General features: G+C 43.2%; 4 protein-coding genes across 7 annotated transcripts; 2 read left to right on the top strand and 2 right to left on the bottom strand.

Annotated features, from left to right (window-relative positions):
- Positions 1-14,887: 14,887 nt before the first annotated feature.
- dctn5 (dynactin 5) lies at positions 14,888-17,416 on the top strand. The gene is made up of 6 exons (XM_076266118.1): positions 14,888-15,047; positions 15,436-15,504; positions 15,634-15,752; positions 15,883-15,994; positions 16,097-16,199; positions 16,623-17,416. The coding sequence occupies exons 1-6, from the start codon at positions 15,000-15,002 to the stop codon at positions 16,718-16,720; spliced, it is 549 nt and encodes a 182-aa protein (XP_076122233.1). The 5' UTR covers positions 14,888-14,999; the 3' UTR covers positions 16,721-17,416.
- Positions 17,417-17,531: 115 nt separating this feature from the next.
- Positions 17,532-20,721, bottom strand: rpusd1 (RNA pseudouridine synthase domain containing 1). Of its 2 annotated transcripts, none has more exons than XM_076266117.1 (6): positions 20,656-20,721; positions 20,169-20,368; positions 19,726-19,849; positions 19,537-19,639; positions 19,288-19,389; positions 17,532-18,862 (listed from the first exon to the last, which is right to left on the bottom strand). In XM_076266117.1, the coding sequence occupies exons 2-6, from the start codon at positions 20,357-20,359 to the stop codon at positions 18,483-18,485; spliced, it is 900 nt and encodes a 299-aa protein (XP_076122232.1). In that variant the 5' UTR covers positions 20,360-20,368; positions 20,656-20,721; the 3' UTR covers positions 17,532-18,482. The 2 variants fall into 2 exon arrangements, with proteins under 2 accessions (XP_076122232.1, XP_076122231.1); XM_076266116.1 differs by having other exon boundaries at positions 20,652-20,718.
- Positions 20,722-20,944: 223 nt separating this feature from the next.
- Positions 20,945-23,254, top strand: ndufab1b (NADH:ubiquinone oxidoreductase subunit AB1b). Its single transcript, XM_076267084.1, has 5 exons — positions 20,945-21,145; positions 21,605-21,715; positions 22,648-22,735; positions 22,855-22,947; positions 23,055-23,254. The coding sequence occupies exons 1-4, from the start codon at positions 20,975-20,977 to the stop codon at positions 22,944-22,946; spliced, it is 462 nt and encodes a 153-aa protein (XP_076123199.1). The 5' UTR covers positions 20,945-20,974; the 3' UTR covers position 22,947; positions 23,055-23,254.
- Positions 23,255-24,556: 1,302 nt separating this feature from the next.
- On the bottom strand, positions 24,557-57,678 carry LOC143102498 (trinucleotide repeat-containing gene 6A protein-like). Of its 3 annotated transcripts, XM_076266115.1 has the most exons (24): positions 57,531-57,678; positions 55,546-55,593; positions 51,095-51,183; positions 46,128-46,580; positions 44,913-44,960; positions 42,428-43,111; positions 40,403-42,340; positions 38,601-38,810; positions 38,094-38,272; positions 37,860-37,940; positions 37,656-37,704; positions 37,419-37,546; positions 36,262-36,396; positions 35,941-36,075; positions 35,645-35,722; positions 34,996-35,458; positions 34,274-34,402; positions 33,829-33,990; positions 33,467-33,607; positions 33,063-33,170; positions 32,642-32,854; positions 31,568-31,635; positions 29,942-30,081; positions 24,557-29,356 (listed from the first exon to the last, which is right to left on the bottom strand). In XM_076266115.1, the coding sequence occupies exons 5-24, from the start codon at positions 44,956-44,958 to the stop codon at positions 28,966-28,968; spliced, it is 5,478 nt and encodes a 1,825-aa protein (XP_076122230.1). In that variant the 5' UTR covers positions 44,959-44,960; positions 46,128-46,580; positions 51,095-51,183; positions 55,546-55,593; positions 57,531-57,678; the 3' UTR covers positions 24,557-28,965. The 3 variants fall into 3 exon arrangements, 2 of the variants coding, with proteins under 2 accessions (XP_076122230.1, XP_076122229.1); XM_076266114.1 differs by having other exon boundaries at positions 40,403-43,111; XR_012982598.1 differs by lacking the exon at positions 24,557-29,356 and having other exon boundaries at positions 30,002-30,081; positions 30,358-31,635; positions 40,403-43,111.
- Between the last annotated feature and the right edge of the window lie 12,936 nt (positions 57,679-70,614).

Genomic DNA, 70,614 nt, shown 5'->3' with positions numbered 1-70,614 from the left:
GTGTGTGTGTGTGTGTGTGTGTGTGTGTGTGTGTGTGTGTGTGTGTGAGAGAGAGAGGGGGGGGGGCATGACTGTGTTTGCATGTGTGTGTGCATAATCTAGGTGTGTGTGTGAGTGTTGCAGGTGCATGTGTGTGTCTACTGTATGTATGTGTGTGTTTGCTTATGCATATGTGTTTGCTTATGCATATGTGTGTGTGTGTGTGTGTGTGTGTGTGCGCACAGAGAGGCCGAAAGGCACACAGGAAATGTCACAGCTGCATTAAGAACCAAACACACACTTCTGGGAGTGGCAGAACTGGTTGGCTGGTGGTAGGGGGATGGAGGCAACAAGGGGTGTGTCTCAAAAAGCGGCCAAAGATCCAGTCTAGTGCAAGGATTCCTACCTGGAGTGTAGTAGAGGTGCTCTTGGACTTTTTGCCTTCAGTCTAGAAAGGCGCTGAGATGACTTGGTGCTGCAGCGCAGACATTTCCACATGCATTGATCAATAAATGCACAAAATATTTTTTCTCTCCAAAGCAGAGGGATTTTGCTTACATTTATAGATAATTAATGACTCCGGCTAGGGAAGGATGGCTTGTAGTGTGTGCTGACAGTGAAAGCACTAAGAGGCCTCAATGCAAATGAAATATTTAGTGTGTGGAAGGAGGCAGGCCTTTTGAAAGTAGTGGTGGGCTAGACTGAGACAGATTACAGGAGCCTGCACACAGCCTGAGAATCACAGAGGGACCGAGAACTTGAAAAATTAGATGTGCAGCAGGAGCTATCAGAATAGCATGAATGTCCAGCAAACACTAGCATCATACACGGGAGCAGCTGCAAGCCCTTTCCTGGACACTCAGACACCATCCCCTGTTCTATCTCTCTCTCTCTCTCTCTCTCTCTCTTTTTCTCTCTCTCTCTCTCGCTCTGCCTCTTCACTTTATCCATCCATCCTTTCCCCATCTTGTCTTCTCCCCTCCTCCCTCTGTGCTGTCCCACAGGCCTAATTAAGCAGCTGAAGCCTCAGTGAAGCGCAGTCAGCCAATTCACAGGCATTAACAATTTATGGGCAGGCATCGCAGAAATAACCAGGCCTCCTTCTCTGGGGCGCGAGGCTCTGGGGTGGTGCTGAGGAGCATACCGGGAGGAACGGGACACTGATGGGGTCCTAAATGGGACAGGATGGGGTCCTAAACGGGGACAGGATGGGGTCCTAAACGGAACAGGATGGGGTCCTAAACGGGACACTGATGGGGTTCTAAACAGAACAGGATGGATCCTAAACGGGACAGGATGGGGTCCTAAACGGGGACAGGATGGGGTCCTAAAAGGGGCAGGGTGGGACCTAAACGGGATAGAATATGCTCACAAGGGCAGGGCTAGGCTGGGACAGGAAAAGAGTCCTTAGGGAGGTTGTTGAAGTGTACTAAAAAAGGAAGTGTACTCGGTACACTAAGTAATGTGACTGTTTATTAGGCACTGTACATTTTTTTGTATACTGTAATTTAATTCTTCAATCGATTACATGTAACAAGTTACTCTCAAACCCTGGCCCTGAAGTACCACACTGACCTCTGGTCTCCTCTGAGAGGCTCGGATGGAGCCCATTTCCCTGTCCTGCAGCCTTGTTCCAGGTCCTTGACCCTAGAGGCCTCCCACTGTGTCTTTTGTTTAGAACAGTTCTGTTTGTGCCGGAGACTCTTCTGAAAGCTCTCCTGCTTCAACTCACAGATCAAAGTCACACCCGCCCAACACATCTATATTTAATTTAATTTGTTCATCATTTTATATAAATCTATTTTGCACTCACTCATTTAGCTGCGGCGGAGCACCACATGTTGTCATGTATTCCTGGACGAAGACGAAGAATCACATTAATTATCCCAACACTTTGAGTCAGACAGGGACCACTTCTCCACCACATATGGGAAAATATGGCTGTTTGTAATGCGGATTTGGTCCAAAGCTTTAATACTTCTAAAGAGACACGTTTTGTAGAAAATTAAGCCTCTGACAGTTCTCTCCAGTGCTAAATAGGTCTCATTTTGTAGAGGGCAATCCCTCTCCATTTGTGGCATCTCCCAGGCATGAGAATGTTATTCAATAAAACATTGCTGTCATGCTAAATCTTTAATGGCTCTGTCTTGAAGCATTAGCCCACATGAGCACACATTTAGGGCATCTTCTCTCAATAAGCCATGGATAGACTCCTCCTCCACCCCCCATCCCCCTCCCTAAAATCAGCCGATGAGATTTAACAGTCATTTAGCAAATAGGTTACAGCTAAATACAGTGCCGGAGATAATAATATTGATTAAAAAAACAGCCTAACACAGAGCTCCATGGTGATGGATTCATATCTATAGCTATGGCTACATGGCACTAGCACTGTCCATATTTAAGAGGGTGGTCTGTAAGTCGGGAACAAAGGGGTTATGAGGTGGGTTATTTCAGGGTGGGGAAAAAGTGGTGCACCTCCCCCTACCTCTCACTAGGGGGCAGAGGTGCCTACAGGGGTGCCAGTGCAGGGGTGTGACATCACAAACTTGGTGCCAGCGTTGGCAATGATGGGGATTAACCCGTAATCTTGTGATGTGGCACTTGCTGAAAATGAAATGCAATGAAATCTTTTTTTTTTTAAGGACTCACGTTTGATTAAATCAGCTTACCCTGCGGGACAACAGAAGCACCATGATCCACTGAAGCCTTTCTCCTGTAATGTCTTAAGCACCAGCGGGTATGGCCAAATATTATTCCAGTCCTACAGTCCATTCACTAAGAAGCTTAAACATTCACATCCATTCAACTAATTGCTGCCCCATCTGTTAGTTAAATAATTTGAAACCTATTAAGCCACTGTTGTTAAACTTCTGTTGCTATTCTAGTCAGCTGCGTGGCCTCCCATTAAGAGGTTGTTAACTCATGGAATGGCCTAAAGCTCTTGACCATACAACTGCCTGCTTAAACTGATCGTTTTAGGTGAAGTGCTGTTTCAGCATATTCAAGAATTTCCTTGTAAGTAGACCATTCTGTTCTACTGAGTGTGTGTTGCTTGGTGGTGAGTTAAATGATAAATTATTATCTCATTTCAGGGTGGTATACAATCCATTTCGAGGAACTCTTTCTTCTAAAATAATTATTAAGAAGAAATTCTCATGCAGATCCAATAACATGTTGGCTTCCGGGTTATATTACTCCCCCGCCCACTCTCTAACACATACACTCATACACACACACACACACACACACACACACACACACACACAGACACACACGCACACACACACACACACACACACACACACACACACACACACACACACACACACACACACACACACACACACACACACACAGAACAAGAGGGAGATAGAGAGGGGGGGGAGAGCATGGTTTCTGTGAACTGAGTACAATTACAGCTGCCAAATATAGCTTTAATACAATCCAGAACTATAACGAGTGAAAGGAATGAGTCTAGATCACATCCAATCATGAAAGGTACACAAAAAGTAAATAATAATGAGATTTTGTACATGCAATTCAGATAGTTTCAGGTAAACTACTAGTAACAATTTTTAATTACATTCAACGCTTGTGATATTATTGTACAGTTGTAATGCACCATTTTTAAAAATATTTCCCTTTTAAATGTCATCGAAGAAATGGAAAGTCGGTAAGCCTTGTGAGAATACAATACATTGAATCGCTGCTTTAGAGCTTAGGTTAGCTCACAGCAATAATCACATGGAGATTTCATAACTGTTCACAATGGTCACACAACCAAATTAGCTTCCTTTTGGTAAACCTATTTAAAGGAACATTTTAAGGTGATTTTAAAACATTCAAAGTGCTTTCCCTGAAGAAATATTTCAAATGTGGATTCTGGAATGCATTCTTGAAAACAAAGATTATCCTTGTACAAGATATGGTAAGCATCACTTCATATTGAAATATTTGCATATATTTCAATATATGCAAACATTTCAATATTTCAAACATATTGAATATCTGCACAAACATTAGCATAAATATATTAAAAATCATACAGGCCAAAAATATATAACCAATTAATTCATCTGTATTTTCTTACATCATTTAAAAATATTCTCTCCCACTCCATCCTCTTGGAATATAAATGACTGCAGGGGCACCCACCTGATGTTGAGTGTGAAAAGATTAACACTGATATGTTTGCAGCCATGTATTTACAAATTCTAATATCAAGGGTGAGCTTGATTAGATAAGCCACAGTGATAGGTCTGAGAGTGAGTGATTCTTCTTTCACCGGAAATGCATAGTAGAGAGAAAAAAACAAGGATTTCAAAATGAAAGAGGGGGAACTCTATCTGCTTGAGAGTGACACAGCAGTTGTCCAATATCAGCTCCCAAAGAATCCTGCCTTCCTCATGCCCAGAGAGCAGGACACGGCACATGTCCGGTCGGCCACCATGACAGTACGTCTCCGTCACTCCCCCGCAATCCAACCATCACAGAGATCGATCGCTGGTCAGCCTGTTGGAAATGTGTGTTACTCATGCCATAGATGACGTAGCAACAAATGACGTACAATTCCCATAGTCGAGAAAGAAAAAAGAAAAAAGAAAAAAAAAAGAAATCTGCTCCATTCAGCATAGGGTCATTTTAGTCCAGGTAAAGAAAAGGGGTTGGGGATCAATCAATCCTCTTTGTTGGGCAGGAGGCCCATCTCTGTGGACTGGTTGTTCAGGGCCTGCTCCAGGAGTGCGCGGTGCATGGTGGCGGGCAGGTAGAGGAATGCGTAGAGTAGCCCCAGGAGCACTAAGGCGATGAAGAGGGGGATGCCCCAGTCGGTGGTCATCAGGGGCTCTTCGCAGCGTGCCTGCAGGAATGACCCCTGCATAGTTTCCTGGCAAAGATTGATTGATTGAACGTCAGAAAGCTCCGGAAGACGTACCCTCCCGGCTTTACCCCCCGACTTGTCTGCCTCCACGGACACTGAGCCACGCCCAAACTGCACTGCCTTCAGAGGTGACGGAGTGTCTGGCTGTGCGCTGTGATCCTGGACTCTGCCTCACCCGGTGTCCTCTGCGCCCGAGCACACCTGGACGTCTGATATCCCCCTCTCTCCAGCAACGTGACACGGCGAGGATGGCAGATGTCAAGCGGATCGGGCTGAGCCCCTTGCATGATACCTGCGGCGTAGTGACTCACAGTGATTCCAGCAGGCTAAACAAATCAGATACCACGTAATCATGTGGGGATGAAGACAGATGCCAATCAAAAAGTAAACACAAAGTACAATGGAATCTTTCGTCACTAAGCCTGCTTAAGGTATTACCCCAGGGTGGCTGTTGACTGAAATCACAGGCGGGTAGGCCAGGGAGGGCAACAATCGAGGTAGACATGGACCTTGTTGAAATATTATGCAATGCTATAGATATATCCAGAAAAACAGAAAAACTGACAAATGTTCCTATTCACAGCTGTGGGTACATCGAAGAGCTCCGATTGCGTCTCCCCTCCAAAAAATGGGATTAATGAAAGGCAGCAGCTTGCTTAATATGTCTAGAGAGCTTCTTTGCGCTGATCTAATATGTGATTTATTCCCGGGTGCATAACAGCCATGCAGAATGCAGACACACTCCCCTACCAAGAGAAATACGGCTGACTCGACAGGCCAGAAGATTTCACCCCAGGGTGTAAAAATCTGTTTCAGTGCTGGTAAATGAACACATACATCTGAAGAATGAGAAGGATGACTCCAGACCTGCGGTGAGCCCAATTACTGTTCACACAGCTGTGATGGATGGTCTCCCCAGAGCAGGGTCTAGTCATAGCTACCTGCTGCCTGCCTCGTCTCGGTCTGAGTGTATGTCTGGGTGTATGTGTGTCTGGGTTGCAGAAGGGGACAAACATTAAGACAAATTGCCGCAAGCGCGTCTGAATTAACATGTGCAGAGGACAGTGGGGGAAGTCAAGATGCGAAACTTAGGCAGACGTGAGGCCTTCCCCGGGAGAGAAGGACAAATCAGGAGGCCTCTCGGTAATGAGGTGAACAGAGATCCCTATGCTCAAACCAATTAAGCCTTTTTTTTTTTTTTTTTTGGATCTTACAGGAGATGATGACTTTTCTGCAATCATCTTAAAATTGTCACCAAACATCAAAGAATATGTGTTTGAATATGATTTTTATATGTGATTCACATAAATAATACATTCGTCATGAGAAAGGCAGACAGACAGACAGACAGACATCTTCGATGTATAGGCTATTCTCAAAGACCAAAACAGTACCTTTTGCTATACTCAGCAAACACCTTCTTCTGTCTTTCGGGGAGTGAGATGAACAGGCAAACTACAAGTGGCTGATGTGCTCAGTGGCACGGGGCCAGCGAGCACGCGTCTATCTCCGGGAGAGGGTTGCTGTCGAGCGTGAACGCCTGCCATGAAGGGCCGTCATTTAGCCATTAATGCAAATGAATATGCGGCCCAGGTCTTGAGCGCAGGCGGCGTCTGTGACTCACCTCGACGGCAGCACACCGAGGAGTAGCGTTGGGTTCTGTCTGCTTAAAATAGAGGAGGATGGATTATATAAGACATGAGCAGAGGCTGCCTGTACTCACACAACCCGTGCCTACGACGAGCCTCAGGAAAGTGGGTTTCAAAGCAATACAGAGAGAGAGAGAGAGAGAGAGAGAGAGAGAGAAAGAGAGAGAAGCAAGAGATATGGAGGGAAAGATGGTGTGGTAGATGATGAGATTGAGTATAAGAAAAATACAGAGATAGAAACAGGGTTACAAATACGCGAGAGAGATGAGAGGAGAGTGCAAGAGGAAGAGAGGAGGTGTATTCATTGTGTTTGCTTCTAGAACAGGCAGAACTAATCATCTCGACAAACCCGGCACTCGAGGCAGAGATGACTCTGCCTCACTTCACTCTGTCTCTGAAGGGATGGCGTGTCCGTCGCCCACAGCCATGGGGGCTGGCAGCGTTACATAAAGCCCTCGAGGATAGATATTTCCCTGGGCCCTGCCCAGGGAGAGAGGGAGAGGGAGAGAGGGAGAGAGATAGAGAGGGAGAGGGAGAGGGAGAGGGAGAGAGATAAAGAGGGGGGCGACGAGAGAACCCACACATTCCACCGGGTGAAAGCTCTTGGATCCAGCAACCTTTAAATTTTTTTTTTTTTTTTAAAAACCTCCACTCTTTCAGAGCCGGTGATCCTCCCTCCAGCCTCCCCTTTGAACAGTGTAGGATGGCCTGGAAATTTGAACAGTGTAGGATGGCCTGGGAATTTGAACAGGAGTCAGGCACGACTCTGCCTAGGGAATAAGAGAAAATAGTTCAGCTACAGGCTCTACACCCCCCCCCCCAATAAATAAATAAATAAATAAATAAATAAATAAATAAATAAATAAATAAATAAATAACACACACACACTGTGTTTTCTTTCGCGGGCACAAAACACTATGCAGGCTTCACAGCTTTGCCAGCGCATGGAGATGAACACTAACAGCAAACCTATGGTTTCAAACTCAGTCATGGTGCCAGGTATATTTGTTGAGGCTCCAAGTTCCAAGTAGACCATTGGCACCTGCTGTTGCTTAGATGGCAGTGACCATGGGTCCTACAGTCCTATGGGTTCAGTGGATTCCAATAACCATGGGTTAATATCAGAGAAACTCCTAATAACGTGTCATAAAGGTCAGTTGGGAGCCACTTGAAATGATAGAAAATGACAGTGAGGGCCAAGGTGGCCTATACCTCAGTTATGGAGATGTGTGATGTGTGTGTGATGTGTGGTTATGATGTGTATGTGTGTGTGTGTGTGTGGGGCGGGGGGGCGGGGGGGTTATATGTGTGTGTGTGTGTGTGTGTGTGTGTGTGTGTGGTTAGATCTCAGTTATGGACATCTGTTGATGTGTGTGTGTGTGTGTGTGTGTGTGTGTGTGTGTGTGTGTGTGTGTGTGTGTGTGTGTGTGTGTGTGTGTTCATGCAAGTGGAAGGTGGGTCAACTGATTATGACTCACACACTAGTGGGAAAATGTAATTAAAACATCACAAACAAAGGCCTGGAGATTAAGAGCTCTACAGAGGTTAGTTGGCGGTGGCCACCTTTGCTCTGCAGGTGCTTGCATGAGAGGTAGTGAGGAGAGCATAAATAGGAATACTGACAGCCGCATTGTGACGCAGCCCTGTCCGTGTTAGGGAAGTGATGTAAATGAAATTACCCTCTCGGTCAGACGGGAACCTGGAGAGGATGCGGGGGAGACGGTAATTAAATTCAGCGCGCCACCTGTTTACTGCCATTTGAAAGTGGCCCCAGCCTCTCCGGTGCCTGCCTCTGCCTGGCACAATACAAATCGATGAGAGACTCTTGAGAGCCTGTGGTGGACTCTCCAAAAAAAGAGAGAGATATTAGACACAGACCGAGTGAACACACGGTGTCAAATGCATGCATGCATGCAAAAAAAACAGTCTATAAACAGAGCATAAACAAACACGGAGAGTGGCAAATATTGTCAGAAAACACGCTGCTGCCATCACGTCCATATGTACATATGTAATGGCCAAGCTGCTTGTTGTGTGCTTGTCCTTCCGATTCCATCCATTGATGCAGATGAATGAAGGCTATTTTAATTGCTGAGATTATGAACAGGCATTTCGATTAGAGGAGAAGCACAAATTAATCCCCTGGATCCAGCGCATTTCTAAGTTTTGATAATCCTTTGCCCAAGCAAGGATATTTAACTTCATATCCGCAAGTGCACATCCCTTGGCAAATATTGACTTGTCAACTTGTGTACCCTCCCTGTATTGTACGAGACTCCCTGGAAGGGTTTGGACAGCTGTTTGATCATTTTGTATGTGCTTCAAAAGGACTTCAAAAAGAGGTTATTATTTGCACTCAGAAGCAAAGAGGATTTATTTTTAAAGCAATTGTTTGACACCTATTTGAACAGGGATGGTTCAAATAGCAGCTCTGACCGAACAAAGCTTTGAAGCATAATCCAGACATTCTACTCTCCTTTCTCTTTTAATCTTGATCTCTTTTTGGGAAAAAAAAGCTTCAACCCTGACAGGGCACCCACTTTCCTTTCGTTCTGTGTGACTACACACACCGGCTTTACGGATCATTCCTCGAGAGTGGATAAAACACAGCACCATATTTGGTGGCATTGGAAATATAGCAAAGAATAGGTGCTCAGACTTAATCCAGTCATCGCAGACTATAATTCCACTGTTCCAGGTTCCTTTCAAGGTGTTTTCAGTGAAGGTCATCCTTGCAAGACACTTCGGGCAGGGGGTCTGGACAGTACCAGCTGGTCTGGGGCATGGAGCTGAAGCCAGATTTTTTTGGGTGTCACAGCAGAGGCCTCAGGCACTCACTCATATCATTCTAAAATGAAATAAGCACTTAGAATTAGATACGCTTCTTGTTCTAGCACAAATACAAAATAAGCTGCCCCATTTGCATTGGGCATTGTAATTGAGTTATTAATTATTATCACGCCAAAAACGTGGTGACAGGTTTCCCTCTTCTTTGCAACAGATGATTCTTGTAAATGGAAACAACACTACATGTGGTTACAGATGACAATGTAGTGTGTGTGATGTGCATAAAAATTTACCTTTCTTAGCTGTTGGAATTTGTGTGAGAGAGAGAGAGAGAGAGAGAGAGAGAGAGAGAGAGAGAGAGAGAGAGAGAAAGAAGGAAACACTGACTCATTATCAATTTGTGGGGTGGCTCTTACTGTAAACTTTAATGGATTCACGCCAGTGCCATAACCATAACCCGTGAAGAGAGAAAATCAATACACCCCATGGAAACTATTGACTATTGTCCATTGGTCCATACATAAGCTTGAGTGACCTCTCAGATGACATTGAGGTTGTATGGGGCTCTCTTGTGTAATTTCAACAACAAAACTTCGAGCTGACAGCTGGGCCCCTTCAGAGGATTACAGGACAGAACTTACACAATGGAATGATAGTGCCAAGGCTCACTGTCCCTCAATTCGGCCTCGGGTGAAATGGTTGTGAACATAATCACATATGTGTGTAGCCTGACGAGCCAGACCCACATTAAAATGTAGGGTCTGGGCACTTACCGTTCGCAGTGCTCAGTCCGAGGGGCGGGATAATCAGTTGTCTTTCAAATTCCCTCTGCACGCAATAGGACAGCGGCAGCACTATGAGTCCCATGCGTTTCCCACCAGCGGAGCTAGTTGGCTAGTTCAAACGTTTGCCAACTTAATAAAAGCTTAACTCGTGTCACACTGTTCGCCAGCAGCAACATCCATCTTATTTGTTTTCAAGTAGCAGGGAATTCAAGCCAAACCGTTGCAACTCTGCCATCAATCATTATGTTAAGCCCACCTAACGACTCTATACACGATTTCATTGGCCTGATTAAGTTTCGATTTCTGGAGCTCACAAGCCAACGGAGAGTTGCTAGACTAGCCCTGGCAGCAAATGATTTCTAGATTTCTAGATTTCTAGGCTAATATGTGTGCGCACACACACAAACATTTTAACTACTTTATTTATGTCCGCAATTCATAATAAATGTACATAAGGACATAAATGTTACAGATACAGAACATATAAGGCATGACCCACCAATGTGGGTCTGATGACAATCTCAAACAGCAGATTTATGGATACACAAAACACCTTCTTCTCCATATATGGCGACTTCCAATAATGGAGGATATTGAGAAGTATTTGGCAATTTGCTTTGCCCTTGCTTTTGTAAAGCCAACTATCCTGAGACTCCTAATGACAAGCCTTTGCACGTGGCCCAGGCTGCCGAAGATAAGTACCAGATATTGACATTTGTAGCCAAGGCCAGTTATTTGCTGTACAAGAGGGTGATATTTTACTAGCTTTGTTAAATAAGCCTCCTCTAGACATGAATCAAAACAGCAACCTACTTCCAGGTTGTACACATCCTTATCGTGCTCATCAATGGTTATAACATCAGGCCTGGTGGCATTTAAATCAGAGAACGCAGACATTGTAGAACACCAGGAAAACATTTGTTGTTTACATGTATTGACACATTTGGAAAAAATAAGGATGATACATTTCCAGATAATGTCCACAATCCTATCATGCCTGGATACATAAAGACTTTTGTAAAAATGACAGCCATTTAATATGTGTGACATGGATTCTATGACTTGCTCTTGTCTATGATGTATACACAATGGTGAGTGGGAATGAGGATACCAGATTGACAGGTTTAACCTTGTTGGGTATACCTGAAGCCTCGCGTTGACTGTAAAAATTAATATGTTTTCATCAATAGATGAATTGTGAAAAATTGTGTGTGAGATGGAGTGATCTGCAAAAGGGATACATGCAAGCTTTTCTTGAAGTTTGAGTCCTCTCCAATGTCTCTGATGCTGTTGTTGTTTGATTGACAGCAGAGACGCGCGACCGTTTCCAGGTGGAACTGAATAGCGCAGACCGTTTTGCAGTACTGTTGCAGTCACAGTGATGTTTGTATCCTTAATCATTACTTCATGAGGTGTATGTGTGGCATCGACTCCAGACCACTGCAAGTCAACACCAGTCCAGTTGCAGAGATCGTTGAGATCAGGCCAGTCCACAAACACACACACACACACACACACACACACACAGATGCAGACACAGAAGCTAATATCGGCATGCCATATGTTTATAACCAATACTCTCTGTCACGAGTGGCGTTGTGTTGCATCCACTGAATGAGCCCTAGGAGGCCACTTACAACAGACAATAGAACCTAACTAGACACACCACTCCAGTGCATCCTCATCTACCTGTCTCTATCTGTCAGGCTGCCAGGAGTTCCACACTATGGCACTGGCGCCTTTGTGATTGGCCCATACACTAAGAACTCCCGGCCCAGACACAAACCAATTAGCACCACTGCAATCCCAAGTGCTCTATCGAGTGTGTGTGAGTGTTTGTCTACCCAACAGTACCCTCTTTTGACAATACTCTGAAATGAAGACCATTTTTTTCTTGAAAAAAGAACAAAATGACAGAAACTGTTATGTAACAAAGGAAGCATTTTTTTGTCTGTGAGCCTAGTAGCATTGTTATCACAACAAAAAGACTTGTGGCAACTGTAAAAGCATCTCCAAATAGTAAATGAGCTGCTATTATTATGACAGACAGAGAGAGAGAGAGAGAGAGAGAGAGAGAGAGAGAGAGTTTATTTTACTGTTAATGCTTTATTTTAAATGTTAATGCTTTGGCAATATTGTACAATGCACAGTCATGCCAATAAAGCCTGGAGCCTGGTGGAGGACTTTGTGCAATGGTGCAAACTCAATCATCTTTAACTCAACACTTCAAAGACCAAGAAGATGGTGGTGGATTTCCGCAGGTCTAAGCCCACTCAGCTACCAGTCCCCATTGATGGGGTCAATGTGGAGGTGGTTAGCACCTACAAGTACCTGGGTCTCCACCTGGACAATAAACTGGACTGGTCAGCCAACACTGACGCACTCTACAAGAAAGGGCAGAGCAGGCTGTACTTCCTGAGGAGGCTGTGCTCCTTCAATGTGTGCAGCAAGCTCCTCAGGATATTCTACCAGTCTGTTGTTGCCAGCGTCCTCTTCTATGCAGTGGTATGCTGGGGAGGAAGCACAAAGAAGAAGGATGCGGGGCGAATTGACAGGCTGTTAAGGAAAGCTGGCTCTGCAGTGGGAGCTGAACTGGAGTGCATCACTTCAATATCTGACAAAAGGACCCTGAGCAAACTGATCAACATATTGGACAATGAGTGTCACCCACTCCACAGCACTATTGTTAAGCAGAAGAGCCTGATCAGCTGGAGACTTCGCTCACTGCCTTGCACAACAGACAGACTGAGGAAGTAATTTGTCCCCAGGGCCATTGAACTGTTCAATGCTTCACTTAAAGGAAGAGGAGAGATAGACTTCTCTGCATAGTCTGTCTGCCTCTTCACCCCCTCCATGTTTGGATACTGTCTGTCCACTAGCCACTTTTTACCACTGTCTTTCTGCCTCACTGTTTGCGTGCTATATTAGCACATATGCATAACCCCTCCCTCCATGCCACAGCCGAACTGTGGCCACACTTATAATATAGTTATATATATAGTAGGGCTGTCAAAATAACTGATTAATTTCGATTAATTAATTTGAGAAAAAATATTAAATATGAAATTAAATATTTAAAATACTTTCACAGCAAAAATTATATATGCGATTAATTTAGATAAATTTTCTTAATCGATTGACAGCCCTAATATATAGATATATAGACGTTATTCTTGCACTGTTGGACTTACTCATTTGCAGTATCACCATGACACTCATTCACACAGAGCACCTTACCTTACCTATGCACAGAGAATCACAGGCTCAGTCCCTGCCTAAGTCATTGCAAGCGCCTCTTGATTGATTGATCACCCACTATGTGGATACTGTTTTTAGAATTGATTTAGATTAAGTGTTAGTTAGTATAATTTGTGTTTTAGTATATTTAGTATATTCTTTATCTTCTACTGTCCTTATTGCTTAGTTGTGTTTTTTATATTATATACTTTTAATTACATTTTCTGCTGTTAGTGAATGTGTGTGTATTGTCTGTATGCTACTGAGACCGTGAATTTCCCCTGGGGATCAATAAAGTATCTATCTATCTATCTATCTATCTATCTATCTATCTATCTAAAGCTCATTGAATTGAATTGAATTGAGAGAGAGAGAGAAAGAGAGAGAGTGAGAGAGAGTGAGAGAGAGAGAGAGAGAGAGAGAGAGATGTATAGGATCTCACATCACTCTGTGAGATAAATCTGTCATATTACACCATAATTTCCCTTAGCCTATACCGGTAACCTACCTGTCTATCTATCTATCTATCTATCTGTCTGTCTGTCTGTCTGTCTGTCTGTCTGTCTATTGTTGTATAATGTAGCGTAGCAAGACCTAACTGATCAATAACATTTGTGTTGTAAGATTGTAAAGCTGGGTTATTTTAGTAAAAAATATACAGTACATAGGTACATATGTACATACAAAAATACAGTAAATAGGCTTACAGAAATAAGAAGGGAGGAAAGGGTGGGGAGTGAGAGAAAAGGTAGATAAGAAAAAAGTAGTGGAGGAGTGGTAATATGACATAATAATAATAATAAGTTTTATTTATATAGCGCTTTCTCAGACGCAAGGTCACTTTACAAAGTCAACACAAACAGAGCAAGACAACACAAAAACAAACAGACAGTCAAAAAAGGGCAAGTCAAGGATGAGTCAAGCGGTGGCGGAAGGTGAAACGTGTTCCTGAAACAGAAAGGTCTTGAGGTGAGCTTTGAAGAAAGGAAAGGAGGGACAGTGACGGAGGGATTGAGGGAGGGAATTCCAGAGCTTAGGGGCCATGGCGCTGAAAGACCTGCCACCTAGGGTAGAGTCTGGTTAAGATTTTTGATTAGAGGATCTGAGGGAGCGGGAAGGAGTGTAAGAGATCAGAAGGTCACAGAGATAAGGAGGAGCAAGGTCATGGAGGGCTTTGAAAGTGAGTAGCTAGTAGAATTTTTAATTTGATTCGGGACAGAACCGGTAACCAGTGAAGCTGAGAAAGAATAGAGGTGATGTGTGCAGATATCTTGGTATGAGTGATTAGTCTGGCTGCAAAGTTCTGAATGAAGTGATTTAAGGAGGCCAATGAATAGGGAGTTGAAGTAGTCTAGGCGGGATGTAATGAAGGAATGTAATGATATGATAGGCTAAATGTTAGGAAAGTGGTGCTCCTTTGCAGATGTTCATGCCACTGACTGGTCCAATAGAGCCATCTAGAGTCCTTCCAGTGAATTGACTATTTCTCCAGCAGACATTATTAATCAATTTTGGTCGATGATGTCTTTGACTCTAGCTGCTACATGCAATGTCTGTCAACCAACAACAGCGGAAACCAGGGGAGCGGCTGACAGCCAGCCGATTCAAGTTTACGTTACCCAGATATTCAGTGGCAGTCATCGGGAGTTTGGCTAGTGAATCCACAATTCCAGTATATAATGGAGCTGTGTGAAATATTGTACAACAAGGCAGAATATATAGAGACGGTCAGTAAGTGCATTTGCACACGTAAAATTTTTTCCTTGATTCCACATTAGCAAGTAACAGTTAAGCTAGCGATAGCGAATTAGCACCGTTGTAGGCTACCATGTATGCTGGTGTTTATCACAGCTTTTACTGAATCTATTTTTGCTGTCTAGGTACACAATACGACAATTAATGCTTTTATTGAGTAACTAAGTTGTGGTGTTACTGGCTTTTTTGTTTATGCTAATTTCACACAAACAGTGTATTTGTTCTGTGATAGCTAGCTAATTAAATATGGCTAAGTTAGCTAAAGCTGAAGTTGCTTTGTACCTGGAGAACGTTACTTCGTGTAGCAGCTAACATTGTCTTGTTTTAATCAACGATAACTAATATATAATTTCCTTGCAGGCATCGGGTAATAAGGTTAGTCGACAGTCGGTACTCTGTGGGAGTCAGAACATCGTGCTTAATGGAAAAGTGAGTATTACTGTGTCGATTAACGTTACAAGTCTGTCAACGCTAACATTAGCTTTTATGCAGATTGACAACTACCGTTAGATATCCTATTCACTGAAAACTGGATTTATTATTTGTTTTTTACCTTAGACCATTGTTATGAATGACTGCATTATCAGAGGCGATCTGGCAAATGTCAGGGTGGGAAGACACTGTGTCATAAAGAGTCGGAGTGTGATTCGTCCACCCTTTAAAAAGTTCAGCAAGGGGTAAGTAATGATTTTATCTGTCAGTCGTGATATGGATGTGGCTGGTATCCATGCAAATCCTACACTATTTTGTGTTTGTCCTTATATTGATTCTAAGCTCGCTTGTGCTTTGGTTTTCAATTATGCTTAGAGTGGCATTCTTCCCACTGCACATTGGGGACCATGTGTTCATAGAAGAAGACTGTGTTGTTAATGCAGCTCAGATAGGATCCTATGTCCACATTGGGAAGAACTGTGTCATCGTGAGTACACATTTACTGTGTTACAACATTTGTTGACCATGAACAACTTCAAGAAACCGAATGGAGTATTTATCCTCTTATACTATGTATGCTTTTTTTCAGGGTCGTCGCTGTGTTCTGAAGGATTGCTGTAAAATTTTGGATAACACAGTCCTGCCTCCTGAGACCGTGGTTCCTCCCTTTACAGTCTTCTCTGGTTGTCCAGGTAAGTGACATCCATATGTAGAAGTCTGATCCATCCATGCATCCATCCATGGTGAGACTTTTGACAGCTGATGTTTATGTGTAGGTTCAGATCCACTAAATGCACACTTCAAATTCAACAATCAGTCCACTTGAACTGACATAGCCTAGGTTGTTAGAAAACTAATGGAAAAGACTGTTGTTTAACTCTTATTCACTAAGTAGGCCCGAGTTAAAGTCTGTACTCGTAGATGTTTGGATTGTGGGGAACCCTTTGCATTCATATGTACTATGTTTGTGTAAAACTGTATGTTTGTTATCTTTATGATCTATAACCGTACAATTGTCCCTTGGGGATGAATCAAGTATCTATATATGTATATACTGTATGTGTCTAGTAAAGTGTTGACATTGTCCCCTCCATTCCTCTCTGTCTGTTTTGAAGGCCTGTTTTCAAATGAGCTCCCAGAGTGCACGCAAGAGCTGATGATTGACGTCACCAAAAGCTACTACCAGAAGTTCCTCCCTCTCAGCCAGATCTAACACTCCTGGGTCAATCTCCCACGGACCAAAAGAGAAAGGACTGGCGGGCCCCATCTTCACAAAGGTTCTCCAAGTAGGAGAGTATAGATGAAGGATCAGTTTTCAGCTGTACTTTGAATGGAAAATGACAGAGGAAATGGACCTATGAAGGATCTTTATGACTATGGGTCCACGTATTTGATAGGACTAGAAATGCATCTCTCAGGGTGGTGCAGACCTTAGGCCACCTGCTCGTTATAAACAGTGAATATTCTAGTCCTTCACCATTAATTGAAGTCCTTAACTATATACATGCCTTGAATACCTTGTCAATACTCATCAAAATATGTTGTCAGAATCAGAAGCTTTATAGCGTGTGTTCACTGATCAGCTAGGTTTTTCCATTGTCAGTGAGTTTTCAGTTCCTCCCTCTGAATCCTGAGAGTTGTCTCTGAGCCCTCTCTGTATGTGGCATCATTGTTCCGCGCCTCGTCTGTTAGTTGAGGTTAGTGGCGAGAGGGGCCTTGGGTATTGGAAGCAGATCACAAGACAGAAGCCATGTCACATGAAAAACAACATGACCGGTTTAGTTTGCTTTCCTGGCCTATTATTTATTGTATGTGTAACTGGTCTGCACTTGCAACACTAAAATACTTCTTGCGAGCGGCATTTTCAGATTCACATGGTTGCTAATAAATGCATTTTTTTTTTATTGTCTCAGCTTTGTTAGTGTTGTAGTGTTTCATTCAATATTTTTGAGAGAAGTCTAGTGCATGTTAAAGTACAGGTTAAGTAAATACTGTCACCAGTATTCTACATTAATTTATAGCCATCAAAACATCATAATTGCACACATACAACCATTCTGAATGCATCTTTTGTTTCACTGAGCCCAGGGCTAAGGCTACCTCTTGGTCCTTAATGGAAGCCACATGAACACAAGATAGACTACAGTGATCTTATCTTATGCAATAGGTCATGCAGCCAAAGCATCAGCACATTTTAGATAGCAGCAGATTCCAGAAATGACTTTTAAAAAATATGTAAACTTTCTGCTGATTTGCTACATCTGCATGCCAGTTGTGTACAAATTAACATCAAAACAAATAAAAAAAAAACTGTGTACATGTTCATAAAACAAACTACATATCCTTTCCAGATAAAAAGTGCATAACATATGATTAAAATACATACAGTAAAAGTACAAACCGTACATAAAAGAGCAGTAAGCTCATATCACAGCTCATTCATACAATGAAGAGTTTTCTTCGCAATATCTAGTAGTACACATGGCATACTTTGTGGTTCCTATGTCTCTGTGTGTGTTAAAGAGGTAACATTTAGCTGGTACACACTGTGATCAGCAGCAGCACGACACAGAATGGTGAGAGCAAGGAAGGTGCAAGGACCCTGTTGTGGTTCTACATTAGTAACTGACAACCATAGGTCACTTATAAGATGCTCTCTCTAGTTCAATCATCTGTAGCTAAAATGTCTTTTGGACGATGTGAAGTCATTTAAACTAATTGGTTTGTGAAAATGTAATATGCAACATACAAGTATGAAAAGCTCTGGCCTTAATGTCCATCATGAGGTAATACAGTGAGTTGTGGTCCATTAATCAATGAAATTACTCCTACTGAACCTATTTGGCACTTTACATCACAGTGTGTTTGGAGAACATTGTCTCTGCTAGTATAGGGCACATAAACACTGCTAGGCTAACAGGAGTGCTAACAGCTAAAGAACCTGGGAGGGAAAGCACAGGTAACTTGTAGGAGTGTCAGTCCAAAGACCACTCACTTAGCCACTGTTGACACAGGGCCCTCTGCTCCTCTGTCTCCTCCGTGGTTCTTCTCTTCTCCTCCACTTGTAATGTTTCATCAGTGGGTCGGCTCTCCTCCTTGCAGCAGTCTAGCAGGCCCCCCAGTGCACCCTCTAGTGTCTTCACGAGTCTCTCTGGAGCCCATTTGGTGTCTCTGACTGGCAGGAAGGGGTCAGGGGCCGTCACATGGATGGGCTCCTTTGGCAAGGGGATACGCAAGAGGTAGGCATGCAGCATCATACGGTAGGGGCTGTTGTCTTTGCCCAAGCTGTAGGTGTAGTCGCCAACAATGGGGTGGCCAACAGCGCTACAGTGTACTCTCAGTTGGTGGGTGCGTCCTGAAAAAAAACAAACAATTGCCAATCAGGCAATTTGATTGTTTACATATATAAACAATAGCAGTCAGGTAACGGCAGACTACAATATACAACTGTAACCAAACTATATAACTGCAACATCATAATATAACTAACCAAAGCAAAACCAAATTCCAGTATTGGTATTCTGAGCCGGATCTGGGTAATCATGTTAGAGGAGAGTGACGTAGTAAAGAATATTTGACGTTTTTTAGTTTTTTTAAGTTATGTGAGCAGACAAGCACACATGGATGGACCCATTTACAATTATCCCCTTCCCTTTATCAGGGCGAGTACTAAATGTATATGCAAATACATAAATTAATACCACATAGTATACTCAGATAATTTTACAAATAATTTAACCACAGTCACAAATCAAGTCAACACAAGTACCAAAGTTCTACCTGTTAGAGGCTGCAGTAGCACTTTGGTGACTGGCTCACCATCATATGTTCCATATTCAAGGACTTTGAGCTCTGTTTGACTGGGCTTAGGATTCTCACAACCTGAAACAGAGAGAGAGAGTTATTGTAACTAAATTAATGTAAACCCAATTAGGTACTCAGCATTCATTTGGCAACTGACAGCATTTAACAGATAATTATGCATGTGAAAAGGGCTATTCAACAAACAAATATGAACAAATATCTCACCTTCAGTGCCATCAATACACATCATATGAGTCTTGCCCTCTTCAGTGTTTTTGCCAATAGCAAAGTTCAGCGTCATTGTTTCTTTCTCAACTGTCCCTCGGAGCTATAAGATAGATACATGGAAATTCTTAATGATTAATAAACTGACTGATCATGCTGCAGTATTTGAAACATAGCAGACTTGCTTACCAGTGCCAGGTATGCCTTTGTTACAAGCCGGTCTTTGAAACATCTGTAGGCATTCCCTGCAGCTGCTTTATTAAGGGCTACACAAAGAGCACCACTAGTGGAGAAATCCAACTGGTGGCAGAATCTGAAAACATGAATTCAAAAAACGATTATGAACTGCCATGACAATAGGCTATGTCTTAATAGTTGGCAGTTGAGATTAATTCAATTATGACAAAAGATTGACATATAAAGTGTACTTTTCTGGCATTAACATCAGGGCTTAAATAATAAGGTTGGTAACTGACAACGGTATGTCAGCACCAACAAATAATTATTTTATTAAAAGTATCTATCTATTTATCTATTTGCTCATATACAGCACATCATGGAATTTGTCATTCATCTTGCTCCATTATTTAAATTCCACCATATTTCAAGCATATAAAAGAAAGAACCAACACCTGAAACCATAGTATGTCCCAGGGTCGACCAGACTTGGAAAGTGATGATTCAGCTGACTCTGGACCGTCTGCTTTTCATACCACATTTTGCTGTCGATACGTATGTCCCAGTGCTTATTGACAACAATGTAATCTGCACTGTGATACAAGATACACAAGTTCTCCAAACTCGCAGGCTCCATGTCGATCATTTCTATATCCTGCAACAGAACATCATAGGACAAGTTGTGTACATTTTACGTAGGGCATGTCAGGAGTATGCACATCCGACAGCGAAACTTGTAATCCGTTGTGCGTACTACAAAATTAAGACAGAGGGTTGTGAATATGCTGTACACAGGCGAGACTGCGAATATGTTGTGCGTCTGTAAGAGGCCATTCATTAACAACCATAACAGTTCGACACACTATCACTATATCTTGCTTTAGATCTATAATTATTAGACACGCTATAACAACGATAAATTGGTGTTATTCGTGTACCTGCCTTAAAAGATGGTTAACCATGAAACAAGCACAACCACGTTGATAAATAATTACGTCACGTTTCAAAACATAGGTAGTTAGTTTCCGTATCCGGGTCAAGTATGTAATTGTGATGTGTGTAGTTAACATTAAATATTTAATTGTGACATGTATTCTTCAATTACAAAATTAGTTGTAATGTGTTTTATTTTTTAAAATCTTAAAAAACTACAGATAAATAAGGAACATGTAAATATTTCCGGATTGGCTAGAATGCGCATGTGCTCATTGAATGTCTCTTGATCCTGGTGCATTCTGGGACTTGTCAGGGTTTCTCAGACATGGCGACCCGTGCGCTCACCCAGTGTGTTCGTTCGCTAACCCGGTCTTCGACAAGGTTATTTCAAGGATCCGTGATCGCAAGATCAAGTAGTGCGCTGCTTTTTTCCAATGACCGATCATTTTCTGTGATCGGTTGCACCCAGAGAACACGGGGGATCGAGCAGTCTCGGGTAAGAGTTAAATAACATTGAAGGTTCTGAGTAGCAGCTTTGGCCTAGCGGTGCAGGATGGTGCAGTGACCTACCAGTGTCTTTCCTGCAAATCCAGTCGTATCTTGGTCAGCTAAAGATAGGGTAAAAACTGAGTTGATGGTATACACAAACAGACCAATAGGCATTGACAATTGTATGGTTTGTCTTGAAGTCTAACCATTATCATCGGCTTTTATACTCTTGTTGTATCTACCTAGCTAAGTTAACAGCTAATTTAAGTTAGCAGACCTACCAACCTAACTTGCCAGCTGGTCACCACCTTGCTAAATTACGTGTTTTTAATTGCAAAAATGTATGAATGGGTCGTTTATGATACTTGGTTACTGCTGCAATGTGTCCTTAGTGAGCCTGACAGAGCGGCTAGATGTTTCGATACATTAAACTATCCCTGAATTGTGTTGTTTTTTTCCTTCCAAGATTTCACAGCTGAGTCGACAGTATGGAGGTTTGCCTCCTCTCACAATCGAGGCAATCACAGAGCGTGTTATGTACGTCTTGAAGCTGTATGACAAGATCAATCCCGAGAACGTAAGTGTGTAGAATTGTGTTAAGTGTTAAACACATGACCACCCCTGTCCTATTTTAACTTGCCTGTAGTGATATGGGGCTCGTCTTCTATCAACCCGTGGAGGAATCTAATGCTTAAAGGAAAATTCCGGTTTTTAGCACTTTAAGGCCCTTTTTGCCCTGGTTTGTTTTGGATGAACTAGAGTGGTGGACACCGACATTTTGACTATTGGTCCTGTCTCGACTTTTCTGACTCGTTTTGAATCGCCTTGTCACTTCTCAGGGTGGCTGGCAATGGGCATACTGTAGTAGGCTACTCAAACATGTCCTAAAACAACCCTTAACGTTCGTTTTCAAAACTGTGCAACTCACCGAGTGGTTAGTGGAGTTCGTTGACTATTAAAAGCAAATATATCGGCGCAATGTATGATTCGTATTTGAACCTGAAGCATAGACGGTGGCGCAACGTGCAATGAGTCTTCCAACAGAAATCAATGGGATTTTACAAAATGCCAAATAAAAGACGAAAGAAACTGTATTTCGCTACGCTACTTGTTTTGGAACATCAACGAACACCACTAAACCACTCGGTGAGTTGCACAGTTTTGAAAACGAACGTTAAGGATTGTTTTAGGACATGTTTGAGTAGCCTACTACAGTATGCCCATTGCCAGCCACCCTGAGAGGTGAAAAGGCGATTCAAAACGAGTCAGAAAAGTCGAGACAGGACCAATCGTCAAAATGTCGGTGTCCACCACTCTAGTTCATCCAAAACAAACCAGAAAAGGGCCTTAAAGTGCTAAAAAACGGAATTTTCCTTTAATGTTCTAATGCCTCAATCATATTGGTTGTCAATGCAGCATATTCAACTGCAAATTACTAGCAGAGGAGAAAGACATCTGTTGTCCTTTTCTTTTAATTATTGTCCACATTAATATTGTATTTTTCCCCAGCTGAAAGCGTCCTCTCACTTCATGAAGGATTTGGGGTTGGATAGTTTGGACCAGGTCGAAATTATAATGGCAATGGAGGATGAGTTTGGTAAGTTGATGTTTTTTTTTTTTTTGTCTCCCCTTAAGCAATTCATGCTCAGGTTTTGATCATATGGCTTCACAATTCTCTCTCTCTCTGTATGTGGCATGCTTGTGTGTGGTCCACAGGATTTGAGATCCCAGATGCGGCAGCAGAGAAACTAATGACTCCTGCGGAGATTGTACAATTCATTGCTGATAAGAAAGACGTTTATGAATAAGGTGATTTGGTGGCCATTTAACCATTAGCTCTCACTAATTCATTAGTTATAAGTGTCCTGTGGTCAGTTGACATGAAGTAATTTTGTCAATTTTCTTTTTTCATCTAGGTGTGGTGGGAATGACCTTGTTGAATATACTGCAGATGTAACGGGGCAGTTTTTTCTGTTTTTGTATCCACTTGCTCACCTTGTCAGTCTGTGGCTATCAAAGTCCACTGCCTTGTCGTATGTACCGCTGTATGTGATAATTAAATGTGAGTTAATTCTTTGAGTTTTAAAGAGCTTAATAAACCAGACCTAAGAGAACACTCATTGTTGTAATGTTTGTATTGTTTGCACAGCTCCACCTTGTGGCCAATCAGAGGTATGAACTCTAGAATCCATGAGCATCAATATTATTAAATATATAATAGTCAGTCTGCGATTCCATGATCAAGTTTTATGAGCTCACAAAATGAACACTGAGAAGTAATCTGCTGAATGTAACTAAACGTATATTAGGATTTGAGAGGCAGACTTTTATAAATGCCCTTGATAATACCTTTTAATTTATACTTATGAGAATTAGTCTCTTTTAATTGTTCAGATGTGTAGTCTGTGAAGAGGTACAGTGACATATCAATTGAAAAAATTGTAAACTGAAAAAATGTTACATTAAGGAGAATAGACCTTTACCAATCCTGTCTTATATCTGGATAAGGAATAGTAGAAACCCCTGGCATCATGCTGTCTGCATTATGTGGAAAACTATGTGTTAATAACACATGTGATGTTCATTTTCTCAGTGAACTGCATGACCCTTTTTGGAAGTATTTTTTGTTGCAGAAGTTAATTTAATTTACATCAGTATTTTATGTTCTGTGGGTAATGTTTGATTGAAGTGATGGCTTAAAATTATTTATCCATCTTTCCATATGAATCAGTAATGGCAAATGACACTCACACATTTTTGGGTACACTTGTCAGATTTTAGACCAAAAACTTTAGAAGAACATTGACACATTCCAATTTGGGGTAAGTGTTAAATAGTTTAGTATTGTTCCTGATAGTTTGTAAGCTTCATGTAGTACTTTCACACATTTAACTTCAGATCATTGCTTTATTTCTATTTTACGTGTTTCATGTGATCAAATAGCCTGGAGATGTTTGTGTCAGTGGTCCTATTGCATTGTCTGGACATCAAGTAGTTGGTTAGCGGTATGGGAAAATGAGGATAGTATGAATGTAAAATGTAAAAGTTTTATCATTATCAAGTATCATTTTTACAAACAAGTTGTACTGACTCCATAAGGGCACTGCATGTCCTGTCTGAAAGACATCACTCTATTGTTAGGGGCCTATTGTGTGTGTTGCCAAGAATCTGATAAGATGCACAAGCACGTTTTGACAAATAAGTCTAATCATTCATTTAACTTACTGGCAGTCTGAATTAGCCCAGACTGTTCATTGTTCTGACGACTGGACAATAATGCAATTTATAATGGAAACTGATGAGAATAATGGTTCTTAAACTGAATATTTTTGATTGCACTATAATTAACTCTGTTGAAAAGATTGTGTAATTGCAATGGTCTCCTAGTGGATGATGTAAAAGACAGACACACTTCGAATTGAATGTTAGGCTTTTTATTGAGGGTTGTACCCAAGTTATACAGCTTTGTATTCTGATATCAGGATCAGAACTTTACAAACAGTTATCAGTCTACGAGTACAGCCAACATAAGACCTAATATCTACTCTACAACCTTAGTACATGTTCACTTAAGAGCACTAAAATTGAAAACCAAGCAACAAAGAGTAAAATAAAATACAACAGCATCAGAGGAAACATTCATCACTAAACACGAGTTTTCTACCTTGTATTATTAGACTAATTCCTGTCAAATTTTAACCAATACAAATAAGGATTGTCCTTCAAAAAGTGCAGTTCCCCAAGTGAAAATTCTACGATGACCCCAGGAAGACAGCGAAAAGTACTTCCTGCTCATTGAAGTTGGTAAGTTTATTGATGTTGATTTCTACACATCCTTTAAACAGTCAACCGAAAGCAGTGTGCATATAGGTTATGAGGGAGCAAAGAATGGTTTCAGAAATATTTGTTAGAAAATAATAAAAAAAAGAAGTTGCATTGAAAACTCCACCTTTTCTCAGTTCCACATTTTTGTGTTCAAGGAACAGTGAGAAGAGGGAAGTTTTCCAGTGTAATGCTCCATCTGCTACAACTGGCCAATTTGTTTTTTTCTCTGCTTTTTTTTTTTACAAAGAAAAACAAGAACAAATCAAGAAGTTAAATCATGGCACATGTTTCAGGATTTCTTTATCCTGTCACTACTGTGAAAGATTATACCGAGAGGAAAAACAAACAAAACAAACAAGATATTGAAGCCTCATTTCTCGCTGCATAGACTTTCTTAGTATTCTCCCAAGTGGAAGTTAAGATTCGACCTCTCATTCATCCATTTCTTTGTGCTGGTATTACTAAAGCTTTAAGGGTTTTTAATGAAAGACAGAAATACTCACAGTTTAAGTCAATTGCCGTAGCACATTGTTCAACAGTAGGAACCATTTAAAAGACATGGGTATATTTTGCTCACAGGATAGTTTCAGAAAATGACATTTTCTCATACAAAAGTAGAATGTCAGGCCAAGCCATGTTTTCCTCTACTTTTACCTGGCCATACAAAATGGGGATTGTACATTGCTCATGAATTTCCTCAAAACATCCATTTGCAAGTGGCATTTTAAGCATATACATTGTCCAGCTTTTACAAAAGAACAAATCCCTTTCCTCCCTCTCCCCCACTGAAATTTTGGCATGACAGTGAATTTTCATGTCTCAGAGGGACAAGTTTGTCCAAACAGCTGTACATACATGAAGACATTACTTTAAGATGACAAGAGACAAAGGAAAATAAGAACAACAGAAACAAAAGAAAAAAGAACAGTAAAAAAAAAAAGTGGAAATTAACTGGGTGCCAAATGGCTTTTCCCTATGCTATCAATTCACTCCATTAAACAAAAGCCACAATGTTTGGGGAGACAATACAAAAAGCCATCTCTCCCAACAGTTAGAAAGATCCTATTCAGAACCATTAGTTAAAGCCATGCACAGCGTCAACCCTCAGTACTCTTAACACCACTACCCTGGACACAGAGGAAGGTCACTCCAAAGCACAAGGCTGTGGAGCAGCACAAAGTCATCATAAAATGAATAAGAATAAATGAATTTAAAAAAAAAAAAAAAAAAAAAAAAAACACACAACACACAGCAATCTAGTGCCAAAGACCTGCATGGGCGTCCGATACAGGCTTTGCTTTTACAAACACCAGCTCAAATACACAGTTGTTTCCTTCAGAGCAAGGAAGAGAGCAGGCTAAGTCTGGGGAGGGAACACACATAATAATAATTGTTGCCATCATAATCTGCCTTACACCCTTAAAGAGATAGCCATTGTGCATTAAACAATCCAAAAGACAGACACACCGCACTCTTCTCCAATCACACCATTGAAGCCACAGAAAGCTATACTCTCCTCCAGGAAAATTAATACAGTACAACCTAATCAGATTCTTTTATGTACACCAAGTGCAAATCCAAGGCTTTTCATTTCAATTTTGTCATTATGTCAACTCTTGTTCTCCATCCTCGGAAAAAAAACATGACAAAACCTGGTTCCAAATGTTCCTCTTAATATTGTTAAACAAAATGAGAAGCAAGATCTGGAATTAAGTAAACAAATCTTCTGATTGAAGAATATTTGGTAAAGCAGTTACTTAATATGGTTCAATACTGGCACACCACCATCAAGTCAGGGTAATACTCTCAAAGGGTTTTGTACTACGCTTTTTGAGTCATTAAATACAGATAATTTAAACACAGTGAGCAAGTTCTACTATTCAAATAAAACTAGAATGGAGAAAAAAAAACATAACAGCTTAAACAAATATTAAGGTCCATGGCTTAGCCTAATGCTGACATCTCTCTCGATCACAAATCTCTTCCTCTCCTCTTTGAAGCTTTTCATATATTGTGCATCTTTGACTAAACAATTTATAATGTATATCGTCTGTAAATCTATGTACATCTTTTCTTGTATTCAACTACCAGCAATAGTTTACATTCACCTCTGATTTAGCCTTCCATGGCTTCAGTTACAGAGGCAAGCCATTTTCAATGACAAAACCAGCTCTGGAGAGGAAAAGAATACAGGTATTGTATGAGCAGCCAAAATGTTTGATTTATTAATATTGTAAGGAACTTCAGATTAACACAACCAAACTGTACACGTTACAATCATATTCTATTTGTAAACAGTTAAAAGCCACTTGACTTGTTGCATCTTCGGACACAAATTGAATCAAGGCAATGAAATGTGGACGACTTTTGCACTGTTAAAAATACCCCCCCCCCCCCCAAAAAAAAAAAACAAAAAAAAAAGTTTTGAACACCATCTCTGGCAATGACAAAGATTGGAAACAAGGTAATTGCTATTACTGAGAATATACAAAAATTCTTCTGACAAAAGAAAAAGCAATTCTGTAGACCGTGTCAAGGGCTACAGTATGCATAGTTACAGATTTCTGCTTTTTCTTTTTAAGTCTGACAGTTACATTGACAGTCACAGAGCAGGAGAACATTGAGCCACTCAATAGGAAGAGGGAAAGAAAATAGGACAATATAGTGATTCAGCAAACCATAACCACCCATTATTAAAAAGACAGCATATTTTTTGAAAGCAGTATGTAGAACATCTCCAGCTTAAAGCAGTTATTTGGCAGAGAAAAACTTACAGAGCTATAAGTACTTTCAGTGCTAGAAGTTGGATTTTCCTACAAATTTTCTACAGGGGAAAACTGGCTATATTTCCTGAGAACCATGCTGGTTATTTAGCAGACAAGAGGAATAGGTCAAATAACCAACAACATGGCCAAACACTGATCAGTATTCCCAGAGATAGAAAGCTTCGTCTTCATCCTCGATATATTTTTTTGTTCATTTTTTTGTCACTTTTTATATTTTTTTGTACTTTTTTTTTGGTATTTTTTCTTTATAATTTTTTTCTTTGTTTTTTGTCTTATTATTTTACAATGAAGGAAGAATGAGCATACTTTCCCCCTCAAAAGTCTGTAAACAAGAGGGCACGATGTGGCACCTCCAAAACAAAATTGAAAGCCTATTTGAAAGTGCTGTTCCCCCTGGCTTGCAGGTCGGGTTTGCAAGTCACAGCTGTGGCTACAGTTTTTACACACTGCAGAGCTAGATTCTTTAGTTTTAAAACACAAAATTGGTGCAATACTTAATTCTGTAATATCATCAAATAATCCTAAGTCAGCATTTATATCTTGATCTTGAACTCCACAATACCACAATAAGGTAGGCGTACATCAAGGCATAGTAGAGCGCACACTTTAAAAACATCCTTGAGTAAACAACTACACTGGAACTGCCGGCCCCCTCGATATTGCAGATTATACGGAGAAAAACCACATTCAGTGCAAAGTTTAAAAAAAAAAAGCTCATACTCCAACATTGTCAGCAAACAAATGCAAATAATAAAAATGAAAATAAAAAGAATTGGAATTCAAATAAACATGATGAATAAAACACGAGCTCAATTGAAGCTTTTTTCTGTATGAAGAGCACTACCTGGAAGTGTAAATACATCCTTTCACATTATAGTATTGGCCTGCATGATTCAAGTATTCAAACTGATATGTTTTGGGCTAAAACAAAGTGGACATATGTGCAGAGAAGAAAAAAACGTAACTTATTTCCACAGGGCGACCCCGCCATATTTTTTTTTTGTAAGTGAAGAGAGTGCCGTTTGATTTTTTCTCTTTTTTTTCCCCGTCTGTCTCGATCATAGGATAATGATTTTCTTTATCTTTAAAACTACTCCAACTCTGAGGTCACAGTTATTTATTCATTTAGGTTGTTTGTATGCTTTTTTGACTATTTTTTTTGTAGTTTTTTTTTGTTTGTTTTTATCATTTCTAAGTCAGAAGGTGAAACATACTACTACATGGCCTCCCCACTTCCTGTGAGGTGATCAACAGGTAGGAAGGAGCTGATGGGTGAGGGGCTGCTGATTCGCGCCACGTCGCCACCGCTGGGGCTTCCCCACAGGCTAGTGGAATAGTTGGGCCCCCCCCACAGTGAGGAGGCGTGGAGGTCTCCCCCGGCGGACCCTGCCAGGCCACTGCCGTTCCAGTGATTCGGATCAGTGCGGGTGGGTGGGAAGGGGTGGGCCGAGCCCTCCATGGAGCTGGGGCCCAAGCGGTTCTGGGATGAGCCCAGCGTCGTTTGCCAGCCAGGAGAGGCAGTCATGGACTGACCTTGTGCAAAGAAACGGTTGATTTCCTCTTCGCTAGCAAACTCAGCAAGAATAGTAGTGTTCCCTAAAACGCACCTGAGGAGGAAGAGGAGGAGGAGAGAAGAGGGCAGGGGTGTGTGATGAGGAGGGGGCATGACATGAGGCAAGGGTTGGGGGAGAACTGGAGAGAGGGGTTCACTTGTAGGGGCACTGAAGGTACCATATACGAGACCCAACCTTCAAGGTTAGTCTTCTAGACTGGATTACTACCTCACATATGAGCTCCACCAGAGAGCAGAAATATCTGTAAGAATTGCTGGTGAAATTTACAACAAAAATGCTTTTGTTTTCGCTCCCATTTTTCACGACTTCAAGATGTGATATTACTTCTATACACAAAAAAAGGTTTGTTTCTCTCAAATGTATTGTATACACACACACATTGTGTGTAGTGTATACAAATGTATCAATGTATTAATGTAACACATTTGTTAAAATCTGCATTAATAAGCACTTCACCAAGATAATGCATTCAACAGACACAACTCTTAAGTGAAGAGCAGTTTGACTTAAACAAAAAGCACACTCAACAGACTCTCTAGAGACACTGCAGTCTCAGACTCCTTCAGTCCCCAGCCCTTCTCCGTTTGCGCTTACAGGCGAAGCCTAGAGGGTACTTACATGTGCAGAGACTTTTGAGCTTTGGCTGCCTCCTCCTTGGAGCTGTAACAGACCACAGCATTACCGTGGGGCAGGTTCAGGTGGAATGTAATCAGTGGGCCATGCTGCATGCACAGAGTGCGCAGGGTGGATCCGTCGATCTGCACCGGAGGAGGGAGCAACGGTTACATAGAGATACAGATGATGCAACCCCTTCAGGCTGGCCTTCCACATTTTATACAACAAGAGGTAATGTGCCTTAAGCTTTGTATGGGGCATATCTGTATGTTACTTATAAAACATTTTGCCTCTCAAAATGATAAGGTGGTAGATATATCGGAATGGATATTCATTTACAACGAATTTGCCTTGCCAGTTCTAGAAGTGTAGCCTGACGAGCCAGACCCATTATTTAAATGTAGGGTCTGGGCACTCACCGTTCGCAGTGCTCAGTCCGATGGGCGGGGTAATCGGTTGTCTTTCAAATTCCCTCTGCACGCAATAGGACAGCGCCGAGTCCCATGCGTTTTCCCACCAGCGGAGCTAGTTGGCTAGTTTAAACTTTTGCCATCTTAAAACAAGCTTAACTCGTGTCACTGTTGGCCAACAGCAACATCCATCTTCTTTGTTTTCAAGTAGCAGGGAATTCAAGCCAAACTGTTGCAACTCTGCCATCAATCATTATGTTAAGCCTGCCTAACGACTCTATACACGATTTGATTGGCCTGATAGAAGTTAAATTTTTTGAGCTCACAAGCCAACGGAGAGTTGCTAGACTAGCCCTAGCAGCAAATTTAATTTGCTGCCGCTAGGGTGCGTCTAGATTTCTAGGCTACTAGAAGTGCATAAGAAAAAAAGATTTCACAAAAGACTTTGTGACTCTTGCCGCCGATTTCAGCATTTAACTGTAATATTAAGTTTTTAGCTTTTTTTTTAAATTACGAAACTAGACACTCTAACACACCTTATATGTGATTTTGGGAATTCTGATGAATGGAAATGAAATATATGACGATCGAAAACTCATGAAAATGCACAATCTGGACATTTTATCTGGACATTTTATCATAACTCGGTTGCCGCTTTGGGTCGAATCAGTGACGCATGCACGTCCGGTCAAAACCAGGCCATTTTCGTGGGTCTATCACTAGGTGGCAGTCTCGCCAGGTCTCGCTGATCACTTCCTGGAAAGTTTACAGGCAACACTTCATATTTCATGAAAGACGTGAAATCTACATTTCTAAAAAAAAAACAGCGATTTTGATGAAAACTAGCCACTGTTTAGCTTGGGATTTCTCAGGAACAGAGGCGTGTAGAAATACACGGTTTGCACCCACTTGGAGCTTAAAGTCTCACCTTTTAAACGAGCCATTGTATGTGTTCATAGCTATAACACAGAATATGCTGTGGCTGTACAAAAATCATCAACAATGGTCTAGATTGCTGGCACTCTAGGACAAAGCTTCCGAAAACAGCTTAGCATTCAATGAGTTAAGGAAAGGACTAATAAAAACCTAAAACCTGAAACCTCAAGTCTGCAAGGATCTTGGACTTAAGTTGGTGATGCCTTGCCAACAGCACTTGAGTAATACAATGCCTTTGGCAGAAACTTTATTGAGTATGAAATTAATGACCTGAGCTTCTTACCTGAGGTGTAAGATTTTTGAGAACGAGCCAATTAGTTCTCCCTGAGCTGCTATCACCCCAGCTGGAGCCTGAGGAGAGACAAGGGGGGAAATTGAATAAAATGCTAACAGTTATTAAATTAAAATATTTCAGTAAATTCATAATAAAACATGTCCTGAAAAAAAAAAAAAGGGGGGGGGGGGGGGGCTTGACATCAAAATCAGAATCAGCTTTATTGGCCAGGTTTGCGTACACAAACAAGGAATTTGACTCCGGTTAATCTTTGCTCTCAAAGTACAACACTCACTTAACATATAAGGGTAAAAAAATAAAAACATAAAAGGAGTAAAGAGAACAGTAAGAATAGAATGAAGGCAGTAGAATATGTCTATGTATGACAATAAATACAGTATGTACATTTGCAAATAAATAAGTATAGACACTATGGGTGGTATAGGGGTATTGTAGTTGCTGGTGGGGGGGGGGGGGGGGGGGGGTGCAGCTAAGGATGATCGCTTCCTTGTTGTCCCTGTCAAGGTTGCCATGGTCGTGGACCCCTCAACAGGCACAAGCAAGATGCAATACCAGTATAGACTGAGGTTTAAGATTAAAAATAAATATAGTGCAAGGCAGTTCAGTGCAATGATAATGTATTAATAACACTATTGTAACTATTGAAGTACACATGAGGTAGATGAGCAGAACAGTGTTGATTGACTTTGTTCAGTGTAAGGGTGGGGACTATTTCTGAGTGTTCAACAGAGTGACTGCTTGGGGGAAGAAGCTGTCTTTGTGTCGGCTAGTTTTGGCAAACAGTGCCCTGTATCGTCTGCCAGAGGGAAGGAGGTTGAACAGTCTGTGACCATGTTTTTAATTGTTATAACATGGACAGCACTCGGTTCATGTCAATCCAGCAAAAATCTGAATACATCTTCCTGGGTAATCCCAGGAAGGAAATCCTTTGCAAGGGTCTTAAACCAGGTTATTCCACAGAGGCTGAAACTCAAGTTGTGAGTATTCTCACAAATTACAGGAAATTACATTACGAGTGTCTCTCTCACACACACACACACGAACACTCGGCAGGACACTAACCAGGAGTGAATCTGGATTCAGAACCAGACCAGCCCGCCAGCCGGAGGGAGCTGTTCTCCCAGGACGAGGGCGGCGGCTTCTGGCCGGTGAGGCCGGGAGGAGGGCGGGACGGAGCGGACAGGCCTTTAGGGGGGAGAGGAACTTTCCACAGTTCATGAGCCAAAGAGGTGTTGGTGACCGTACCAGGGGACCATTTGGAGTCACTGTTTCTGGCTGTGAGGAGGAAGAGACAAATTAGGGAGGGTAAAAAGTCCTCATTACACAGTAGACAAACATTTCTTGTGGGTTTATTGCCGTGAACACAATTTACAACAATGCTGAGGGGGAAATATATGCTGATAAATAGTCAGCCTTGGGTGGATGAGTGAATGTATGCATACATACATGTAAAGTGAGGACGGCTGTAGGCGGTGGAACGAACCTGAAGTGCTTTGTGCTGTACTGCTGAGGGAACCACTGTGGTTGGAGGCACGAATGGATGACCAGGCACTATTTGAAGGCAGCGTGGTGTTAAGTGATGAGGATGGCCCTGAGGAACCAAAACAAAGCTAAATCAAAAACAAAAACAACCCCATGACTCATCTGTGTCCAAGATGATCACAGCAGCACCGTGGACACAACTAGGCAATGGACTGTGCACTTGCATGCAATATGTATGCGCAAGTTCGACCATATGCAACCCGAGCTCAGTGTCTTTGGGTTTCTCCATTCATTAAAAGGGCACACAAGCAGAGCCTTGATCCAGAGAGCTCAGTGAGGATTTCTAAAAGCTCTTGTCCGACCTGAATGAAGGATAACAAGAACACAAACAAACACATAGCCTACCATTGTTCCTGTCCCTGAGGTGATCAACATCCCGCACTGTATTAATGGAGAGATTATTGATCACACTGCCAGGAGTGACGAAGGGGTCAGTTTCAGGGTCAATGTTTGGATATCCTTTCCAGGGCTCACCAGGTCGGAATTCTGTCCAAGGATAATGAAACACTTGTTAGAACTTGGTGATGCAAAAAATGGCCAGTGTAACGCCAGAGATGGCCAACTGCAACTGGTCTAATTACAGCTAAGGACTTTTGACAAAATACAGGTAGACATCAGGGTTTTTTTAGGTTTGTGAAATGGGCTTCTGTCTATAAAAATGTCTCCAGCCTGATGAAAATGTATCTGGTGTGTGTCTGGGTACTCACCTGGTGGCCAGTTGACGTTGCTGGAACCATGAGGTGATTTGGCACGGCTGGGCCAGCCATCCCCCACCGACCCAGGAGGACTCAGGGGGGAGCTGCTGGCGTTCATGAAGTCATACGGACCAAAGGGAGAGTCCTCAAGCCTCAAACCAGAGGACATAGCACCTGCGCAAAGGACAAACACCATGAGCTCACTACAGGATAAAAAATAATAACAAATAATATTTACTATAATTGATGCTTTTATTTACTATTCTTTGTGTAAAGCACATTGAGCTCACTGCAGAAAGCACCTCTCATTCAAATACACAGACATCTTAAGCTACGGTGTGCAGAAATATCCAAAAGTTAGTATCGGCAAGCTCTGATATAGTGTAAATATACTCTTACAAGCTTGTCTGGCAAGGCAGCAGCCTTTTCGGGAGTTTCCTCTAGGTCTTCAACTCACCAGGTTTGCTGGGATTTTGATCAAGTGGCGAGTTGGAAATGTCCATGGCAGTCCATTTCTTCAGACGGGACTGGGGCTCTTTGTAACCAACACTGCCGATGTCTAGATTGCTTACATTCGAGGTCAAACCTATGAGACGAGAAAAGGGAAAGAAAAACAGCCAATCTGTAAATACATAGAACTTCAATAAGTTATTTAAATGAACTATAAATAAAATGGAGGGGGGGAAAAAGAAAGGGCATTAAAATAGATTAGACAAAAACAATTCCCCAAGACTATTAGCAGAAAAAAATTATGGAATGATACTCAAAACATCTTTACAAAGATGTGCTTTTGTTGAATTTGCATGGAATTGTTTAAAGCTTTAAGAAACTGGCATTACTTTAAAAAAAAAACTGCAAGGATGAAAAAGCCATCAACATAATGTCTAGACACACAGCACTTCTAGTTGGGGCACTGAAAAGGGGAAGCACACAAAATAAAGCAATGCTAACACATTTCAAGGTGCAAAGTTTTCCATAGGTTGATAGATGAGGGCTAAATCAGAACGAGGCCTAAACTCCGTTTCAATTTATCACCCATCCATTCAGTCCTTTCATTTTTGTGACAATTCACGTACAACAAAAAATATCCTTGTGATAGCCACGAAACAGATAAGTGTACGGAAAAAACAAATAAAAGCAAACAAAACAAAAACAAAAATGGGGGGGGGGTTTATTCACCTCTTGACATTGTGTTGTTCTCGGGACAGGCAAAGGTCCTCCCGGACCGGGATGGGAGGGGTGAGCCCGGCCCCATGTGACCGTTGCTCAGGGCTGGGCTAAGGAGGCTATGGGTCTGACTACTGCCAGCGGGGGTACAGCCTGCCATCTCGGAGGCAAACATCATGTTGTTAGGCTTGCCAGCGTGTTGGTGCAACAGAGACTCAGCCTGGCTTAGCGTGGGACGGGAATGGGGATGGGGAGGACACCCACCTAAAGGGAAATTAGTGAACGAGCTCATGGCGCTGGCCTGCTCTTTCTGCATGTCTGATGCGTTTTGTTGGGATATGAGGCTGTCCAGGTAGGACTTGAAGCCCGGCTGGTGCAGGGAGGGAGGCTGCGGAGAGGTCTGCTGCTTCAGCAGGGAGGGGTCAAGGTGGCGCGGCGGCTGGATCATCTGCGGCGAGGGGCCCAGGGGGCGACCCTGAGAGATAGAAAAAAAAGAGAGAGAAAGAGAGAGAGAGAGAAAAAGAGAGAGACAGAGAGAAACAGAGATGGTCAAAGTGAGAAATGTGAAATGCTTACTTGATGCAAGGGCACAATATTTTACTGGCTAGTACAGATGAGACTGGGCAGAAGAGGTGGTAAGGCCAGACTCAGCAGCCCTTACCTGTGGCTCCTGCTGACGCCCACCAACTGGCATGGCCCTGGGATTCATCTTCTGCTGTTGCTGTTGGAGAAGGAGGCGCTGGAGGGGGAGAACCAATTAAACTCATTAACTTCAGGAACAAAACAAATACATAATACAAATACTTCATTCATAAACCCCAGAGTAGTCTGCTTCATTCTGGACCCTAATTTCCAAAAGGCATCGTGGTTGCATGGTTTCTACTGCAATATCCAAACCACTGGTCTTTCTCTTTGAGGGGTAAACCGAATGGTCTGTAGACATTCAGCTTGACCTACCTGCAACTGGTTGATCTGAGAGAGTTGAGACAGCTGGTTCAGTTGGGACAACTGGTTGAGCATGGCAACCTGCTGAGGGTTGAACAGGGGGTTCAGACTTCCATTATTAGGGGGGTACTTCAAAGACGGAGGGACCTGTGCAGAGAAATATAAGACAGGAATGGGAGGCTTAGATCAGTGAGACCAAACCATCTTTGAGAAGTCCTGTGTAAAAAATGTAGAATCACAACATGCAAGTCCAGACAGCACCTAGCTGATATCCCACAGGTTTACTGAACACAGAAGACTGAGTGAGAGCTCGGAGGCGTAATGGGGGCCCACCTGAGAGGGCAGTAGATTTGGAGGCACTTGAGTACGGAGATTGGGCTGCGCAGAGTTCAGAGGCTGTGCTGAAGGCTGCTGGGAGCTCCGGCCTTGTGCTGCTGCATTGCTACCACCAAACATGGGGTTTACATTCTGTGTATGGGGACAGAGAAGCACAGGGGGTTAGACACTGAGGGGTCGAGAAGACAGAGTGGACAAACACAACTAAAAAAAAAAGGAGGAATGTCAGAATGCTGAGTGGGTTTATTACCCCACCGCAACACATTCACACTTACACGCCTAAATTAAGCCTTAAGTTGTGGCCGTGATGAGCCAACATTTGAGTAATGGAAAACATGAATGCCACAAAACTGCTCCATAGGCTTGGTATGATATGGGATGATTGGTGGACTAATTTCTAGTGGGAGACTGAAATGGGACCAAATAGTCACAAGGATGGACAGACTGGCAGATGGAAACAGATTGACACACAGGCGGACCATCCTCGGGAACAGCCAGGACTGACTCACCTGTCGACCAGGACCAGAGTTAGTCTGGTTGTTTGGCGAGGAATAATTGGGGTTCTGATTGGGATCATGTGGGGGCTCTTCTGACCCATTGGTGTCATAAGAGGCCACAGAAAGCGCGTTCTGCTGGCCAGCCAGACAGGCAGGCAGACAGACAGGCAGGCGGCCACAGAGCAAGCAGAGGGGAGAAGAGCAGGAGGAACAGCAGCAGCAGCAGCAGCAGCAGTCACCCAACAGGGGAAAAGACCCGAAGAAGCCAGAAGATAAAAAAAAATAATCGACAGAGAGGAAAGGGAGCAAGACAGAAAGGGAAGGGAGGGAGGAGGAGGAGGAAAAGAAAAGCTACGTTAGCATATGCCACAGCTACGAATGCAACAGCTTAGCTAAGAGCAGAGGACACAGAGAAAGGGCCATAGAGGCACCCAAAACAGTGCTGAGGCACTCAAAAATCACCGCAAGCAGTTGTCTTTCACCCTCAGCGAGCACCATTTCACAATGGCCATTCACCAGTCAGGAAGAAAGTGCTAGAAAAACGCAGGACCGCATTCAGTCCACTAGGGGGAGCCTGAGCATCCAGCAGGGCCAGAAGCTGACTGCAGACCACAGGAAAAAAAGGGGGGTGGCGCTTCACCATGCAGTATCACTGACCTTATCAAAGTAGCTACTGCGGTCCATGGAGTCTTTGTGGATCTGGTGGCGAGAGGCAGCATTCTTGCCGTAGTCGCCCATGTTCATAACATGCTTGTCAACGTCCATTCTCTTGTCCGTCATCATTCCTGCACAATGGGAACACAAAAGGGTCAATGGCACGGTCACTCAATTGACCCGTGGCATTAAGAGCCTTCTGATTTAGGCCATTAAACTACTGAATGGACAAAAACTCACCACCAGACATGTCCATCTTATTGCTCTTGTGAGATTCTTCAGATTCTCTCTGCAGGGAAACAGACAAAGCAAGGTCAGCTTATTTAGCAGTCTCCTTCTGAGTCCCTCGGCCATTCTACATGCAGCTCGGTCTGATATTGCATTGTTTTACACAATATATTGAATAGGGTCTTGTAAGTAACTGGAAGGGGCAACAATACTTACTGAGAAATTCATTGAATTGTTGAATTTGTTCACAAACGGACCCATCCATGGATCTTCTTGCTTACCAACACCTTTATGCATCTGGAAAAAGATGTGACGAACAAACAAATTGCACCCAAATTTGTTAAATAAAAAAAAAAAAACTATGAACTGTACGTCTGTACATTTGTGTGCATCTTGCACAAAATGTGCATTTAGTCAAAACAAAATGGTAGTGGTGAATGTGTTTCTTACCTTTGGAGGCATCTTCTTCATGTAGGACCAGTTTCCAGATTGGTTGACCTCCTGTGAGGTGTTGTTATTCCACATACCGATCTCCACCTCCTCCTCTTCCTCCCCCCAGTTTGAATGCATCCCCGTACCCTGCATGGGGATCTCTTCTCCACACCAGTTCTCTTGCATAGGTTTGGATACTGCAACAACGCAACCACAAACACATATTCAGACGAGTCAAAGAACACAATACAAGCATGGATGACAAAAGACCTCCAACACGGACCTCAACCTCTATATAGAGAATAACTATAAATGGGTCCACAGAGCTTTTTAAAGCTCTGTGGACAGCAGGGCATTTGAAGTACACTGCACAAAGGCTGCATTTCCCTTATACTGTCCGTGTGTGTGTGTGTGTGTGTGTGTGTGTGTGTGTGTATGTATACTGTCCGTGTGTGGGTCCATGTGTGTACTTACACTGTGTGTGTGTGTGTGTGTGTGCGTGTGTGTGTGTGTGTACGCGCTCACCAGTCTTGTGCGGAGGCTGCTGGCCCATGGAGGAGTTGCCCCAGCCCATGTTTCCAGAACCATCTCTGCTTGGATCCTCCCAACCGGACCCCGTGTCCATGGGTTTGCCCCAGGCTGAGGTGCCGTTGTCCACAGAGACCGGCGGTCCAGACGGCTCGCCCCACGTGGAGGACTCCATCTTCTGTGGCGCACTGTACGTCTCTCCCCAACCTGAAGAGTCAGTGGTAATGGTGAGCAGTGAACACAGCAGCAAAATTGCAGATATTTGTACATAAACTGGTATTGACAAAACATCAGATTGAAAATGACGATATATTTGGACAAAATCGACAAAAATGGACTCCTATAAACTGACCAAATATATTGATTACGTTCCATGAAGTAGCCCATGTTGATTTGTTCAGCGTAAAATAACTGAATCGTATTAAATGCAAATACTGGTAAAAAAAATACATACTGAAATCGTTGCATTTTTCCAGTTCAGTATGCACCCCTCTGTGGCCCAGTTTAGATAAGCCTTATGTATGCCGTGTTTACTCTGATGTTGTACCCTTACGCCTCCGTATATCTGACCACGGGGCATTTTGCACTTTCACCAATCGACACATGCTCAGGATTCTTCCTTATAAAAATAGCCTTGTTCATGTGTGTCCCCAATGATCAAGTTGCTACCATATGACTGCAGCATCAGCGGCCATGTAACCCTACACTCTTTTTTTGCCATCAGATTGGTTCATCTCATGCCAAACCCACACTGACCCCGGGACATTTGTTGACCAAGAACCAGTGGCAACGGAAAAAAAAACATGCTAAGACTTCTGCTAACCGCATTACATTAAGACGTCAGAAGGGATAAAAGAGCCTTTATATGCCAGTGTTCAAAGCAGGGGTGAAAAAGTTTCACTTTTCAGGCTGTTTATACTAGCACAAGAGTTTGTCAGGGATGTTCACTGGCTTTCAATTTTAAATTATAGGGGAATAATTCCAAACAAGGAAATGAGAATGAACGATAAAGTCATGGTCATGCTGCCATCAAACCCTAAGTTTATTGCTGTACAATACAGCCATCCCTGTGGGGAAAAACAGGTATAATTGTCTTTTATAAGAAAAGACAATGCTTTTATTTTAATGCACTTTTTGTATCGTGTTTGTGTTGTATTTCTCTTCTGAATGGACTCCGAGTCTGGTGGTATAACTGAAAAACTGAACTTAACCATAGACTTTCTAATGAGGAGACAACGCACTAAAAGAATCCTCCATAGAAATGCATGGGGTTGGTTCGTAACGCCAATATGGCAGTAGCAAAGTCCTTTTAAGCAAGTCCCTCCACTCGGCGGCCATATTGCAACTCTTTTTGGGCACTTATCGGGCATCTATTTCAGCAGAAATGCGCGTGCGCAAGGCTTCACGACACCAATCTTGCTCCAGCGGCAAGATCCCAACACATGATTGGCACGATGTCTTCACAACACACCACATTATTGGCTCAATGTATTCACAACACAGCACATTATTGGCTCAATGTATTCACATGTCGACGTTTTGCCGCGGAAGGGGTGTGATGTGTAGACAACTGCCATATTGGCGTAACAAACTAACCCCATGCATTTCTATGGAGGATGTTTTGAGTGCTGTGTCTCCTCATTAGAAAGTCTCTGGCAGTAGTCTTTACACATATCCCGCCCCTTCCTGTATGCCTCCCCATTAACTTGAATAGGAAAATAACTGCACAAAGTGCGTTGCAAAATGGCCGCCAAGTGGAGGAACTTTGACTGAACTAAACTAAGCTTCTCCACACCCACCTGAGCTGCAAGTCTTCTCCTTGGGAGCCATGTTGGTTGGGACCTGAGGTGGCTGAGGTTGGGGCTGCGGTGGGGGCTGCTGCTGCTGCTGCGGGGGCGGGGGTCCCTCCATGGCCTGATCCGCCGCCATGTTCTTATTCCACATGTTCATACTGCCATAGTTGTATTTGTGGGGGTCTCCCCATGCTGTTGTGCCGTCGTCGATCTCCCTACGGCGCCTGATGGACTCGGGGGAAGGCTCTTCCCAACCAGTGGAGTGTTCGTCTTTCTGGAGAGTGGGGATGGGGCCTCCCAGCCAACCAGTGGCTTTGTTGGAGCCAGGGCCGCCCGTCTGGGAATTGGGGGCTCCACGGAAGGATCCACTGTTGGCATCCTGCGGCGGCTTGCCCCATTCGGGGGCGCTGCAGGCGTGGCTGGGTTTTGGGGGCTCGGCTCCCCAGCCTTGGTTCTGAGTGCTGGGTTTCTGGGGTTCTCCCCAGCCACTGCTAGCCGGGCCGTTCTGGTCAGGGGTGTTGCCGGCACCGTTGCCGCCCCAGGTGTTGCTGCTGCTGCTGCTAGTGGCGCCGCTGCGACCCCTGTCGTTCCAGCCTGAGCCGGAACGGTCGCCGTCGCTGTCCCGTTCCCAGGTTCCCGTGCTGGTCTTCTGGGGCTCACCCCAGTGGTTTCCGCGCGACCCGCCGTCATCACCGCCACCGGTGCTCCAGCTTTCTCCGCTGGAGGTGGTGCCCCAGCCCTGCTTGGTCTTGGGGGCGTTGTTCCAGGTGGATGAAGAAGAGGGCTTGTCCTTGCTGCCACCCCATTTGTTCGAACTGTCCTCCCAGCCTCCAGACTGCCCGCTCTGGCCTTTGGAGTCACCCCATCCAGAGGATGGCTTTGGATCGCCCCACCCTGACATGGTGGATCCATCGTTGTTATTGTGGTTGTTATTGTGGTTGTTGTTGCTGGACCCGTCTCCCCATCCTCCACCGGAGCTGGACGTCTGCTGCGGGGCAGCGGTGCCCCAGCCGGACATGTCCGGGACCGGCTTCTTCTCTGTGCTGGAGACGTCCCAGGCAGTGTTCTGCCGGACTGGCGTCTGACCCCAGCCAGTGTTGGACAGGACGCGGGGGTCCACGTCCACCCGGGTCAGCGGCGTGGTGATGGGGCCCGGCGGGTTGACCCTCCTGCGGTTACCGCTGCTGCCGCTCCGCTCACCACGGCCGCAGGAGCTCTCGCCGCTGCCCTCACTGCCCGTGGACTTGTTCCATGTGCTGCTCTGAGAGGCCTGACCACTGCTTCCGCCGCCGCTGCCGCCAACTCCCAACCCCAGAGCGTCATCCTCCAGGGACTTCCAGCCGTTTGTTCCCTTCCTGCCCCCGTTTGTGCCGTCATTGGAATGCTGATTGTTGCTGGGCAGTGGGTTCCACTCCCCGTTGGGGACCTTAGTGCCAGTGTTTGAAGAAGAGGAGGAGGAGGAGGAAGAAGAGGAGGACGAAGACACGCTGCCCCAGGGCCTGGGGATGCTGGCGGGGCCCATGCCGTTATTACCCGTCCCCCAGGCGGAGAGGTCTTGCGGGCCGGAGGCGGGGGCCGAATCCCAGCCCCCACCGCGGCTGGCTAGCCCGTTGCTGCCGATATTATTCTTGAAGGGAGCATTGGTGTTGGCAGAGACCGAGCCGTTGGCCCCCGGCTGCATTAGAGTTGCATTCACAGTGTCACCCGCGGCTGGGCCTTTGGGCGCGGGGCATTTGTCTCCGGAATAAGTAGTGCCGGGCGGAGCTCCCCACGACGTACCGTACGACCCGCCGTTCGTTCCTTCGCCGCCGTTGCCATGCTGCTGCTGCTGAGAAATGGAAGTGCCGTTGGAGACGGGAGAGGGCATGGGGAGCTGCGGGGAGCCCCCTGAGCTCACAGGCCAGGCTCGGTGCCCCGCCGACTGCTCACTCATCTGCACTGAACCTGTAGAGTTTGGTAAACTAGAGGTCAACGTGTTAGTAGTGTTATTTGGTCCATTCATTTCAGTGTTAAGGTTTTGAGGCTGCCCACTTGGAAGCTTGCTTGTACCGCTGACGTCGGACTCGGCCATGCTGTCCTGCAGGGTCCCCCAGGACATCGGAGAGTTAATACTACTCTGAAGGCTGGGCATTTGACCTACGGTGCTTCGTTGTGTGTTGGTGCCACCATTCCCGAGGGGGTTAGGCCCAGTGTTCTGCAGAACAGGCCAGGCACCATGGTTGGCATTTGGGTTCAAAGTGCTTGGATTTATACCTCCATTGGTTGAGGGACCTTGGGTACCCCATGCATTTAATTTACCATGGCTGTTTTCAGCCAGCTTGCCACCAGGGTTCTCTCCTGAGCCTTGGCATGTGCTTAGCATCGGGCCATTGGAAACGCCCCAAGGCCCCTTGACACTCCCATTGCCAACGTTATTGCTGCCATTTGCAACCATAAATGGGGAGCTCTGACCGTTGCTTCCTTGTCTATTGCCGTTGCTGTCACTGCCAGTGTTTCCAGAAGCCATTATACTAAGGTTTTTCTCCGACCCAGAGCTGGAGGCAGAGTCAGCGTCCATACATTCTGAGGCTAACTCTGGGTCACTGCCAGTGATGGAGGGCCACTGTCCCTTGTCACAACCCTCTACAATGACTTTTCCCCAGTTGCTGTTCGAGTCGCTGCCAGAACTCCAAGGAGAATTTTCATACTGGGAATCCAAGCCAGTGTGATCCAAACCTGCAGATGACAAGAGGGGTGGAAATGAGGAAACAGAAATATGATGCGTCAGTGAACAGGTCTTCCAACGCCGTATACAACATGTATACCATAGCCTATGCTATATGATATAACAATGAAACATACAGAGGCAAAAAACTTAATGGAAACTGTGCTCAACATCAAAAGCATTAAACACATTAAACAGACTAAACATATTACACAGACTATTGCCATGCTAATAGAAAGGCACAATTATACATTTACACCAACACCACATACAATTCAACCAATCATTATGAGACTGACTATCCTATATGAACACCACAAACAAGTTCACACACACACACACACACACACACAAACACACAGACAAAGCAATGAAATGACATGGGTATGAAATACAGCCCTGGTCGCGCATTACACACATTATATTCCTGTGCTTTGTTTAGGGGGCTCTTATTTGTTTACGGATTAGTGCACATTAAGAGCTCGGCTGACCACAGGCTGCGCGAGTCCCTGCCGAGCACAGTCTCGCCCCAGCCTGGCTCCAACACAGGCGCAGCTGCCACCATTTTGTAGCAGCAGCATGAGCCTGCTGCATGCCAAAAGCTCGGAAAGAGAGGCAGCTAACGCAAGGCTAGAAAGCTATACTGAATAAGTGTGGGGAAGGGATGGGGGTTTGGTTTGCTCTTTTGTTTTGACCATCGGATTTCCCACCAAATTTCAATGCCAAGGCAACACACAGACCGAGCTTTCCCCGCTCCCACACCCCTTCGCAATGCAATGAGTCCTTGACAGTGCAGCCAACTTCTCTATTTTTCTCCTCACAGACCATCTCATACTCTTGTTCGAGGAAGGAAGAAAATAAAATTGTCCTTATTTCAGCTAGTCTGCCCTTGCTCTTTCAAATCGCACTCCAAGATGGCTGCCAAGCTCCCCAGAGAACGGTCCTCTTGCCAAGTCTGAGCGCTCTCTGAATCAGACGTGCCATGACACAAAGGAGCCCAGACCTTCCTAAAAGAGGTCCTTTTTTTCGCCCCGAATCTGGAGAATGTAATTAGATCAAACCCAATCTCGATTTCAGCTTGCAGTCGCTGGCAGCGAACACGACAAAAACAAAACTATAACTTTGCTAGCTGCAGATTTGAAAACTGCGAAGAACAACGCAACGTGTTTTATATTACAAGAGGCTAATAAGATACTTGCACTACTCTACTGGGGGGGGAAAAAGTATCGTTTAACTTAAAATGCCGTGCATGGCATGATACACCACGTGATCTTTACAACTGGCTGCAGCTGCATCCCTCTGTCCTTACTTAACACAGAACATGGCAGGGAGGGAGTGTCAGGTTGGCCTTTCAATGAAAACTCACTTCAACCGACTACCAGGGAAAATTATACTTAGACTCATAGGACACAATGATGCAAAAGCATGACTACTAAAATTGCATACTTTACATGAGATACAGCTTCAAGCACACAATAATATTCGTAATTGACAGAAAAAGTTGACAAACAACCCTTTAGGTTGCACAAGACAAAAGATCGCAGTCAGTCAAGCATAGAAGGTTGTGACAGCAAGACATCCAGAAGTATTCAAGCCTGTCCGCACATGTTAGTGAATGTGTACACACCAGAGCTGTTTGATGGAGGAGACACTAAATGAGGCACAGACAAGGTGAGCAGCACAGCACTGCACCCCACCCATCACCTGGCATACATCACACAAGCAACAAAGCCCAGGAAAACTACAAATCCCACAATGCACAGAATGGGCACACCAGAGGAGCCAGTGAGTGGGTGAGAAGAATAGAGTCACCTGTTTGGTTAGGGGAGTGGCTGACCGAGTCCCGAATGGGAGCCATGCCTACGAAAACAAAAGAGCAACACCATGAGAGATCCTATGAAGGACCAAGAGGACTGGGATGACCTGACTGCATGACGGAGAAACATGGCCTCTCCTCTCTATAAAAGGTTTGGACCTCAAAGCTGTGTACAAAAATATATAAGTGACCTATGAACTGAAATAACGAAAAGAGAAAGGAAAAAACAAATATATCACAAGCACAAATATATATCTCCTACAGGCCAATATGATTGGTTCTTTACAAGCAATTCTGTCTGGTAAAACATCTTTACAGATAATGAGAGCATAATCAGGTCACCCAGTCATCGTCATCTAAAATCTTATCACACACACACACACACACACATTAATGGCTAGAGCCAGTGGATCAGTCATAAACTCTACCACCTTTTTTAATGTCTGAATAGTCTTTGCATGAAAAGGGTCTACTTAAAATATGATTTAGTAGTTTCAACACTAACCAGAAACACAAAAATCCTATGCATATAGGCTCATGGTAAACCACATAATGAGGTGTTCTGCCAGAACCAACCAGAGAGGCTGCCACATTCTAGGGGTATGAAAACATACATCAGCTTTTAAGAGGCAGGCTGGCAGCTTTTTTACAGTAATTGACGACATGCACCTTGTTCTAATGTTCCTCAAACCTAGAATCTGTGCATACATTGCAGGAGATTCACAACATGCTATAATAAACCTAAAATGTAGTGCTTGAAATCTTCCGACAAAGTGTTGCTTTCTGGAGTTCTAACTTTTGCTTGCTTTACATTTTCAGAATCTCAACAACAGATGGTCTGAGGGAAGGGTCTGTGCGAACCCCCCCCCCTCCTCCGGCAACTCAATTTTCACTACCGTCCTATTAACCAATTAGGATTCAAAAGACAGACAGCCCTGCCTAACCCTGCCCTGTTCTGAACTCATACACTTGCAAAGTCAGATAGAGAAGAAATGCTCAGGGCTCGGCATCTTCAAGGGCTCAGGGCTCGGATCTTATTACTGCATTTGGTGACAGACAGTCTCAGAGTGGAAGTCAAAAGTAGAGCGAGAGAGAGAGAATGAAAGTGTGTGTGTGTGTGTGTGTGTGTGTGTGTGTGTGTGTGTGTGTGTGTGTGTGTGTGTGTGTGTGTGTGTGTGTGTGTGGGGGAGAGAGAGAGAGAGTGTGGTTACCTGAGAGGTGGCTGTTGGCAGCTTGGTGATTCAGTGGAGCCCCCTTGCTAGTGATCGCGACCCCTAGATGGATGGAGGTGAGCTGCACTTGAGTTCCCAGGGTGGCAGCGGGGTGGTGTGGTGTGGTGTGGATCGCGACGAGGCTGCACCCCTTTCCCCCCCCTTTTGATTGCTGCTTCAACAGCAGTGGAAGCTATTGCTGCCGCAGCTACGGCTGCTGACCGAGGCCTGGCCGAGATTGCCGAAGGAGAAGCGAGTAGCTAGGCTGGGCGCGGGGCAGGCTGAGGCTGAGCACTCGGGCCCTGTTGGCATTGCTGATGGCGCTGGGTGCAGGGGTACTGCCGCCGCCACCGCCACCGCTTCGGAGGAATGGGACGGGGAGGCGAGGAAGGGGAAAGGGTGTTGGCAGACTTTTGAGGCTGGCTTTTCAACCGGACTTGATATGTTCTGGCACTGCGGGATGACAAGAGGGAACACAGAGACAAAAGAAAAATGAGTTGTTCTGTGGGAGCAACCTTGAAGTAGTAGCAGTTCAAATGGTAATATCCCTCACAAAATGACCAAAGGAAAGTCGCCATTGTTACTTGTGACAATCATCTGTAGATACTATACAAACTCTGCTCTCGTGTTGCTTACTAAATGCAATGAGATTTTATGCACTGAATTAACCATCATGATTGATGCATACATTAATAATAATAAATGGAATATGGAACAAAAATGTTTCAACCCAGTCGTTTTGAATTCTGGAAAGATCGCCACAGAAATCAACTCAATAATAAAAGTTTTGGCTAACTGCAAAACACACAAGGAAGGCACATGTTAGTAATTAGTCTAAAACTGCTGTCAGTCTTTCTCTTGAAAACTGATGTACGTTTTTACATGTCTAGACTGTGGATAGTCTTTCTGGTTGGTTCTGGAAGAACTTCTAGAAGAATATCTCATAATGTGGTTTGCTTCAAGCCTCACACACATCAAAAATCCACACATCAAACAAAAAAATGGTCAAAAAATGTTGTTATTTCACACGGGTGTGATTTCACCCCATCACACTCATAACTGCACAAGAGCAGCATTTTCTCATCAGACACAATGGGTATACAGTTGCAAAATGGACTCTTAGGTTGACGTGCATGTGGACTTAGAAGCAAGAGAGAGCCCTTGTATCTGGTTACACAACAGGCTTTGACCAAGAGCTTTCCATAGCAACAAAACCTCTTAGGAGGGAGAGAGAGAAAGAGAGAAAGAGAGAGAGAGAGAGAGAGAGAGAGAGAGAGAGAGAGAGAGAAAAAGAAAGAGAGAGAGAGAGAGACTGTCAAGCACAGGCCTGGATAGCATGCTCTTAAGTCAGGGTGAACTACTTTGAGCTATTTGGGAACTGTCTCCAGTAGAAATGGAAATGAAAAATCAACAGAAATGGATATCAGCCTTAAGTAGAAGAGAGGGAATTTGCATGTGGGGGGGAAGTTCATGTTTTTCATTCAAGCCGATGCTTACATGGAGCACTGTTCCATAGAAAAATAACCTGCCTGACTGACAGATTTTTCCAAAAGTGAAACACAAAGAGCATTCAGTTCTTTATCAGTTTTTCAGACAGGTGACAAAAGCACAGAAAGAAAGACATGTCCTCGCTTTCCACTTTCCTATTCTCTTACACCAGTGAGATCTCAGGGAACCATCTTGTATGTTGAGATCAGAATGTTTTCACTGGTATGTACGACTAGGGAGCGGACGGCATGAGTCAGAGATCATTTCCTTCCAGTACTTTAACTAGGTGGGGGGGGGGGGTGCTGCTGCTGCTAGGGTCTAATGTTACATATGTGAGTGTGCAAACTGTACAGCCTGTTAACCAGTCTACGGCAGTCGAAGGAGGTGATCCATCTTGTGTACCCCCTCCCCTCCAGTCAGAGGCTACCAATGCATTTACTGTGTGTGTTCCTCAGTGTTTCCCAGCAGATCTTGTTTTGATTTGCAAAAGGGAGGGTGGGTGGGTGGGGGGATGGGGGTTCCCTATTAACAGTGATCTCACTGTGCAGCAATTCAGTGGCATATTAAAAGAAAAAAGGGAAAAAGGGAGGAAAGGAGGGGAGAGAGAGCAAGACAGAGAGCAGGAGAGGCCACGCAGTGCTACAAATTCCTCCGCAAAAGACTGTCCTGACCTTTTACTAGAACTACTCCGCTCTCTCGTTGGCTTTCGGCACCAGAGAAACTATTTATAAACATTTGCTAAAATAGCAAGTCATTTATACAGTACAGTACACATCAACAGCCTACCCGTCAAACTCGGGGTCAGATCCAGTGAACACTTCAAACTGCTTTTCCACAGAAGTGGAATAAGGTTCTTAAAAGAACGCATCAAGTAAGCGCACTGAGATCGAACCGAGTTGCGTGCAGAACTGCTTGCACCCACTCGCACAGCAGCCATGCAAAGCACCGACACCATGCAAACCTAAAAATGAACACTAAAGTGCAACTTCTACCTTTGAGTAAGAGGGCTGTGGGAGCACTTCCTGTCTCCTTCTCCTGCATTCAGTTTACATAAGACCCCCGGAGACGAGCGCTCTGTATCCAAGCTTTGTTCCTTCCTTCTCACTGCATTTCAATGGAAATGCAGAAAGGGGGGGGGGGGACTGAACTGCAGAGAGGGCCTGGTGTCATTTTACGGTTGCGGGAGCAAGTGAGAGCTGCCGGCTCCTCCTGCTACATGCTGTACTGGGGGGGAGAAAGGGAGAGGGCGCGAACGATCGAGAGTCGAGCACCGCTTCAGACAGCCTCCGGGGGAGAGGCGGAGGCTACTTGGGTTTAGGTAGAGAAAGGTGGTGGAGTCTTAAAGTCACTTTGTATGTAGCAGAGAGACAGAAGTTTTCAAAAAACAGAGAAATCAAAAATGCAACTGTGTGCCCAAATCTGCTGCCAAGCCCCCATGAAGACCAGGCAACTTCTTCCGGGAGACTGAAGGTGTGCTGTGTGGGCTGCTGCTGCTGCGGCTGTTTTGAGTATTTCTTGACCGCCGCTTCCTGTTTCAGAAGCATTGCGCAGTGAGCCAAAGCGCAAAAGGATAACAGCCAGGAAGTCATTGCAAATCTTCAGACCGTCTCACTGTAGACATCACTGTCAAACATTACCCACAGACTTTACAGTAAACCAGCTTTCCCAAATTTAGCCCATCAGATTAATCACAGCTTGGTCATTCTAGTTTATTGAATCTAGTCTATTGTAATAAGCAGTTTGAAACCCAAAAGGTGACAATCCAAATCATCTTTGAGAGCAGTGTTCAATTTTTTACAGTTATTGTTCCTGTTTCTTTCACTGGTTGTTCTATTTAACTTTGAGGGGTTGATATCAGTACTCAAGTAGCATGTCTACTATGGAGGGGCTTTCAGCTCAGACATCCCTGTTAAAAGGGAGTGAGCCATCGTCGCAGGTCTTTTACTTCCTGCTATGCTATGAGGGCTCAGAGCGAGCAGTCATCGCTAAGCAACAGCCACAGGATTTAGTCAACAAACCCAAGCTTTCACTGATCATCACTGAGTCCACAAATCATCCGAGTAAAGCTTTCCATTTCATCCCGAGACCATGCACAGGTCTGACACCCAGTCAATAATGTAAAAAAAAAGATTAAAGCAAAAGGAGAGGAAACTTTTCCGAATGGGTCTCATTTGAACACTTGCTTCTGGCCGTCTTAAGGCTGAAGATGGATGGCTGGTATTCAAAACAATGTCTGTGTGGTCAGATCAGTGCGGCATGACAAAAGCCTGAAACTATGCGCGCACACACAATCCAGAGATGATCTAACCGGTGCCTTAAAAGCATGGTTTTAAAAACCAATGTCCACCAAGTCTTCTCAAAAGTTTTTCTAAAAAAAAAAAAAAAACTGTCTCAGTAAAGCACCAATGCTTTCAGCCTTAACAGCTTTGGCTCAAGCAATCATTGGGACTTTCATGACGCATCTTTGCACAGGGACGGCAGGCGGGCGCATCATTTTGACGTGAAACCCGATGATTACATTCTTTTGGAAACAGTATTTCCACCCTGATTAATTAATTTAACATCACGAGGTGGCCACTGAGACGTCTGCGACTGCAGATAAGTACAGAGTCACAAGGGGAGGGGGCCAGAGGCCAAGAAGGTGTCACTAAGGACTAGAAACCTGACTCTACTGTGCTAAGAGTTCCCTTCCCATAAAAAGAAAAAAGAAAATTATACCCATGCTACCAGTACATAGATATCCTGCCCATAGAAAAAAAAAATACATATATACCATGCCATCAATACATAGACATGGAAAACATTGAATGAGAGCTACAAGAGGCATGTATAAATATTTTAAAAGGGGTGAGGTTTTGGCTCTCCATGTACATCAACTTTATTTTATTATGGCTATAAGACGACCTTTGATAAAGTTTACAGTTTCTATGTTGACTGTCTCCAATAATGAATTTTTGTACTTGAATGTCACACCGATGGAAACATGTCATAAGTTTCCTTGTGGCCATAATCCTATTGCTGGCATCTCACTGCGACATACTGCTCAGTTTGCACGTCAGTCACACCACTGGCTCTGGGCCTAAGCCACCGAAGGCACAGTGAAGACAAGGTCAGAGATAAAAGGGACAGCTATCAGCATTTCGACCTCCACCAGTGAGAAAAAAAACATGCCCCCGCTACTACTGATAGCTCACCAAACTCTACCTGAGCTCTGGTACATCCCTTCGTTTACTGCATTTCAAAGATAAAATCCACACAGAAAAGTGGAATCCAGTGAGGCAATTACTGACTATTGGATGTGTGAGCTAGGCAAAATGAAAGAATGCACAACACAAAGTTGCTTGACCAGAAACATTAAAATTTAGAAAACATGCAAAACAGTTTCATGTATGAATGGAACCTAATATATGAGGGTAGTGGTAGCAACCAAAATTCAGATGAATTTTTGAATTTGAGAAAAGAGTAAACAAACCTCTTACCTTCACATCAGTGTCTGCTCACTGCTCGTCGCTCCACTGTTGATGCTCTTCCATTGACTATTCTTCCTGTCCTTGTAACTGTGATTTCCCTGCAAAGGGGAAGGATCACACGGTAAATAAGACACTTGTTAATCTATTAATCCAAACGGGCCCCATTTTTTCTCAAAAAGGCAACCCAGAGCCCTTCACCTTCTGCTGGTTTGCTTTAGCACCACAAAATAAATGATGCAGTAACGCAATTAGAAAACAGGAGAAAGCTCCACCTAATCTCCTTAAGGGATTAAACTGGTAAATTACTACTCTATAAACAGCTAACTGATTCTGTGGGTCAGGCCCACATCCATTAACACTCTACCAGCACAACCGATCCAAGTGGTCACACCATAAATTAATGAAAATTACCATTAATTAGAAATAATTCAATTAGCTTGAGGCGGGGAATTTTTCTTTTTCCTAGTCGTATCTGTGAAACCATTAGCACAAAATGTTCTGCGTTATCAGGACCGCTACTGTACCAAGTCAGCATGATAATTCATTCAAGGCTACTGCTTGATCCCAAAACCAACAGACTGGCTTTGCGCTACAGGCTATTTCCAATGCAAGCTCTCGGGTTTTTTTTTTTTTTTAGTTTGCAGGCTATTTCCCATAGCTGATATGCCAGGATTCCTGCACACTTTACTTACAACAAACCCAGAGAGGAAAGGGCATCAACCAGTGGTGAAGGGGATTAAGCACTCGTGCAGTCAGTGGCAAGTCTCTTCTCGCCCTTAAGTTATGTACAAGAAAAGACCGGACTACAGCTCTGATTCCAAAATCAGACAAATACAAGGGTCACCTGAGGAGGTGCAACTAACTAACTAACTGTAATCCAATCTACAGTAACATAATTAAATGTTTTCATGATAAGTAAAAATCAGTTAAAACCATGTCACTAGAGCTGTTACTCAGTGCATCATTTCATCTTGGGTCCAACATTTGCATGGTTAATTTTTATGTCACTTTGGCATGAGATTGCAGAAGGATCATACTGCATGGTGTAATCCTCCAGGAAACAACTTATGTCAGCCTTACACCATATGATTTTTGAGCGATTTAACAGTTGGCGACTAAATTTCAAAGTCGGAATGAAATCATGGCAGTTTTACTGGAGTCGTGGTGCGCTCCCATCAACTAGATTGTTTAGTGCAAGGTGCTAATCTAAACGGTTTTAAATCAGTCCAGGTCAGTCTTATTCTAGTCTTGCCATCACAACGATATCAAACATGTTTGATATTATCGCAAGTCTTTTAGTTGTGGCTCCTGCAAATAGCGACGTGAACAATATGAAAATCAATAGTGACCTCTCTCCATCACCAAACAGGAAGGGGCAAAGTAGGCGACAGCTGTAGCCTATATGATTATTTGTTATTTCTTTTCTTATAAATGATTAGTCGGCTATTCCACGTGACAGAACAACTCTATATCGGTTAGGGATATTTTACACATGAAACAATGCTGCACGAAACATGAAAATATGATTGATATGAGTAGGTTAACTTGAGAGTTCCTGTTGATATCTAGTGCACGATGGGAAATAATTTAATGGAATCTAGTTGCAGTCTTGTAAAGTGACCCTGCAAGATCCCTAGTTGTTGTGACTAGTCTGACCTAAAAACTCGATGACTTGTCTTCAGATGTGAGAGGGTCTGAGACTGTAGTCTTTCAAAAATCTTTTCCAAATCTTTGCAGTCTTCTAAGGATGGCATTAATCAGAAAAAATGGTTTCCAAAACAATAGACATAGCTTTGAACTGATAACTTTTCCTGTTTTGATATCAAGTTTAGGAATTATGAAAGGTAAGTATTAACCTGCAATATCCAATCACATAAATTCCAGATACTTATATCATGGAATTTGAGGCTGCCTAGACTAAATATAGACTTGGCCCACTGTGTTGACATCTGGCAATCAGGGTTAAGATTACAGGTTGTTTTCTATCTTTTCTCAATTTTAGTTTATGTTTTGGCAAGACCTTGAAGTGTTCTGCTCTGCAATGCAGCTCTTGTCTTGCAAAGCAAGCAGACACAAACTCATGTCACCTCAAGAAACTGAGGGTAGAGAATGCACTTTCCCTGAAGCCTCAACCCCCCCCCCCCCTTCCCCCAGACAAGCCTCTTTGTCCCATAAGTGTTTAACCAGATGGCCAGCTCCAGAACAGGAGCCTCCCTTGCTCGCTCACGCAGGCGCGCGCACGCACACACACACACACACACACACACAAAGACAGGGGCATCTGTTTATGAATGAGAAACAATCAGCAGAGCTGAGAGGACTATTAGTCAAAATCAAAAAGAGCAAGACCCCATGTCACCTTAGAGTGGTTTTCTAGATCCTCTCCAATGTAGATAATGCTACAGAGCCACAAACTAATGGATGTTCTGATCAAGAATGATCTCTAAGGGGAAACATATCAAATATCAACTATTATCTATATCAACTATTATCTATATCATATATCATTCCTATTCACTTTGGATATTCATATTGCATTTTTACCTATATCCAAAACTCAATATCAAAAAATCTTGTGGAATTGTTTTGATTTCATTTAATATCTTGTGGACTTATAGACAATTAATCAGGCATACAGGAACTAGTGCTCAAATCTGCTTGGAGACAGGTTGACTTTAGGTAAACCAACGTTTAGAAGAGCGTGACAAGGTGATGGGATAAGCCTTCAGTCTCTTTTGAGTGACATGTAAAGGTGTCAGAAGTGGCGGGTGCAAAAATGCCTTCGGACACAGTGGGGTGGGAACATACTTTGCCATTTCGGCCTTGCTAATCTTATACAGAGCGAAATGAGTAAAATGTGTATATATCTTCAGGCCTATATGTACAGCCAGACCGAGGAATGAGTCATGCATTTTTGCAAATAGAACTGCTATGTCTTCAACGCAATAGAAATTTCATACATGTCTGTCAATAAATTAATATCTAATTTAATGTGGCTATGCATTGATGTGTATATCATTTCTATCTGTATGTTTCTGTTGGATAGTCAGTAAAAAAGTACTTCATGACAAAAAGGTTATAGCTACCTGACAAATATTTTTGACCACATCAATATTTATTTGAACAATAGGCGCTTTCCTAATTCAAACCCAAGCGGGTCAGTTTAGCAAAACAACCCCCCCCCCAAAAAAAAAAAAAAAACTCCACCAAAATCCTCATAAGTTAAGAAAATGAGGTTGGTTAGCTCAAAGTTTAAGTTTGGGGTGTGCTACATCAATCTGTTACCATAGACCCCTGGTAAGCTGAACATCAATGTGATGTGTTTACTTTTTTAAAGAACATTCCAGTTCAACAGTCCTGGTCTGACCACATTTTTAATTCAATTCAGATCAAAGGAATTCCATCCGAACCAAGCAAAGTGAGTGACTATGAAAGTCAAGAGAGAGCACTGTACATTTTAGGACCCATAGCACACGTTAACCTGCCTTTGAATTATACTTTCTATGTGCAAGATAGCTGGACAAACCCTGAACTAGCAATCTGAGGTAATGGGCACTACAGTAGCGGCTATCAACATTGGTGAATTGTGAGCACATCCATTGTCTAGTAGCAAATAAATGGTGTTACCCTATCATATATGTTTTTAAGATATTCAAATAATGGTTCTATGATGTTTACAGTTGTTACTTTTCTTTTATATGTGGGTGGAGCACTAGGTCTGTAAGGGCAATGTTCATATCTCTGATAAGAGAATAATCTCTCTTGGTCACAGTGGACTTCATAATCATGTAACAGGAGAAAACTGATTCAGAAAGTCAACAGCAGACAAATGAAAATCACAAAGGTGCTTATTATTGGAATCATGATTGGAATTGTTTTGATTTCATATGAAACACAAACCTGAAATAAATCCACACTAGTCTATTTCTGGATTTGTTCCCATGTTCAACCTATTCAAAATCATTTTGATTCTCAATTTTGCACAATTACTTTGCTCCTGTACTCAAGCCTTTAATTAAGACTCGTACATAATGACTAATTAGAGGCAGTGGGACTATACATGTTTCTTGCTTTAATTTATTAAGTAAATAGAGGTTTTTGAGCTCAATTTCAAAGTGGGGGTCGAGTTAGGCTTTTGTTAGCTCACTGACCTGTATACTGTATAGGTACAATGAGCTGCACAAACACCGTTTACATTCTGCATTTGAAAATGGTTAAGCTTACTCAGCAGTTCGCAGCCCCTTTAATTCAAACGGAACTACATGTGCTTACACCAGCAGCAGCTGCTGCTGTTGCTTTGACCCAGCTTTAGGCTAGTGATTTGAGTCCAGCACAGGCTTGAAAAGGAATAAACTAGAAGGGCATAGGCTACACTTCTGAAACTACAACACTGACTACAGAGCATCTGCTCAGTATAGGGCAACAATCATACTGCTCTGATAAATGTGAAAGGTACTGACCTGTAATGTTTCTCTTCAGTGTCTTTGGTGGCAAAAGCATCCAATTATCTAAATGGAAAGACATCGTTGTTAATAGCAAAACTGACACTGAAAAGGCATTAGAACAAGACAGCCCTTATAGCGTAACATGAAATGCAAAATGCCTTACTTACACGTTAATTTTATCTAAATAGTAAAACATTAGATTATTGCATCAATCCACTGGCTACCTGCCTACCAACCAACTCGGTAAATCCCTCATCTGAATTTTGGATATCATGCGTCAGTACACGTCTGACCTAATAGAGGCACCAGGATATGGCTAATGTTATGGTTCGAAGGCAATTGAAAAGCTGAAACATACATTACATTTAAATCACGACAATTTCCAAAGGCTACGTTTCTATCTTTAACTAACCTTCGTTACCTTATTTCAACAAAAATGCTTTCTGTATGTGGAGGCAGACTAATTTTAGCTGGCTAAGGAATTCATTTTTGTAAGAAACGCAAAACTGACTCCCAGCAACGCTTTATTTGGACAAAACATGCACAATTCTTTGAGAAAAGTAATTTGACCGCCAGACATGGTCTAGTTAATGCTAATGATCCGAAACATGTTTGTGAGGCGTCGACGTTGGCTAGCCTTAACTGCGCAACACCAGAGCTGCGTATTTAGCTAGCCAGCCCGCGAGCTATATCAGACAAAGTAGGCATCCCTACATAAACTGTGCCAGGTTATATTATATGCAATTTCCGCCATACATATATAGTCCACTCGAGATTCGATTGAATTATTAAATGGCAAATATCTGTAAGCATTTAATTATGCATACATCCTCTGCTAACGTTTGAAAAAGTTAGCCAAGTTATATGAGCTAAAAGCTAAGTTGACCTTAGCTGTTATCAAAGGTACATTTCATGCATCCCTCTGTGTGAACCGAAATGGGTGCGACGTAGCTGACTAAAGCCTATCCCTGCAATCATCTCAACATTATCTAGGAGGCAAGACATCATTGCATATATTTTAGAAGTTATTTAAGACACATTAACCATGCAGATGTACAACATAACATGTGATCAATTGCTTCAGACCAACAGCTAGCCCACTATTGTGAGTTGCCGCATGCAAACACGCATAATGTTAACTCTAATCAACGTCTGCCAAAAATAAGTATGGCTGGAGAACATTAAACCCTAAAAGTGTATCGGTACTGTCGTGCCCCCCACACATCGATCATTCAGTAACGTTAACATAGGTCTATGTTAATCTTTCACATGCAACATTAGCGATGATCCCATTTCTATTTCCAAGCCGATAATGTACATTTATCCTTAGCAGTGTGCTGGAGTTAAATGTTACTGCAAATCACGAATGAAATTAACTCTTTAATGTTCACTTAAGTTTGATTGCAAACTGATTTCTGTTTTAATGTAGCAAGTGCTAACGTTTAGTATGTTTGCTAAAACCACTGCAATCTGGAAACCAACCCCCACTCAAGGGAAAAAGCTAAGAGCTATTCAAGGTAAGCGTCGACCAACTCGAAATGCGCACTAACCAAGCAAGAATGTTGGCGACAACATAATGTACATTGTTAAGTTACAGGCGTATAGTATTGATCTTGCTATTTAATTAATTGCACTAGGAAACGTCAACGTTACCACTCGGGAGTAACCAATGTAAACAGCTAACTTAACGTTAGCTATCGCTAGGAGCTATCGAAACAACCAAAAACCTCACTTCGACAGACGTTCGACAAGTTACCTTTTCTGTATAATCAAAACATTTCTGAAGTGTGCGAGATAACTCTCGCACACTTCAATATTAGGTTGCTCGAAGAGCTTTTTTTCGGAGAACACTTTGCTAAAAGGTAACTTTCCACAGCAGTTTCAAGCCGACCACTGGGCAAACTACCTAGCTCAAGATCATCGGTAAGTTCTTTTTGATAGCAGTTGCCTCAAATCAACGACACTGGGTGAAACAAAAATATTGCTGCGTATTTACATACCTCTTGAAAATTAAAGTGCATCAGAGAATAAATGAAAACAGGTTGTAAGGCTGAGGAAATTCAACGCATTAGTTGAATCTAGGAGGGGAGACATTTGTCCTGCACGGTCGCCATTTTCTTCAATCGCTAACATATCCCTCCTCCCTGTACCGAGTAAGCTACAGAATAACGCAGGAAGAGCATGAGATCAGCTCAAAGACCACTTCCTCCGCCTGTTTCAAAATGGTTGCCTCCAAGAATTGACGCGGAATATTTAAAGTCCAACAACATTATTACTTTAGATATCGAAACAAATCTAGGATAACGTTAGACGGCAATGCTCCAGTCCAGTCTACTGCGGGTACATGGACACAAAGTAACAGTCAAATCAACATAATCCCTGGGTTATTGTGTTGCATTATTTAATCTTCAATGGTATTGGGCCTACTCCAAAGACCCCTGTGCCACCTCAGAAACATTTTCTCTTAAATGGGAATGAACTAAAATTAGAAAGATGTCGTCCCCCCCCCCCCTTTGTTTAAATGATTAGGGGAGGCCCAGATTAAAATAATGCATGACTTCCACACAACCTAAATGAGCTAAAGACCTATTATGGACCTCCTTGGTTTTCCAGGCATATACCAAGTTATTGTATAGCCCTGGCCATAGTATCAATCATGACAATAGCAAAAACATAATATCCATGTTTTTTCATACAATCAAATGGGTCTAATGACATGATTGATAATGTCTCTTAACACAGACTGTAGCCTACAGGCTATGTCAGGTCTCAGAGCAATGTTGTCTACTGTTTTACATTCCATATGGTCTTTCCTCTGACTTTGTAACAACAAGATCTATGTAAGAAACAAAACTGCAGACAACCTTATACTGAATAATTACTTTAGGAAAGTATTTATCTCAACAGTAATTTGCAAATAGTTTTGAGGTCTATGTTGGGCTACATACATGTACATGTTCCATTGCTTCTACATTGTTGAGTTGGTCATTTGACTTGTTTGTTTACAACTCAAATGTCATTGTTGAGAAAACTATTTTAGTTTAAATAGAAACTGAAGACAAAAAAAAAATGAACCAAAAAGTCACTAAGCAACCATAGGCAGGGCAGAGAAACCAAACAAATGGGAAACAATGTAAATACAGTCCGGCTACTGGTCTGGAATTTGCCTACGTTTTCACTTTGCAGACAAAGCAACAGCACAGTTCAAAATGGCTCAACGCTGTCAACTCGTGTGCTCTTTTGAAGACAGTCATTCAGCTTGTGTTGGCAGACACTTTTGACAGTGATGACCGTTGACCTGATTCTACCACAAAGACTTCATGAACTCCTGATATATTTTTTTATGTCATTAATTCTTATTTTCAACTCATTCTTTTTTTGGTTAACTGGTCTATTCTACTATTATTCGTTATTTTTTTCACATAATTACTGTTGAACGTTAAGTTTGTAATCCACTGTCCAGTTTGACTAGAATGGTTCCCTCAGTTGACTTTATGCTATACTTTCACAAAACATTGTGCATCCTCTGCCCAGATTCTTTATGAACCTCATTGCATTCCAAGCACAATTTCACTGGCATGACAGATTTAGTGTCCAGGGAAGTCAAGGGAAGCCAGAACAGATACTTGTGCATGTCCATGCAGAGTTCTAGAAGAGTCACATTCCTATGTTTGGTGCATACAAGTCCGGAACAGAGCAGGGATACATTACAGACATATTTTAGATGTAGAGGCCCTCTGCTAAGTTATATAATATCGGCCATAGACGCAGGGTTATTAAGAACGAGATGCAACTTGCTCACTATGCTCAATCATATTGCCCAGCAAGAGGAATAGGGTGGAGTGGTTCTTATTATTCTTATATATCTTATATTATTGTTCATCATGTGTATGTACAAACAAATACAGCTTCAGTACCGATTGTGCTAGGTCCCCTGCAGAAATCAAGCTATTGATATTTTGAAAGTTAAAACGCCCCCTAAAAAGCACAATGAAATAATACCATGACAGATGAGTAGTAATTTTCTTGGGAAATAAAACCAATCATCATACACAAGTAAGTTCTCTGAAAAAATTATATCACTTGTTATTTAAAAATGGGGTAGAACTTTCAGTTACGACAAAATTAAAAATGTGACACTGGACACATTAGATGGTGGAAGCTCTGCTGTGGGCCTTGGTGGTGTGAATGAATTTTGTATGAAGCATGAATATTGATGATTGGTGAAGAGACTGGCTCAGCAGGGGCAGCTGCATCTGTGTGTATTTCTCTCTCTCTCTCTTCTCTCTCTCACTATCTGTGTGTGTGTGTGTGTGTGTGCGCACACTTGTGAGTGTGCATTAGCAGCACTGGGACTGGGACAGAGGTCAGCATGGTCAAGCCTGTGGCCTGTTCTCCCCCCAGGCTGCAGGGACTAAGGACCCTGGGAAAATGGGCTGCTCCATTGTGCTTAGGCAGACAAGGGAAGAGGAGGGGAGCAGCTTTGCATAACAAATATGTGGCTGGGGCAGCTTCATGAGACTTCCCTCCAAGTGTGCTAGTCTCACCTAAAATATACCAACAGTGGTGGCGATGATGTACAAAAAAAGGATAGGAGATGGAGCAGTCATGGCAAGAACCTTCTACAATTTTTAGATGTTGAACTTCAAAATCTAGAAGTTCAAAACAGGTAATGGAACGAGCAATTAAATACAGGATATTTGTCATTGAAACACTTATTGGTAAGACAAGCCAATTGACCCCTCAACCACTGGATGTTCAAAAAGGAGCTGTATATACTCAAAGGCATTATGATTATGTATTCAACACACCTCTGAAAATGCCACATATATCTCCATCTCTAACACACATTCATCTTTCTTTATTCCTTTCATCATCATCTCTACATTCTTATTTCTGTAGCCTTCCAAATCCATAATATACATCACCCCCCCCCCCCTCCACAAGCTATTCTCTCTGACCCAACACACCATTTTTCATTTCCTTCCCTCAGCAAGCCCAATTCTACCACAGCATCAACCCCCACCCACCCACCACTATTATATTCCATCTCAATCTGTCTCTCACCCTTCCTCATGTCCACGTCCTCAGATGGGGTGCCAGCTGTGAAATAGATTTGTTGGGGCTGAATTACACTCTGAATCCAACCAATTACCTGTCCGACCATCTTCACAGGTCGGCGTATATATCGCCGCAGAGCACGCGCATGCCTCTGAGACTCCCATTTATTTATCAAGGCAGCGAGCTCTCTGCTGAGGGATTTATCATTTTCGCACAGGCCCGGGCTCTGTCATTTACAGATGTTAATACACCAGCCACCGCTCCATCAACTGTTAACCCCTTGAGAATCAGAATAAGGGTGGGGGAGGGAGATAGAGACTCTATCATGTTCGGTATGTGGTGTAGCAACTATTTCACTTGAATGAATTTTCAATCAGTGGGCTCCGTTTGCCCATTATTTTGCATCAGATTTTGTTTGCCTTCTGTGATTTAAATGGCCTGGGTATGAGGAGACGCCTCTCTCCATAGCCGCTACCTAATGACTCCAAGCAACCAACAATGCAGCGATGTCCTTCAGGAGTCCTTCATAACCTAACCAGATTTTTGCATTTGCGTATGATTGTTCAGACAGAGGGCTTGGCCAATGTCTCCCTGCTTATGTTCCTTTGCACCAGGCCTTGAAATGCAAATATAGTTTCTATGTGTATGACTTAGTCCTTAAAGATAATCCTTGAGATTTAAATGATGTAGTATTTAGGTTAGCCTTACTTTGTTAAAGCAGTTAGAAGACCAGGGCCAAAATTAAAGTCATTTCACAGACCTGCTGTTGCTCTACATTTTAAAGTGCAAAAGGGGAGTAATACCGTCATTCACTGAATGTGATGGAATAACTGCATTGCCCCATGCTATATACAGTATTTGGATGATAGAAATATAGATGGCAGAGTGGCTCCTTAATTGTCTTTACCTTCTCCTCAACTACTGTCATCTATGCAAATCAACAGTCACGAGGCCATCCTCAAATACATCTTTTTGTCATTCAAATATGCAATTCATATTTAACACAGACACCCCCTGCATGGTCTCGGCTTTCATTCTCAAACTTTTGGGGGGCAGATGACTTTCATTTGCATGTGCAAACCCCACCTCCTGCTCAATAATTCACAACCTCATCTCTCTCTCTCTCTCTCTCTCTCTCTCTCTCTCTTTCTCTCCCCCTTTTCTCACCTCCTGCACAAAGAATGCATCATGCATCTAAATTCACGTCAGGAAGCTCCTTCACCCAATGGCACCCCAGGCCTTCTCTCCTCGCCTGGAACCTCTGCTGAGTTAAAATTACTAAGCACAAGTGTATGTGTGAATTTCAAAGTCAGAGTACCTGAGGCGCTGGTGATTCACCATGGCGCCTGGCTCTCCAACACTACGGCAGAAGCTCAGGGAAGAAAATAAAATGGGGCCCACGGTGAAATTCACATTTAATCGAATCATGTTTAATGGAATCACCAACTGCCTCTGTTTTGTGTGTGTAGTTCCCTTTCCATGAAGTTCTCAGGGATTGTTTTAATATGGCACATAGCCTACACCATAATTATATGGATAGACACTACAGATGCTCCCAACATTGTTTTTTATCATGGCAGGTTGGAGGCGTTTCCGTGTCTGTGCATTTGTGCCTCTCTGTTGTCAATGCCCTACAAGTCTGTGTGTGTGTGTGTGTGTGTGTGTGTGTGTGTGTGTATTGGAGTTTGTGAAACTCAGTAATATGTCAAATAGTGTGAGAAGTGGTCTCTGAAGCAAATTTAAAGTTAATGTACAGAAAATTGATTTAGTCATAGCTCTTTTTCCTCCATTTATTTCCAGTCCTAACAAATGACAAAATGATGTGTTGCACAAAATGTAAGCCCAACTCCAGGTGCTCTAAAGTGGTCAACAGCACTTGGATATAAATTTAAAATATATAAATGTATGAGGTAGAGAAAGGAGAGCAGATGAAACATTTGTCTTTCAGACTAAATGAAACATCCTTGAATTATAACAATGTTTTCTTCTATTTTTTTGTCAATCTACCATCTATCTAGAACACCCTGGCAAACACACACGCGCACACACACACACACACACACACACACACACACACACACACACACACACACACACACACACACACACATATACACACACACACACACACACACACACTTCACCTTGGAATGTATAAAACTCTGAGCTTGTGCTTTTGGAGGTTTATAATGGTGTGTGTGTGTGTAAATGAGAGAGAGAGACGAGTTGTGGGAGGAGAGTACGAATCTGCGGGTCTCTTTGGGGACTCTAATAATGGCTTTATACGGCCGCCCTTAACCCCAGCTCTAATGAGCCATCCAGCCGCCTTCCGGCGCCTTGGAAACCTCCCAGAGACAGACACAAGTCCGACTCCTCTCCTCTCCCAGCATCTCCCAGCCCCAGAGCCTATAATGGCACATGGGCTCCATACATATGCAATTATTCAGAAGAGAGGCATAAATATCGGAGCCTCTGCAATCAAGCTGCAGCAGCGAGCAGGTCAATCCACGCTGACCTGATCATTCCCGAATTTTGAATGAGGAGGGAGGGGATAGGATGCAAATGAGAATGAGAGAACTTTGAGTGTCTATGTGTCTGATCTGTGGGTGAGAGAGAGTGTATGTATGTGTGTGTGTGTGTGTGTGTGTGTGTGTGTGTGTGTGTGTGTGAGAGAGAGAGAAAGAGTGTGTATGCATGTGTGTGTGTGTGTGTGTGTGTGTGTGTGTGTGTGTGTGTGTGAGAGAGAGAGAGTGTGTATGCATGTGTGTGTGTGTGTGTGTGTGTGTGTGTGTGTGTGTAGGAGAGAGAGATAGTGTATGTATATCTGTATTTGTGTGTCTTGAAGAGAAAAAGAAGAGGTGACATTAAGGTGCATTGACAATTAAAGGAGTGTGCATGCTAAATCGTTTTGTCTTACTCTATTGACTTATTTGCTATCCTCACAGCAATCCATTGATTAGAAAGGGGCCTGAGGGAGTCTGCTGAGCCTTACAAATATATGAATACTTAATAATGTGTTTGGGCAGTGGCGTCTATAAATCTTTTATTAACGGCGCAATGCATTACCCTGTGTGTGACTCTCTCCTTCTAGGTGCTTGAATATGGTGTCAAGTAGCCTCTGGACTACGACAAAGGCATAGAAAGATACCTTCATTTTCCATCTGCCCAGTACAAACCCCTTTACAAAGGCAGTTTGTTGCACAGGGTAAAAAAAGTAGTCAGTAGCCAATCTTTGAGATGATCAGTGTCACAGACAGCCCTGCCCCCATGGCCGCAGCTAGCTGAATGAATACGTCTTAACATTACTGGGATTCCTCTGTGAGCTGGTGAGGCCTGTCGTTAACAACATTCGTCTTATTCAAATCATCTGACTGGCTTGGACATGGCTGCCTCACCTTTGAAGTGCATAAATAGCTCACTGTGGCCTAGTGGAGACTTGGCTGACGCTGAGGGGACTAGCACAAAGAGGCCCAGGGTAAACAGGAAGGAGTTTAAACATCAGCCCTACCAACCACCTATTCCATGTATTCAACAATGTCACAGTGTGCACACTATAAATCACAACGCCAACAAATTGGGTAACTGCTTGCTTGCTTGTGGGTGGTTTGATGCTGTGCAATAGGTATCATAAGGCTGAAGCCCTGACTGGCTTTGTGGATTGTGGACAGGAAAGACATAGGAGCAATAGCAAAGCTTAATTTTATTCATCAGGGGAGACTTTCACACTCCTAGAACATGTGTAACTTACTCAGTTATATAGGAGTTCACGATTCATTATTCTAGGATTCATTATTCTAGGATATTCGGTGTGCCCTGAAATACCGAAAAGTCCGCAGGCAACAGAGAACAAAGCCTGAGACGTATTGCAGCGAGCCGAATTGATAGATAAAAAAAAAAACGTACAATATGGTGGGGTGGTGGGTCCACTGGAGGGACACATTCAGAGGGGGATCTTGAGCGGCTAATGGTGAGGAGACACACTGAGAGGGTGGAGATGGTGGGGGTAGACACTACCCTGGCACCTCGCCAACTTCTCATTACGGCGGAACGCGCGCGTGTGGTTGGGCCAGCCAATGTGACGGCTGTTACCGGGGCAACGGCAGAACGGGCCCCCAAGATGCAATGTATCATGTCTGACCAGATAAACTAGATCCTCTCTTCACAGTTGAGAAGTGTGAGTGGCGAAGGAGGAAGAGACAGGACTGAACACTGTGTGTGTGTGTGTGTGTGTGTGTGTGTGTGTGTGTGTGTGTGTGTGTGTGTGTGTGAGAAGTGATGGACAGGTGGGGAAGTTGAAGGCACTGCAGAGTAAATTGGCATGACAGCTTCAGAGGTTCTCGCACTGGTTTCTTATCACCAACTGATGGCCATTTAAATGCTCATTCCGCCAGATGACTGATTGAATTCAGGAATGTATGGGACTATCAGCACTGTTGGCGGCAAGTCTGAAAAACACTCAGATTGAAAACCAGCATCATTCATTCATTGCTGTCACTAGTGTTTCTTACCGTTTTAGAGTTTTTACTCTAAGATTTCCATTTCAGACCCTTACAATCACAGTACATTTAATGACGACGTACAAATTAAAAATGTTTTGGTTGTCTGCAAATACACTGACAAAGTAAGAAAAAGCTAAATAGAGTAAATACACAGTGGATTCATGTTCGATGTTTTTTTTCTCTGCTGTTTATTAGCAAAACATGCCATTCACTTTGTGACAATTTCCATGAGATATTTGACATTATTACTTTAATTGGGCATTATATTTGTACCAAGCCACTAAAGCTGGTTCCATTAAACCTTCAGTGGGCTGTCCAATTCCTTGTTACCGTAGTTATCCTGGGGTCACAGCTTGGTTTAGCTAATGACAGAGGAAAGCATGTGGATTAATCTGAGGTCGACACACACACACAATGGGCCTCAGTCACAGCAGATGTTTTCTAAATACACAATGATCAGTCCCCTTCATTACATTCAGTCAGTGGATATACTGCATTCCCATTGGGATAGGCTAACCTGGGAATACTGGATCCCAGCTTAAAGAAGCACTGTCCAACACTGTGTGGTACAAACAGGTTGGTCAATGGACACTGGCTTACTAAGCATAACAAAAGCAATGATTCAAGCATGTTTGGTGTTTACTGATGTCTCATTTTGTTAATGAAGAGAGTGACTCTTAATTTGACTCTTGGGACATTTTGGGTAATTGCTCTCAGGTGACATGTTGGGTTTGTCACCTCAGATCTCTGTGTCTCCACCATTTTTGTATTTTAAGTGTAACCCAGAAATGAGGCAGTAACTCAATGCACCTGCAAGTTTAACAATTATGTTTGTGATCAGACATGCTTTTGGATAGTGGGTTTTACACAGACCTATCTAATAACAATGTTGACCCCATCACCGTGTGGAGGGTAAAAACGGTCTGTGCATTTATGCCTCCCTACAAGTGTGTGTGTATGTGTGTGTGTGTGTGTGTGTGTGTGTGCAAACATCTGCACCATGTTGGAGGTAATTAGAAGGTCTGCAGCAGTGGACCAGGGAGATGCTGCAGCACAGTACTAGGGAATTAACTTATTCATGTGAAGACAAAAGTGGATCGCGTTTCAATCCCCCAAACCTCATCGACAGCCGCAGCCACACGTCCGCCGCACCAAAGCTCATTTTCAACCACAGCCAGTGGTTTTAATAATGCAACGCTACTAAACCAACTGCAAAGCCAAAACAAAGAGAGGATTTGCTGCTAGTCAAGCCAACATCTGATCCATGCTGACCAACGACACCCATCTGTTGTGCAACAGCATTCATGCCACTGGCAACATACCTGTGGGTCCTCAGTGGGACAACTTAAGTGCACTATGAATACCATGCAGACAGATATTACAGAGCCAGAAAAAGCGTGATAAATTGTTTGTGATGACATCCCACTGGACTTACCCGTTGAACGCTCAATAACCGGTGGATAAAGATCTCCGCTTCCCGCACACTTTGAGGAGGCACAATTGTTTTTCTTTCTCTAAAACAGAAAGGAAAGTTGTGTTCAAGCCAACAACCCAAACAGGTCTGAAAAATGCTGGATATGGTGGTAGTCTGCTGCACCACAGAATGTCCTCAACTCAACACTTCATCTGGCCTGTCCGCCTGTCAGGACCTGGGCGTGTGACATGCTACAATTGGCCACTTTGGGACAAGTAGTGTGGTGTTGCGGTCACTTTGGACAGAGAGCAAGATACAGAGAGAGAGAGAGAGAGAGAGCGCATGTGTGCAGGGTAACCAGGTAGAGGTCAGAGCTAAGAGGTCTGGCCACCTGCTGGGCTCCTGTGATTATGGCTGCCCTCTCTGTGCCAGTCAACAAAAAGCACACAGGATCCTACTTTAGTCTCACTTTGACATATTTTTGTCAGTTTTGTGACCTTCATGATTATCTTGTTTTGCACTATGATGACTAAAATGTTTTCAGTGTTTTCGTACTTGAGTTTGAGTATGAAAAATACATGTATGTTAAATATTAAGGGCCCTATCATGACATTCTAAAGTGCATCGTCACTCGTCAAAAGTCTATTAAAATTTAGTAGGATGTCCAGTTCACATTGGGAGGGGTTTCGTTCTCAAAAGTGGAGCGCATGGCGTAACAAGGTGTTCCTAGGTCTTTTAATCAGTCATATGGGTGTGTTTGGGGCGTAACATCATTTTAAACCAATGAGAATGACATCTGTCATTCCCTTTAACGGCGCAACGTGCGATATGTCAAATAAATGCATCGGTATTTTGGCATTCAACGGCGCATTTGAAGGAGGCTGCTTGCGAGACCGTATGGAATAGTCATTCTTAAACCATGCTTTACTAAAACCTAGCATAGCCTTCACGCATTTGCACTCGTCTATTATTTGAACTCATTGGCAAAGTGAAACTAACTTCATCAAGGAGTCAGTCAACGACAAGACAGTTATATGCAGTTACTTTCACTATTGACTGACAATGGGTTACCATCGAAAACATAGGCTGGAAAAAGCAACACTTACCCTAATGTTGCTCAAATGACTGAATAAAACAACATTTATCCTGCAGGAGTTGCTTATATCTCGTGACAGTGCGTCTTCAGCTGTGCTCCATACGTGTCTCTCGCCTCTCCCCTAATCACTTTTAACCGTCATTACCAATTTGCAAATGATGGTGAATAACTACTCATCATGAGATGTACAGTATTTCGTAATATCTTTATTCTAATTATGTTTCCCATTGTAATCGTGTAATTTGTAATGCTTTGCATGGATGTGCGCTGGTGTGCGTTCATGAATGATAGAAGGATGGTCCGTGCACCTGCCAATATGACTATTGACATGCGCTCTTAAAATAGCATATGAACAACTCGCCATTGACTTCTGACCAGGTTTAGGTGGTGTATGATAGCGATTTTTAGACAACGCGCCAGGTCCCTCCCTAGGTTGTTAATTGCCACACCCCTGGGCGCAATGCTTAAAAAATAAACGTGCAAAATAACGAATTCAACTTTCTGCGGGTGAATAACGAGTATTACGCCATGCGCTGGTGGCCCAAAATACAGCCCTAAGGGGTTTCACCAGAATGATGGAACATCTTGAGGTGATTCATTTGTTTGATGAATCACCAAAGCCAAGCTGCTGTAACAATACAAAGTGTTTTGTATACTATTTGAAATATGGATAGTGACAACTGCAAATGATCACAGACAAGACATTCTGATTAGTACATCAACAGTAAACAAAACCTGGTTTAAGGCCATCTCTGTTTTTGGTAAATATGAAACACAGCTTCGTCTTCTCTGGCAGAGCTTAGTGTTTTCATACAGCCTGATGCTGAGACAAACAACTGTTCTCTCTTAACAACCGTCTCAATGAAACATGTATTACTCATCCATCATAGCAGCTTTAATGGGTGTGTGTGTGTGTGTGTGTCTGTGTCTGTGTGTGTGTGTGCAACCAGGTGTGAATGACTGCACACACTGGGTGAACTAAATGGATATGTTTGTGGCTCCTTGTGTGTGTGTAAAGGGCGTCAGTGTTTGTGTTTTGATTCTGTTCTTTAGTCTTTAGACTTTAATGCATTTGTATGGCTAGGGAGTGTGTGTGTGTGTGTGTGTGTGTGTGTGTGTGTGTGTGTGTGTGTGTGTGTGTGTGTGTGTGTGTGTGTGTGTGTGTGTGTTAAAGTGTATCTAAATCTATGTGTGGTGTGCACGTTGGTGTCAGCACAAGGGACTCCTCTCTGTGCTGCCTGCATGCCCAGTCACAGTCTGAATGCACTGGCTCTTGGTTTCTTATCTCCTGTTTCAATTACGTTCATGGAAGCACCACGGCTCGCTAATTATGAATGAATGAGATTGAATGGGAATGAACTGTGACTGCATGAATGGGGACATACCGTTGTTACATAATAATTATCTGAAACTTCGACCCCCCCCACCCAAGTAGGGGGCCACTGGAGCCTCCAGAAAACAATACTGCCGACAGCAAATGTAGTAATTAATTATCTTATTTAGCGCCTGTTGGGGCGTAATAAGCTGTGATAATGGAAACCGCCTTATTTGCAGGCCTCAGACAGCCGTGCACGTTTCCTCTTCTAGTGAGAAGCTTCCTTTATCCCTCTCCTCCTTTTGTCTTCCTTCTCTCTCCTCTCTTTTGTTTTCGATTGTTCGTGGAGCGGCTTGATCTGTCACTGCACCCCACGAGCTGCTGTCAGTGGCATGTGTTTACCTGCTCTCAGACGCGGTCTGGGTGCCTGCTGCCTCTGTGAGTCTGAGCGTCTGCTTGGGTGCACAGGGACCGCTTGCCGACACAAGACACAGACACTAGCGAGGGTGCTTTTTTAGCGTGAAGCAGAGCAGCCTGTGATGGACGCACGCCATTTTGCAAGCCCTAACACAAATACGTGGCCACGTTCCACCAGCGGCGGCTTTAGCGTGCACCCCTGCACAGGCTCCACAACAGCCTAGCAGCCCTGCCCGACCGCCTGCCTGCCTGAATGCGTTATCTGGATTTAGCTGTAGCTGCGCTCCAAACAAAGTTAATTGAGGGAAATGTTTGGAATCCCCCTGGGCGGCCATCTCTGGAGAGCCTGTCAGGTCAGTCTAGACAGAGAGATAGATGGAGGATGGTTTAGTAGCGTTGCATTAACACGATTCTCAAAAAGAAAAGGAGTGTTTTACGACAAAAAGAAAATCATAGCGAGAGACTTATCATATTTTTTTTTCGGTAATGTTTTTTGTTTTGTTTTTTTGTTTGTTTGTGGCTGGCAGAGTTTAAAAAACCCCCAAGCAAAACCCCAAGCAAAACAAACAAAAGCAGGCTTTTAATTTGCCACATATTTCCCCCTAACCCACAATCTCTCTATGGACCGAAGACCACTCTTCAGCCCCGGCACACGCACACGCTCTGGACAATGGGAGGACAAAGCAGAGGCTAATTATGTATGCGGTTAGATGGGGCCCTGGATAAGAGCCTCCCTTAAAAATGGAGTGTACGACGAATAGGACAAAGTAGTGGGGCAAAAAATGGCAGTGGAGGGGGGTTAATTAGGAAATGGGCTTCAAAGTGCTTTCTGATGTGCTTTATCTATTATGTCCATTAGCACATAGAAAGAGTTGAGGGCTTCATCACTGCTGTCAGTAAGAGGTTTTTTTTCCATTTAATCAAAACAGTGTGCCATATTCAATTACCCAGATAAAACAAACAAAAAAATATGTTCATGATGACATCATGATAACAATACCATGCTCCAGTAGATAACTAATTCCAAATATCACTGCTAGTAAGTCTGTCACTGAAATTGGACTAAAACTGGGTTGAACTGTGCCATTGACTGTAGTGGGGGAAAAAACACCTTTATCAGGATACATATACGACAAACGTATAAGGCATTATGACAGAGCATCAGCAAGCATGGCAACCATTCAATGTTCAAAAATGCCTCCTTAGCTGAAACTTGGCCAAAGGAATGACCCCACTTCTCTCTCTAGGGACAAGTCCAGACGAGACCCAGAGGACAGACCGG

Source organism: Alosa pseudoharengus, unplaced genomic scaffold (genome assembly GCF_046254945.1).
Source record: "Alosa pseudoharengus isolate Yale_2024_CS ecotype anadromous, Long Island Sound unplaced genomic scaffold, YU_APseudo_1.1 YU_APseudo_1.1_scf_4, whole genome shotgun sequence".
In the NCBI taxonomy this organism is placed as follows: Eukaryota; Metazoa; Chordata; class Actinopteri; order Clupeiformes; family Clupeidae; genus Alosa; species Alosa pseudoharengus.
This window is presented reverse-complemented; position numbering and strand designations above follow the sequence as displayed.

Excerpts from the sequence above, each read along its gene's own strand:
- dctn5 (XM_076266118.1), top strand. The coding sequence starts at position 15,000 with ATGGAGCTGTGTGAAATATTGTACAACAAGGCAGAATATATAGAGACG. Across the intron at positions 15,048-15,435 it reads AGGCAGAATATATAGAGACG|GCATCGGGTAATAAGGTTAG; the intron begins GTCAGTAAGTGC and ends ATTTCCTTGCAG. Across the intron at positions 16,200-16,622 it reads AGTCTTCTCTGGTTGTCCAG|GCCTGTTTTCAAATGAGCTC; the intron begins GTAAGTGACATC and ends TCTGTTTTGAAG.
- rpusd1 (XM_076266116.1), bottom strand. The coding sequence starts at position 20,675 with ATGGTTAACCATCTTTTAAGGCAG. Across the intron at positions 20,369-20,651 it reads TTAACCATCTTTTAAGGCAG|GATATAGAAATGATCGACAT; the intron begins GTACACGAATAA and ends GTTCTGTTGCAG. Across the intron at positions 19,850-20,168 it reads GGGACATACTATGGTTTCAG|ATTCTGCCACCAGTTGGATT; the intron begins GTGTTGGTTCTT and ends TCATGTTTTCAG.
- ndufab1b (XM_076267084.1), top strand. The coding sequence starts at position 20,975 with ATGGCGACCCGTGCGCTCACCCAGTGTGTTCGTTCGCTAACCCGGTCT. Across the intron at positions 21,716-22,647 it reads ACAAGATCAATCCCGAGAAC|CTGAAAGCGTCCTCTCACTT; the intron begins GTAAGTGTGTAG and ends ATTTTTCCCCAG. Across the intron at positions 22,736-22,854 it reads GGCAATGGAGGATGAGTTTG|GATTTGAGATCCCAGATGCG; the intron begins GTAAGTTGATGT and ends TGTGGTCCACAG.
- LOC143102498 (XM_076266114.1), bottom strand. The coding sequence starts at position 44,958 with ATGGCTCCCATTCGGGACTCGGTCAGCCACTCCCCTAACCAAACAG. Across the intron at positions 38,273-38,600 it reads GCAGCCTCCGCACAAGACTG|TATCCAAACCTATGCAAGAG; the intron begins GTGAGCGCGTAC and ends GCGTTGTTGCAG. Across the intron at positions 33,608-33,828 it reads CAACGTCAACTGGCCACCAG|AATTCCGACCTGGTGAGCCC; the intron begins GTGAGTACCCAG and ends ATCCTTGGACAG.